General features: G+C 47.5%; 2 protein-coding genes across 2 annotated transcripts; one reads left to right on the forward strand and one right to left on the reverse strand.

Moving 5' to 3' along the window:
• The first annotated feature begins 14,736 nt into the window (after positions 1-14,736).
• On the forward strand, positions 14,737-25,546 carry LOC123138179 (structural maintenance of chromosomes protein 4). Its single transcript, XM_044558099.1, has 28 exons — positions 14,737-15,118; positions 16,281-16,370; positions 16,910-17,011; positions 17,099-17,275; positions 17,491-17,621; positions 17,718-17,796; positions 17,867-18,024; positions 18,097-18,172; positions 18,317-18,445; positions 18,506-18,650; positions 18,734-18,864; positions 19,169-19,321; positions 19,440-19,629; positions 20,487-20,620; positions 20,729-20,887; positions 21,135-21,440; positions 21,521-21,697; positions 21,870-21,953; positions 22,051-22,260; positions 22,346-22,435; positions 22,557-22,678; positions 22,772-22,927; positions 23,006-23,113; positions 23,189-23,249; positions 23,560-23,694; positions 24,739-24,826; positions 24,900-24,972; positions 25,140-25,546. The coding sequence occupies exons 1-28, from the start codon at positions 14,978-14,980 to the stop codon at positions 25,282-25,284; spliced, it is 3,750 nt and encodes a 1,249-aa protein (XP_044414034.1). The 5' UTR covers positions 14,737-14,977; the 3' UTR covers positions 25,285-25,546.
• A 1,174-nt stretch (positions 25,547-26,720) lies between these two features.
• Positions 26,721-27,903, reverse strand: LOC123094985 (ethylene-responsive transcription factor 12). The gene has a single exon (XM_044516833.1). It carries the CDS (start codon positions 27,462-27,464, stop codon positions 26,910-26,912), a length of 555 nt encoding a protein of 184 aa, XP_044372768.1. The 5' UTR covers positions 27,465-27,903; the 3' UTR covers positions 26,721-26,909.
• Positions 27,904-72,089: the final 44,186 nt, after the last annotated feature.

The raw sequence follows: 72,089 nt of genomic DNA on the forward strand, positions 1-72,089 counted from the left end.
TGCAAGATTTATTACTAAACAGGAACAAAAACAAAAACCACAAAGAAAATTGGGTTGCCTCCCAACTAGCGCTATCGTTTAACGCCCCTAGCTAGGCATTGATAATTTTAATGATGCTCACATGAAAGACAAGAATTGAAGCGCAAAAAGAGCATCATGAAACACATGACAAAACACATCTAAGTCTAACATACTTCCTATTCATAGGCATATTATAAGCAAACAAATTTGCAAGGAAGCAAAAACTAGCATATGCAAGGAAGAAGAAAAAGACGATAGCAATCTCAACATGACGAGAGGTAATTTAGTAACATGAAAATTTCTACAACCATATCTTCCTCTCTCATAATAATTACATGTAGGATCATAAGCAAATTCAACAAAATAGCTATCACATAACATATTCTCAAAACGATCCACATGCATGCAAAGTTGACACTCTTCCAAGATAGTGGGATTAACATTAACTAAAGTCATGACCTCTCCAAACCCACTTTTCTCAAAAATTTCATAAGATTGAACATTCTCCAAATATGTGGGATCTAAAGTTGACACTCTTCCAAACCCACTTTCAATATTGCAAACACTATTATCAATCTCATATTCATCATGGGGCTTAAATAAATTTTCAAGAACATAAGAATAATCACCCCAATCATGATCATTGCAACAAGTAGTAAACATAGCAAAACTAGCATCCCCGAGCTTAGGGTTTTGCATATTATTAGCACAATTGACATCAAAATAATTTATAGTAAAATCATTGCAATCAAGCTTTTCATCGAAGGAACTACCAAGTATGGGTGCAATAGCAACGATCTCATGTTTAACATAAGGAACTATAGCAAATTCATCTTCATAAATATTGGCATCATGGCCACAAGAATAGCAAGCATCATGTTCATCAAGGGATATTTCAATCAAATCATCGGAACCATCATTATCTATAGATTCATGCATATCATTATTTTCTTCCAAAGCAACGGTCATTCTCTCAATAAATTCTTTGACATAGACATTATGAGCATAGTTTTCATAGCAATATTTAAGTATGTCAAAATTTTCAGATTCGTAGAGAGTAATATCATACTTTTCAATCAAAGAAGCAACTTCATAAGCACCCTTAAAAGCAACAAATTCTTCAATTTGTTCGATATCATAGTAACTATAAACACCCTTTGCATAAGAAGATAAGATTTCATTTTCATTAAACTCACATAAGTAGGGAAGGTGTTTTTTATGGTTCTTAGAGCAACAAGTAAAATCACAAATTTCACAAAGATTCCAAGCATAACACATCAATCTATTTATTTGATCCCATAAGAGTCTCCCTTTTTCAGACAAACGGTGGACGCACAAAATGAGCATGCTCATCGAAAGATTTCCCATCAACTAGGCTAGTTGGGGTTTCAGTACGAGCGCATAAGGATCGAAGATGATCCAAGTAGAACACTTTAAGTGGATCCATAACAATAGATTTTTAGCAAGCAAAGATGCAAGCACAAAGAAGGCGCATGGAGACACAAGCAAACAAAAAGGGCAAGCAAAAGAGAGAGGAGATTGGGAAAGAGAGGGCGAATAAAACGGCAAGGGTGAAGTGGGGGAGAGGAAAACGAGAGGCAAATAGCAAATAATGTAAATGCGAGGGAGATGGGTTTGTGATGGGTACTTGGTATGTCTTGACTTGAGCGAAGACCTCGCCGGCAACAGCGCCAGAAATCATTCTTGCTACGTCTTGAGCTAGCGTTGGTTTTCCCCGAAGAGGAGAGGGTGATGCAGCAAGTGTAGCATGAGTATTTCCCTCAGTTTTGATAACCAAGGTATCAATCCAGTAGGAGGCTCCTCAAAAGTCCCACGCACCTACACAAACAAACTGAGAACTCGCAACCAACGCAATAAAGGGGTTGTCAACCCCTTCACGGCCACTTGCGAAAGTGAGATCTGATAGAGATAGTATGATAAGATAAATATATTTTTGGTATTTTATAATATAGATGCAAAAAGTAAAGATGCAAATAAAGTAGATTGAAAGCAAAATATGATAAGAGATAGACCCGGGGGCCATAGGTTTCACTAGAGGCTTCTCTCGAGATAGCATAAGTATTACGGTGGGTGAACAAATTACTATCGAGCAATTGATAGAAAAGCGCATAGTTATGAGATTATCTAGGCATGATCATGTATATAGGCATCACGTCCATAACAAGTAGACCGACTCCTGCCTGCATCTACTACTATTACTCCACACATCGACCGACTCCTGCCTGCATCTAGAGTATTAAGTTCATAAGAACAGAGTAACACATTAAGCAAGATGACATGATGTAGAGGGATAAACTAATTCAATATGATGTAAGCCACATCTTGTTATCCTCGATGGCAACAATACAATACGTGTCTTGCAACCCTTTCTGTCACTGGGTAAGAACACCGCAAGATTGAACCCAAAGCTAAGCACTTCTCCCATGGCAAGAAAGACCAATCTAGTAGGCCAAACCAAACTGATAATTCGAAGAGACTTGCAAAGATAACTCAATCATACATAAAAGAATTCAGAGAAGATTCAAATATTATTCATAGATAAACTTGATTATAAACCCACAATTTATCGGATCTCGACAAACACACCGCAAAAAGAGATTACATTGAATAGATCTCCACAAGAGAGGGGGAGAACATAGTATTGAGATCCACAAAGAGAGAAGAAGCCATCTAGCTAATAACTATGGACCCGTAGGTCTGTGGTAAACTACTCACAACTCATCGGAGGGGCAAGGATGTTGATGTAGAAGCCCTCCGTGGTCGATTCCCCCTCCGGCAGGGTGCCGGCAAAGGCTCCAAGATGGGATCTCGCGGATACAAAAGGTTACGGCGGTGGAAATTGTGTTCCGTGGTGCTCCTTGATGTTTTCGGGGTACGTAGGTATATATAGGAGGAAGAAGTACGCCGGTGGCCACCTAAGGGGCCCATGAGACAGGGGGGCGCGCCCTACCGGGGGGGGGGGGACGGCCCCCTATCTCATGGGGTCTGAAGGAAATATGCCCTAGAGGCAATAATAAAGTTATTATTTATTTCCTCATATCATGATAAATGTTTATTATTCATGCTAGAATTGTATTAACCAGAAACATGATACATGTGTGAATACATAGATAAACTTAATGTCACTAGTATGCCTCTACTTGACTAGCTCATTAATCAAAGATGAATATGTTTCCTAACCATAGACATGTGTTGTCATTTGATTAAAGAGAAATGATGTGATTGACTTGACCCATTCCGTTAGCCTAGCACTTGATCATTTAGTGTGTTGCTATTGCTTTCTTCATGACTTATACAAAGTTTCTACAACTATGAGATTATGCAACTCCCATTTACCGGAGGAACACTTTGTGTGCTACCAAATGTCACAATGTAACTGGGTGATTATAAAGGAGCTCTACAGGTGTTTCCAAAGGTAGATGTTGATTTGGCGCATTTCGAGATTAGGTTTTGTCACTCCGATTGTCGGAGAGGTATCTCTGGGCCCTCTCGGTAATGCACATCACTATAAGCCTTGCAAGCAATGTCGCCAATGAGTTGGTTATGGAATGATGCATTACGTAATGAGTAAAGAGACTTGTCGGTAATGAGGTTGAACTAGGTATTGGATACCGACGATCGAACCTCGGGCAAGTAACATACCGATGACAAAGGGAACAACGTATGTTGTTTTGCGGTTTGACCGATAAAGATCTTCGTAGAATATGTAGGAGCCAATATGAGCATCCAGGTTCCGCTATTGGTTATTGACCGGAAACAGTTCTAGGTCATGTCTACATAGTTCTCGAACCCGTAGGGTCCGCACGCTTAAAGTTACGATGACAGTTTCATTATGAGTTTATATGTTTTGATGTACCGAAGATTGTTCGGAGTCCCGGATGTGATCACGGACATGACGAGGAGTCTCGAAATGGTCGAGACATAAAGATTGATATATTGGAAGCCTATATTTGGATAAATCGTTCCGGGAGAAATCGGGATTTTTCCGGAGTACCGGGGGGTTACCGGACCCCCCCCCCGGGGGGTTAATGGGCCTACATGGGCCATGAGGGAGAAGAGGAAGGGCCGGCCAGGGCAGGCCGCGCGCCCCCTCTCCCCCTAGTCCGAATAGGACAAGGAGGGGGGGCGGCGCCCCCCTTTCCTCTTTCCCCTCCCCCCTTTCCTTCTCCACCAAGGCAAGAGGGGGAGTCCAGGCGTACCCCTAGGGGGCCGGCCGCACCTCCCCCTCCCTCCTTTATATGCGGGGGCAGGGGGGCACCTCTAGACACACAAGTTAATCTTCATGATCGTTCCTTAGCCGTGTGCGGTGCCCCCCTCCACCATATTCCACCTCGGTCATATCGTTGCGGTGCTTAGGCGAAGCCCTGCATCGGTAGAACATCATCATCGTCACCACGCCGTCGTGCTGACGGAACTCATCCCCGACACCCTGCTGGATCAGAGTCCGGGGATCGTCATCGAGCTGAACGTGTGCTGAACTCAGAGGTGCAGTACGTTCGGTGCTTGGATCGGTCGGATCGTGAAGACGTACGACTACATCAACCGCGTTGTCATAACGCTTCCGCTTTCGGTCTACGAGGGTACGTGGACACACTCTCCCCTCTCGTTGCTATGCATCACCATGATCTTGCGTGTGCGTAGGAATTTTTTTGAAATTACTATGTTCCCCAACAGTGGCATCCGAGCCTAGGTTTTATGCGTTGATGTTATATGCACGAGTAGAACACAAGTGAGTTGTGGGCGATACAAGTCATATTGCTTACCAGCATGTCATACTTTGGTTCAGCGGTATTATTGGATGAAGCGGCCCGGACCGACATTACGCGTACACTTACGCGAGACTGGCTTTACCGCCGTGCTTCGCACACAGGTGACTAGCGGGTGTCTGTTTCTCCAACTTTAGTTGAACCGAGTGTGGCTATGCCCAGTCCTTGCGAAGGTTAAAACAACACAAACTTGACAAACTATCGTTGTGGTTTTGATGCGTAGGTAAGAACGGTTCTTGCTCAGCCCGTAGCAGCCACGTAAAATTTGCAAACAACAAAGTAGAGGACGTCTAACTTGCTTTTGCAGGGCATGTTGTGATATGATATGGTCAAGACGTGATGCTATATTTTATTGTATGAGATGATCATGTTTTGTAACCGAAGTTATCGGCAACTGGCAGGAGCCATATGGTTGTTGCTTTATTGTATGAAATGCAAACGCCCTGTAATTGCTTTATTTTATCACTAAGCGGTAGCGATAGTCGTAGAAGTAATAGATGGCGTAATGACAACGATGCTACGATGAAGATCAAGGTGTCGCGCCGGTGACGATGGTGATCACGACGGTGCTTAGGAGATGGAGACCACAAGCACAAGATGATGATGGCCATATCATATCACTTATATTGATTGCATGTGATGTTTATCCTTTATGCATCTTATCTTGCTTTGATTGACGATAGCATTTTAAGATGATCTCTCACTAAATTTTCAACAAGTGTTCTCCCTGAGTATGCACCGTTGTGAAAGTTCTTCGTGCTGAGACACCACGTGATGATCGGGTGTGATAGGCTCTACGTTCAAATACAACGGGTGCAAAACAGTTGCACACGCGAAATACTCAGGTTAAACTTGACGAGCCTAGCATATACAGATATGGCCTCGGAACACAGAGACCGAAAGGTCGAACGTGAATCATATAGTAGATATGATCAACATAGTGATGTTCACCATTGAAAACTACTCCATCTCACGTGATGATCGGACATGGTTTAGTTGATTTGGATCACGTGATCACTTAGATGACTAGAGAGATGTCTGTCTAAGTGGGAGTTCTTAAGTAATATGATTAATTGAACTTAAATTTATCATGAACTTAGTACCTGATAGTATTTTACTTGTCTATGTTTGTTGTAGATAGATGGCTCGTGCTATTGTTCCGTTGAATTTTAATGCATTCCTTGAGAAAGCTAAGTTGAAAGATGATGGTAGCAATTACACGGACTGGGTCCGTAACCTGAGGATTATCCTCATTGCTGCACAGAAGAATTACGTCCTAGAAGCACCGCTGGGTGCCAAGCCTACTACAGATACAACTGACGACGTTAAGAACATCTGGCAAAGCAAAGCTGATGACTACTCGATAGTTCGGTGTGCCATGCTTTACGGTTTGGAACCGGGTCTTCAACGACGTTTTGAACGTCATGGAGCATATGAGATGTTCCAGGAGTTGGAGTTAATATTTCAAGCAAATGCCCGGATTGAGAGATATGAAGTCTCCAATAAGTTCTATAGCTGTAAGATGGAGGAGAATAGTTCCGTCAGTGAACACATACTCAAAATGTCTGGGTATAATAATCACTTGATTCAATTGGGAGTTAATCTTCCTGATGATAGTGTCATTGACAGAATTCTTCAATCACTGCCACCAAGCTACAAGAGCTTCGTGATGAACTATAATATGCAAGGGATGGACAAGACTATACTCGAGCTCTTCACAATGCTAAAGGCTGCGGAGGTAGAAAACAAGAAGGAGCATCAAGTGTTGATGGTCAATAAGACCACCAGTTTCAAGAAGAAGGGCAAAGGGAAGAAGAAGGGGAACTTCAAGAAGAACAGCAAACAAGTTGTTACTCAAGAGAAGAAACCCAAGTCTGGACCTAAGCCTGAGACTGAGTGCTTCTACTACAGGCAGACTGGACACTGGAAGCGGAACTGCCCCAAGTATTTGGCGGATAAGAAGGATGGCAAAGTGAACAAAGGTATATGTGATATACATGTTATTGATGTGTACCTTACTGATGCTCGCAGTAGCACCTGGGTATTTGATACTAGTTCTGTTGCTAATATTTGCAACTCGAAACAGGGACTACGAAATAGGCGAAGATTGGCTAAGGACGAGGTGACGATGCGCGTGGGAAATGGTTCCAAAGTCGATGGGATCGTGGTCGGCACGCTACCTCTACATCTACCATCGGGATTAGTTTTAGACCTAAATAATTTTTATTTTGTGCCAGCGTTGAGCATGAACATTATATCTAGATCTTGTTTGATGCGAGACGGTTATTCATTTAAATCAGAGAATAATGGTTGTTCTATTTATATGAGTAATATCTTTTATGGTCATGCACACTTACAGAATGGTCTATTTTTATTAAATCTCGATAGTAGTGATACACATATTCATAATGTTGAAGCCAAAAGATGCAGAGTTAATAATGATAGTGCAACTTATTTATGGCACTGCCGTTTAGGTCATATCGGTGTAAAGCGCATGAAGAAACTCCATACTGATGGCTCTTGATTATGAATCACTTGGTACTTGCGAACCGTGCCTCATGGGCAAGATGACTAAAACACCGTTCTCCGGAACTATGGAGCGAGCAACTAATTTGTTAGAAATCATACATACCGATGTATGTGGTCCAATGAATGTTGAAGCTCGCGGCGGGTATCGTTATTTTCTCACCTTCACAGATGATTTGAGCAGATATGGGTATATCTACTTGATGAAACACAAGTCTAAAACATTTGAAAAGTTCAAAGAATTTCAGAGTGAAGTAGAAAATCATCGTAACAAGAAAATAAAATTTCTACGATCTGATCGTGGAGGAGAATATTTGAGTTACGAGTTTGGTTTACATTTGAAACAATGCGGAATAGTTTCGCAACTCACGCCACCCGGAACACCACAACGAAATTGTGTGTCCGAACATCGTAATCGTACTTTACTGGATATGGTACGATCTATGATGTCTCTTACTGATTTACCGCTATCGTTTTGGGGTTATGCTTTAGAGACGGCCACATTCACGTTAAATAGGGCACCATCAAAATCCGTTGAGACGTCGCCTTATGAATTGTGGTTTGGCAAGAAACCAAAGTTGTCGTTTCTTAAAGTTTGGGGCTGCGATGCTTATGTGAAGAAACTTCAACCAGATAAGCTCGAACCCAAATCGGAGAAATGTGTCTTCATAGGATACCCAAAAGAGACAATTGGGTACACCTTCTATCACAGATCTGAGGGCAAGATTTTCGTTGCTAAATTCGGATCCTTTCTAGAGAAGGTGTTTCTCTCAAAAGAAGTGAGTGGGAGGAAAGTAGAACTTGATGAGGTAACTGTACCTGCTCCCTTATTAGAAAGTAGTTCATCACAAGAACCGGTTCCCGTGACAACTACACCAATTAGTGACAAAGCTAATGATATTGATCATGAATCTTCAGATCAAGTTTCTACTGAACCTCGTAGGTTTACCAGAGTAAGATCCGCACCAGACTGGTACGGTAATCCTGTTCTGAAAGTCATGTTACTTGACCATGGTGAACCTGCGAACTATGAGGAAGCGATGATGAGCCCAGATTCCGCAAAATGGCTTGAAGCCATGAAATCTGAGATAGGATCCATGTATGAGAACAAAGTATGGACTTTGGTTGACTTGCCCGATGATCGGTAGGCCATTGAGAATAAATGGATCTTCAAGAGGAAGACTGACGCTGATGGTAATATAACTACCTACAAAGCTCGACTTGTTGCAAAAGGTTTTCGACAAGTTCCAGAGGTTGACTACGATGAGACTTTCTCACCCGTAGCTTAAGTCTGTCCGAATCATGTTAGCAATTGCCGCATTTTATGATTATGAAATTTGGCAAATGGATGTAAAAAACTGCATTCCTGAATGGTTTTCTGGAAGAAGAGTTGTATATGATGCAACCGGAAGGTTTTGTCGATCCAAAAGGTGCTAACAAAGTGTGCAAGCTCCAGCGATCCATTTATGGACTGGTGCAAGCATCTCGGAGTTGGAATAAACGCTTTGATAGTGTGATCAAAGCATATGGTTTTATACAGACTTTTGGAGAAGCCTGTATTTACAAGAAAGTGAGTGGGAGCTCTGTAGCATTTCTGATATTATATGTAGATGACATATTGTTAATTGGAAATGATATAGAATTTCTGGATAGCATAAAGGGATACTTGAATAAAAGTTTTTCAATGAAGGACCTCGATGAAGCTGCTTACATATTGGGCATCAAGATCTATAGAGATAGATCAAGACGCTTAATTGGACTTTCACAAAGCACATACCTTGATAAAGTTTTGAAAAAGTTCAAAATGGATCAGGAAAAGAAAGGGTTCTTGCCTGTATTGCAAGGTGTGAAGTTGAGTCAGACTCAATGCCCGACCACAGCAGAAGATAGAGAGAAAATGAAAGATGTTCCCTATGCTTCAGCCATAGGCTCTATCATGTATGCAATGTTGTGTACCAGACCTGATGTATGCTTAGCAATAAGCTTAGCAGGGAGGTACCAAAGTAATCCAGGAGTGGATCATTGGAAAGCGGTCAAGAACATCCTGAAATACCTGAAAAGGACTAAGGATATGTTTCTCGTTTATGGAGGTGACAAAGAGCTAGTCGTAAATGGTTACGTCGATGCAAGCTTTGACACTGATCCGGTCGATTCTAAATCGCAAACCGGATACGTGTTTTTATTAAACGGTGGAGTTGTAAGTTGGTGCAGTTCTAAACAAAGCATCATGGCGGGATCTACATGCGAAGCGGAGTACATAGCTGCTTCAGAAGCAGCAAATGAAGGAGTCTGGATGAAGGAGTTCATTTCCGATCTAGGTGTCATACCTAGTGCACCGGGACCGATAAAGATCTTCTGTGACAATACTGGTGCAATTGCCTTGGCAAAGGAATCCAGATTTCACAAGAGGACCAAGCACATCAAGAGACGCTTCAATTCCATCCGGGACCAAGTCCAGGTGGGAGACATAGAGATTTGCAAGATACATACGGATCTGAATGTTGTAGACCCATTGACTAAGCCTCTTCCACGAGCAAAACATGATCAGCACCAAGACTCCATGGGTGTTAGAATCATTACCGTGTAATCTAGATTATTGACTCTAGTGCAAGTGGGAGACTGAAGGAAATATGCCCTAGAGGCAATAATAAAGTTATTATTTATTTCCTCATATCATGATAAATGTTTATTATTCATGCTAGAATTTTATTAACCGGAAACATGATACATGTGTGAATACATAGACAAACTTAATGTCACTAGTATGCCTCTACTTGACTAGCTCATTAATCAAAGATGGTTATGTTTCCTAACCATAGACATGTGTTGTCATTTGATTAAAGAGATCACATCATTAGGAGAATGATGTGATTGACTTGACCCATTCCGTTAGCCTAGCACTTGATCGTTTAGTGTGTTGCTATTGCTTTCTTCATGACTTATACAAAGTTCCTACAACTATGAGATTATGCAACTCCCGTTTACCGGAGGAACACTCTGTGTGCTACCAAACGTCACAACGTAACTGGGTGATTGTAAAGGAGCTCTACAGGTGTCTCCAAAGGTAGATGTTGAGTTGGCGTATTTCGAGATTAGGTTTTGTCACTCCGATTGTCGGAGAGGTATCTCTGGGCCCTCTCGGTAATGCACATCACTATAAGCCTTGCAAGCAATGTGGCCAATGAGTTGGTTACGGAATGATGCATTACGTAATGAGTAAAGAGACTTGCTGGTAACGAGGTTGAACTAGGTATTGGATACCGACGATCGAACCTCGGGCAAGTAACATACCGATGACAAAGGGAACAACGTATGTTGTTATGCGGTTTGACCGATAAAGATCTTCGTAGAATATGTAGGAGCCAATATGAGCATCCAGGTTTCGCTATTGGTTATTTACCGGAAACAGTTCTAGGTCATGTCTACATAGTTCTCGAACCCGTAGGGTCCGCACGCTTAAAGTTACGATGACAGTTTCATTATGAGTTTATATGTTTTGATGTACCGAAGGTTGTTCGGAGTCCCAGATGTGATCACGGACATGACGAGGAGTCTCGAAATGGTCGAGACATAAAGATTGATATATTGGAAGCCTATATTTGGATAAAAGAATCGTTCCGGGAGAAATCGGGTTTTTTCCGGAGTACCGGGGGGTTACCGGACCCCCCCGGGGGGTTAATGGGCCTACATGGGCCATGAGGGAGAAGAGAAAGGGCCGGCCAGGGCAGGCCGCGCGCCCCCTCTCCCCCTAGTCCGAATAGGACAAGGAGGGGGGGGCGCCCCCCTTTCCTCTTTCCCCTCCCCCCTTTCCTTCTCCACCAAGGCAAGAGGGGGGAGTCCTACTCCCAGTGGGAGTAGGACTCCTCCAGGCGCACCCCTAGGGGGCCGGCCGCACCTCCCCCTCCCTCCTTTATATACGGGGGCAGGGGGCACCTCTAGACACACAAGTTGATCTTCGTGATCGTTCCTTAGCCGTGTGCGATGCCCCCTCCACCATATTCCACCTCGGTCATATCGTTGCGGTGCTTAGGCGAAGCCCTGCGTCGGTAGAACATCATCATCGTCACCACGCCGTCGTGCTAACGGAACTCATCCCCGACACCCTGCTGGATCGGAGTCCGGGGATCGTCATCGAGCTGAACGTGTGCTGAACTCGAAGGTGCCGTACATTCGGTGCTTGGATCGGTCGGATCGTGAAGACGTATGACTACATCAACCGCGTTGTCATAACGCTTCCACTTTCGGTCTACGAGGGTACGTGGACACATTCCCCCCTCTCGTTGCTATGCATCACCATGATCTTGCGTGTGCGTAGGATTTTTTTTGAAATTACTACGTTCCCCAACAGGGTCATCGGGAGCTTCTTGACTTGCACTCCAAGCTCTCCGGACCACGTTCGTTCCAAAAATCATGCTCCCGAAGGTTTCATTCCGTTTGGACTCCATTTGATATTCCTTTTCTTCGAAATACTGAAATAGGCAAAAAACAACAATATGGGCTGGGCCTCCGGTTAGTAGGTTAGTCCCAAAAATGATATAAATGTGTAAAATAAAGCCCATAAACATCCAAAAGGGGTAATATAATAGCATGGAATAAAAAAAAATATAGATACGTTGGAGACGTATCAACAGTCCTCTGGTTCAGCCAAGCAAAGGGGACATGTGGTGTTAGATGGCCAGCCACGCCGCTGAAGATTATCCACTGTTAGACAGCGTTTATGAACCACCAGCCACATAAAGAACCTGCAGCGAGGAGGAGCTTTGGATTTCCAAATTGGTTTGTAGCATGGAAAATGGATACCTGCCATGAAGAACATCCGGTAGGCACTATGAACTGAGAATTGTTGATTTTCAGTAAGCCTCCAAAGCAAGCGATCAGCAACCTCCGTCTCAAGGATGGTAGCATGCGAGATGTCCCATATCTCAAGGTACTGAGCTAGAGCTTGAACTGATAGGCCTCCCCTTATGTCCTGTATCCAGGCATTGTTGTGCAACGCCTCTCTGACCGTGAGTCCTGAATTATGCACAAAGGAAAATAGAGTCGGTGCGACCATAGCAACCGACCGTCCATTCGGCAACCATTCATCTGTCCAGAACCGTGCAGTCTCACCGTTTCCCAACCTGACATAGCAAGCCGCATTGAAAATAGCCGAAACCTCATTCTCGGTGTTTTCCGGCAGATTGTGCCATGGCCTTTCCTCAGTCTCCCATCTTAGCCATGGCCATCTGCAGCGCAATGCAAGACCAAAATTTCGAAGGTTCGGCAAACCGAGACCACCCAACTCCTTGGGTCTGCAAACCCGGGTCCAGGGGAGTAGGCAGTGACCGCCGTTTATGTCTTTCTCCCCTTTCCAAACAAAACCTCTGCACCTTCTCTCGATAATCTTGATTGCCCAAATAGGCAAAGGGAGTACTGACATAAAATGGATGGGAAGGGCCAAGAGAACCGAACTCGTGAGGGTCAAGCGTCCCGCTGCAGCCAACATCCTAGGTTTCCATCCTTTCATCTTGCCGGAGTATTTGTCAATGAGTGGCCAAATGTCATTTTTCCTCAGCCTAAAAATTGATAAGGGAAGGCCTAGATACTTGAAAGGAAATTGTTGTTTGTGGCACTAGAAGTGAGCCGCCACCGTATCCTCCTCAGCATCCGTGCATCGAATACAGGTTGTAGTGCTCTTTAGAAGGTTGATATGAAGTCCCGAGGCCTTACCAAACAAATCCAGGATGCAGGATATCACCTGAAGGTCCATACTTGTTGGCCTAAAAAAGAGGATAGCATCATCCGTGAAGATGGATGCCCTAGGAGTTCCACTGTCAAGACCGAGAGGTGGTAATATGTTCTATTGCGTTGCCCAAAGCAATATGGCCCGCAGTGTGTCCATAGTCAGGATAAAGAGAGCATGGGACAACGAGTCTCCTTGTCTTACTCCTTGACCCAGAGCAAAAGGTGTCGTCAACTCTCCATTAATTAGAACAGAGGAAGATGCCGAGCTGAGAAGCCCACAAATCCATGAAATCCACCTCTTCCCAAAGCGTCGGTTTTGCAAAACTTCAAGAAGGAAATCCCAGGACAGAGTGTTAAAAGCCTTGGAGATATCGATTTTCATAAGCACCTTAGGCTTCTTCTTATGATGCAGCAACTTAGCAGCGTTCCGAACAAACTTGAAATTTTCGTGTATGCTTCGGTTGGTGAGAAAAGCACTTTGCGCTTGGGATATAATTTCCGGTAGCAGGGGCTTCAAACGAGCTGCCAACACTTTGGCAAAGATTTTGGCAACGCCATGAATTAAATTGATTGGCCCGAAATCCCCGAGTTGAAGAGAGACATCCTTCTTGGCCAGCAAGATGTATTGCCCCTCGGTCTGCTAAGGCATCCAATCCAATTTCCCTTACAAATTGGATCATTTTTTTCTGTATAAGATCAATTCAGGTGGGGACCCCCTTGTGACTTCAAACAAAAACTTATCCACTAATTTAATAACAATCACATTGACTCACCCGTTCACGTCCCCAAATGATGATGTATAATACCAGAAAATACAAACACCCTTAGAACTTCATAACATTTAGAGATGTTAATATAAATATGTTTAACTTAAATTTTTAGTGTTATCTTTCAATTTTAGTAGCTGCATGCCTATAAAAACATGCGGTGACCAAATTGTATTTAGAAATTTACGTTAGGTATCACAAAACAATCTTCTTATAAGACAAAGGTGGCTATTTTCTCTCTCTTAAGTAACCTATTACCCTACATAATTTCACTAGGAAAATACATCGACTTAAACACCTGATATAATAATCTAAAGCCTAGTCTGGAAGGAACTCAAAACATAGAAATTAAAAAAATACATAGAAATTGAGATATCATGAATCCTAGACCTCTAGGAGAACTAAAATTGTAGGAAAATCCCTAAATCGTGGTTTGGATATCACGTAAAAAGGCACATGATCTATAGATACCAGAGCAAAAAACATGAGGTGACATCATGTCGGTTTCCTGTAAAATTCCTATGAAATAGCCAATTCCATAGGAATATCAAATGAATGCAGGATGACAATCCGTTTGTCCCAAAGGAAAATTTCTACATTGTTCCTTTTTTCCAATGTGGCCATAGGTCTGTTTGTGTGTGTGTGTGCGCGCGGGCATGTGTGTAGAGGATTCATTATTGCTTTTTTTTTGAGAATTATTCATTATTGCAATTGAAAAAAACTAGATGTAAGCATATGGGCCTGGCCTATATGTATAGCCCAACATAACAGGACCAGCGCAACTTCAGGCCCACATGTCGTCCAACCCATATCCACAGATTTCCGATTAATTTTGGTCTGACATCGCAGGAAGGACGGAAACCCTCCCAACCTTTCAGTTTTCCCTCCCAAAACTTCCCCCCAAGTCCCCAAATCCGCATCTCCCTCCCAGCCACTTCGACTTTCCCCAAAATTTCCCCACCACCAACTCGCTCCTCTGCGCACCCCGCCTCCGGCCTCGCCCAGGGAAAGCAGCGGCGGCGGCGGCAACGGCGGAGATCTGGTGCCGGGTCAGCACCGTCGGCTGGGTAATACTGCTGCGGTGGCCCTCGCGCTCCGGTCTCCCGCGACTCCATTTTGAAATACCGAGGGATCTCAGTAACCCTCTCTTCCATGGAGACCTCGCCACCGCCGTCGCCTTCGCCGGCTAGCTCGCCGGGCCGGCCGGCGAAGCCGCGGTTATTCATACAGGAGATGGTTCTCCGCAACTTCAAGTCCTACGCCGGGGAGCAGCGCATCGGTCCGTTCCATAAGGTATCTCCCTCTCCCGGCAGATGCGAGCCCTAGCTAATTTCTACTTCGACGTGCCCGTTTTGGCAGCAAATTCGAGGTCCTAGGAACATAATTTTGCATGCTAGAGTAGCATTTTTCACTCGATCTATAATTCCGTAAAACCCTAGAAATGTCAGCTGGTCAACAGTTTCACTTGGGTTTTAGCGTTTCGAGAGGAGTTTTGCATGGTTTGTTCGGAAGATGCATCTCTGGTCTCCCCCATGCCTACGGAATTCTAAATTAGCTGCACCATCTGTTGTTCCTTCGGCTTCAATGTTCTGTTCTGTCTCGTTAGTTGTTATCCCGTAAAATATGAACTATACATTTTGTAGCCAACTACTTGTGCATGGTGATTCTGAAACCCTGGAGTGGCTCTTACATGCTTGCAGCATTTTAGTTGTTCAAAATGTCTTAGCTGCACAATTGGCACCATGAAGCACAAACACCTGGTTAGATGGTGATACATTCGGCACACACAAATTGCTTAAAATAGTGTTTACAGGGTGGTTCTGAAGCCATACGCCTTGATTTGTCTGGTTTAGTTGATTGTCTGTTGTGAATATTTCTGTGCAGAAGCTGTAATTTGCGAAGACAAGATAGATGCCAGTGCAGTTGACTCACTTGACTGAACTAATACCATGAGCATCATTTAATTGCTGAAGTACAAAAATATTTCAAGGATGCAGAACACTTGTATCATATTTTTTTAAGTATAATGAACACAGGGTAGCTTTGAAGCAATATGCCTTGATTGTATGGTTTAGTTTATTGTCTGCTGTGAATATTTTCGTGCAGAGGCTGTAATTTGCGAAGACAAGGCAGATGCGAGTGCAGTTGACTGAAATAATACCATGAACATCATTTAATCACTGAAGCACATAAATATTCTGAGGACGCGGAACACCTTTATCATAATTTATACAGCCACAACACTAGTCAAATATAATCTTATAAGCAGAGATAACCTGAAAGTAAATTAGAGTTCTAGCCTTCTATAGTTTTGTGCGACACAGAATTTCCGCGCTGCAGATATGACTCATGCACAATATAATGTTCTCGATTGCATGTTTTTTGTCTAGGTGCATGCCAAGTGACGATTCCTAGAGGCAAAACAAATTATGATAATGTTTTTTCTTGGTTGCAGAGCTTTTCGGCTGTTGTTGGGCCAAATGGAAGTGGGAAGAGCAACGTCATTGATGCAATGCTCTTCGTGTTTGGGAAGCGTGCAAAGCAGGTGGATATCAATGCTCCATGTTTTATATGCTTTCATTTCATCAGGATATTTGTTTGATTCTTGGTAGTATGTACATATCACATCTTACCAAGTCACCTTATTTATTTTGCCCTATCCAAGGGTTTAAGGCTGGCAATGCCTGTCAGCAAGGTACCGAATTATTCCAAAGGTTGAGTTTAACAACCTACTGAGATGCTTGTTTTGCATAACAAACAAAGTAAACACATCTTTGCCTAAAGGGATGTACTATATTGGTACTTTGATGGTTACTAATTTTGTGGTGGCTAAGTGGGACGTGTTCAATAGTTGGCATGGTGTGACCCTTTATTAAGTATTGTCCTCCCATTTTCCATAGGCCATTTCCTGCAAAGGTTTAAATATTTTTTTTGGATGTTTTGATTAACAATGTAAATGTCTTTTCTCAAGCTCACAAAAGATGACCTCACATTCTGTAGATGTTTTTTTGACTTAGAACAATCTATTTATTGGTTGTTTCACATTATGTATATTGTTTCTGATTAGTTCTCTCCTAACTGCAGATGCGTCTAAACAAGGTCTCAGAGCTCATACACAACTCTTCCAATCACCAGAACCTAGACAGTGCTGGTGTTTCTGTCCATTTTCAAGAAATCATTGATCTGGTAATGCTTGAGCCATGTCCTTATTGTTTCTTATCGCTTCATTAGGCCATAATTCCTTGCTTCTTTTTTCTCTGTTGCCATATGCAGGATGGTGGAAACTACAAGGTTGTTGAGGGCAGTGAATTTTCCATAACAAGAGTTGCATTCCGTGACAACACCTCTAGATATTACATAAATAACCGTGGAAGCAATTTTACTGAAGTAACTAAAGTGTTGAAGGGCAAAGGAGTGGACCTTGATAATAATCGCTTTCTGATCCTTCAGGTTTTGTGCACTTTCCTCAGTTTGCATTGCCATTATACGGATACTTCATGTTTTGTTAGATAACATCTTACTTTTGATTACCGTCATAAAATTTTCACCCTTTGCATATTTCTTGGTTTAAGTCTACATAGAATTGCTAGGCAGTCATAAGGTGCTTTTCCAACTGTATTTTGTCGTATCACAAATACCTGACTTCTGAGCTGGTTACTGTATAGGGCGAGGTTGAGCAGATCTCCCTGATGAAACCCAAAGCTCAAAGTCCACATGACGAGGGTTTTCTAGAATATCTAGAAGACATCATTGGGACAAACCAATATGTTGAGAAAATCGAAGAAGCTAACAAACAGTAAGTTATCAAAATTTTCAATGCCTGTTGTCATGATGAGTGCGTGTTGTCCATGTAGTGTGATGTAATCATTCTCATGTTCTCTAACCCCTTTAGGTTGGAAGTGCTCAATGAAAAGAGAACCGCGTCAGTGCAGATGCTGAAATTGGCTGAGAAGGAAAGGGACAGTTTAGAGGTGCTGATCAGATGTCATAAATTGATTCTTTTGGTTGATTAACACTACTGATGGTGCTTTCTTCCTGTAGAATGCAAAAAATGAAGCTGAAGCATACATGCTGAAGGAACTTTTGCTTTTGAAATGGCAAGAAAAGGCAACCACAATGGCTTCTGATGATGCTACATCACATGTTACTCAGCTCGAAGAGAATGTTGCGGACCTAGCGAAGAACCTTGCCTCCGAGAGGTGATTTATTGCCATGTTTGTACATGAACAGAAGTCATGAGTTTAGTACTAATTGTTTTGGTTATAATCCAGGGAAAAAATTAAACAGAACTCTCAGGAGCTGAAGGAAATGGAGAAAGCTTACAACAAACGTGTCAAAAGGCAAGAGGTGTGGTCTTAAATTATATTTTCTGGAACCTTGCTGTGAATTCGAAGTTGAATTGCTCTTACGTATTTAGTGATTTCTTTGCTAGTTTAACTTTTGGTCTAATTAAATGCCTGTCTTTAATGTTTGCTCTCTTTATATGATCAGGAACTTGAGAATAACATGAAAGTCTGCAAGGATCAATTTAAGGAATTTGAGAGAAAAGATGTAAAACACAGGGAAGATTTAAAACATCTCAAGCAGAAGATCAAGAAGCTGGAGGACAAAGCTGAAAAGGTATTTAAAAATGTTTTCAGTTGTAACTCAAGCAACAAAGTCTAAAGTTTCACCTTCCAGGATACCTCAAAAATTGAAGGATCAGCAAAAGAGATTGAAGAATCAGCCAATCTCATTCCACAGCTTGAAGAAGAGATACCAAAATTGCAAGAACGATTAAACCAAGAAGAGAAAGTGCTGGAGCAAATTAAAGAAAGCTATCGAGGTCATATTTTTCTCTCAGTATTGCCTCCCCCCCGCCTCCCCCGTGGACTGTTTTGTTTGATACCCATTTTTTTGTAATTGCAGAAGAAACTGAAAAGCTACGTGCTGAACTTGCCAAAGTAAGGACTGAGCTTGAACCATGGGAAAATCAAATTATTGAGCATAAAGGAAGGCTAGATGTTGCATCTGGGGAGAAAAAATTAATGAAACAGAAGGTTAGCTATCCTTGCCTTATAATGTTTTAAATAGGGAAGACAAGATAATACCACCTAGCTGCCAGTTTGGACATGTCTTTCATTGAGCGCAAGAAATCCTGTTACCAATAACACGGTTTTCAGTTTTGCCATCACAACTTGGACCTGCCTTATGGGAACACAAGTATTCACTATTCAGCATCACATTGCAGGAGTCAAGACTCCAGGATTTTTTGTGTTCCTATTTTATGATTTTTGTTGCAAAAATGGAAATATATAATATTCTGACCTTTGTTAATTCACATGAACCTTGTTACCCTTTCAGCATGATGGAGCTCGAGCAGAATTAACTGATGCCCAAAACCAGATGGAAATCATTAAGGAAAAAATAAAAACAAAGGACACATTTATTACGGAGCTCGAAGGAAAAATAGAGAAACATCAGAGTGAAGCATCTGAAGCTCGTAAAGTTGAACAGGTAAATCACTTCATATCAGTTCTGAGTCATTTCTTCTCCCTTCAACTATTAAGTTCATCAGCCTTATGCGGCTGAGGATCCTGGATATACTGGATCTCTAACTTGGAATCTTTAACAGGAATGCCTAAAACAAGAGGAGTCCCTAATTCCTCTTGAACAAGCAGCTAGGCAGAAAGTTGTGGAGATTAAATCGACGAGGGATTCTGAGAAGAATCATGGCACTGTTTTGAAAGCAATTCTACAAGCTAAAGAATCAAAGGAAATAGATGGCATTTATGGAAGGCTAGGTGATCTTGGTGCAATTGATGGTAAGATATAAACCATAGCCATAGAAGAATGACTTTTAAATGAATGCAGTTAAACTATTCCAACCTTGGACTGTTCATAGAAGAATGATTTTCTACATTTGGGTGCTGAAGAGTTCTCTTTTTAGTGCTCGGGAACACATCTCGATTTTTTTTGCTCAGGAAACAAATTCTCACTTGCTTGCACATGAGCAAGGTGATGGGGACGCCGCCCCCACACTTCCACTGCGACCAATGAATTTGATATTATAGCTTTGAGCATTTGACCGATGTTATCTGATAGAACAAATGAACTTGATGAGTTAATCTAACATGGGAATTTTTTCCGTGTCTCACTTGCACCTTTTTTAAAATGCATTGTAACTGCATGATTTAGCGAAATCTAGTTGTAATGTTTGGTACTGCTGACTATGGAAAGTGCATTTACTCTTACCAGAGGTTTTGATTAAGATAACTAATATTTATATTGGGTTAATGCTTTATAAATGACACACCATTGATAAAAAAACTTCCCCTTGCTGTTTGCTTGTATTAGCCTGTTAGGTCAAGGTTTCTCCAGCCAGTATTTATCCCTTGGTACCAGTACGCAAAGCCCACAAATGTGCCAAGTTTGGGAACCTTCTGATTTTACGTATTAGTTTTAGTTTTTGCGGTTCTCCAGCATCCTGTGTTATTGGTGCTGTACTTTACAGTCAAATCTGATATTGTAGGTACTGAGGTGGTCCTCACTGGTCATCAAAATATTTATGAAATTTCTATGGTTTTGTAATCTGAGGCGGCATTCTATTTTACATGATATCTTTGTGGAAACATTTATTAAATTATATATGTGATTTAATTTATAAACTATTGTGTTGCAGCAAAATATGATGTTGCCATATCGACAGCGTGCCATGGACTTGATTATATTGTTGTTGAAACAACAAATTCGGCCCAAGCTTGTGTTGAACTATTACGCAGAAGAAATCTTGGGATTGCTACTTTTATGATACTGGTAATGCTCTAGTTTGTTTCCTTTTTGTTTTTGTGTGTACCTGTATTCAAACCTTTACCTTGTTTGTTTTACTGCGAGAGGCATGATTTTGTTATTTTACCGTTACAGGAAAAGCAAGCACACCATCTTCGTAAGCTACAAGAAAAAGTAAAAACCCCTGAAGGAGTTCCACGCCTCTTTGATCTGGTAAAGGTTAAAGATGAGAAGCTGAAGTTAGCTTTCTTTGCTACCTTGGGCAATACTGTTGTTGCAAAGGATCTTGATCAGGTAAATCTTGAAGTTTGTCTGTTCCGCTTAGTTTATTTGTGTATGTCTTAGCTGCTTGCATTTATTATGCGCCTTATTTTTTTGTTTCTCAAACTATATCTCAATTGGCTCCCTAGCATTTTCATGGAACTGCCATACTGAAAATTACTTTATTCAGGAACATACCATATTCTGTTACCAAGCAATACCACTCCTTCTGCTGCTTGCATTTAAGCAGTAACAGCAAGCATATGTTTTTTGTTTTCAGGCCACTCGAATTGCATATACTGCTGATAATGAGTTTCGCCGGGTAGTTACCCTCGACGGTGCACTTTTTGAGAAGTCTGGGACCATGAGCGGTGGTGGTGGCAAACCGCGAGGTGGCAAGATGGGCACATCCATCCGAGAAAGTGTTTCAGAAGAGGCTGTTATGAATGCTGAAAATGATCTCAACAAACTTGTTGACCAACTCAGCAGGCTGCGTGAAAATATTAATGATGCTAAAAAACGCTACCGGTCCCTGGAAGATGCTAAATCTCGACTTGAGATGGAACTGGCAAAAGCGAAAAAGGAGGTATAAACTACAAATATTCTTCTTATCTTCAAGTTTTCTGTTATGTTGAGATCACCTTACCTTTATTCCTCCTGTAAAAGGTTGAGAGTATGAATGCCCAATACACTTACAATGAGAAGCGACTAGATTCACTGGAGGCTGCAGCAAATCCCAAAGATGACGAGATCAGCAGAATGAAAGAGCTGGATGACCTTGTTTCTACTGAACAAGTTGCACTAAAGAAGCTTGAGAAGAGTTCTAGCAAGCTCAAAGATCAGGCAAGTGCCTATACAAACCTTGAAGTCTCATTTTGCCAAAAAAATGTTAACACTCTTAAAATTTCAGCCTCTTCCAGTTGAATGCCTTTTTCCAATTTCTTGTAGCATTGTTGTTATAAATACAGTCTCTATTACATTAACCGTAACTTGAGTTTGGTTGAATTTACAACAGGCTTCAGAACTTCAGCAGAAAATTGAAAATGCAGGGGGGCAGGTGCTCAAGGATCAGAAGGCAAAAGTAGAAAAAATCCAATCTGTAAGCACATTCTCGCATGTTTATTTCTTTTCTCTGGAGTGAGTGTGTGTGTGTTTCTCTTACTCTGACGCTTATGATTTCGTGCTTCAAACATCAGGAACTTGACAAAACTAGCTCAGACATCAATCGCCACAAAGTTAAAATAACTACATGTGAAAAGTTGATGAAAAAGTTAGCCAAGGGTGTTGAGGAGGCCAAAAAAGAAATGGAAAATCTGGTTGCTCAAAAGGAGAAGTTAATGTCCGTTTTCAAAGAGATTGAGAAGAAGGCTTTTCTGGTTCAAGAAGATTATAAGAAGACCCAGGAGGTAGTTAGTTATGTTGCTCTACAGCCTGGACCTTGACTGGGTTGCATATTTGGAAGGGTAATGTTAATCCCATTTTGACTTGTAGATGATTGACACCCATAAAGAGGAGCTTGACAAGACAAAGGAAGACTACAATAAAACAAAGAAAGTGGTGGATGAACTAAGAGCCACTGAGGTCTCTCCCATTAATTTAGATCCTATTATACTTTCATGAACTTGGTCATGATGACTCTTGTAAGTTTTAACGAATTGAACTTTTATGCAAGAAAACATGAACTGTTTATGTGTAAAAACAGGTTGATGCAGAGTACAAACTGCAAGATACAAAAAAGCTTGCCAAGGAGTGGGAAATGAAGGTGAAGGCATATAAGAAAAGGCTAGCTGACATTCAGACAAATCTTGCCAAACACATGGATCAGTATGTGCAAATGCTATATTTTTCAGTTACTTTATGAATCATGCATGTTTTCTTTGCTGTTTCCAAATGAGGATATGTTTTTTTCGTCATCAGACTCCAGAAGGATGCGATTGATCCTGAGAAACTTAAAGAAACACTAAGTGATGAGCATCTCAATGAAATGTGTGACCTGAAAAAAGCCATGGAGATGGTGGCATTGCTGGAAGCGCAGATTAAAGACTTGAGTCCAAATCTGGATTCAATAGCAGAGTATGGATTAATGCTCTATACCTATGGACAGAACCTTTGCCCATCAATGTATTCATTGCTTATCTTTGGTCGAATCAGGTATCGCACAAAGGCTCGTTTATATGGCGAACGTGTGGATGAGCTAAATGCTACCACTCAGGAGCGTGATGATCTTAAGAAGCTATATGATGGGCTGAGGAAGAGAAGGTACTGGTTTTGATTTCAGTTTTAATAAGAGTATTTGCTGATTTGGCATCTTACATGCAATATATATTATTGCAGGTTAGATGAGTTCATGGCAGGGTTCAACTTGATCTCTCTGAAACTGAAAGAGATGTACCAGGTATGAATGTGTATAACAAGCATGTAATTTGACAAACTCTATCACCATTTGACAAACTTGACACATAATCCAAGAGTTGAGTTGATTAGACTGTAATTGCCCCTATGAACTGAAATTTAACAATTATAATCAGTGCTTTCCTCGTACACATTTCTTGTGAATCAACAATTCTGAAAGGCGGAGTAGAAGAAATCAAGCCTGGTGACTAAAGTATATGACTTCATTGGTGGAACAATGATATGTTCACTACATTGATGCTTTTTTTTTGAAGATACTGAAATGATTCCAACATATTATCTTGTGGTTTTAGATGATTACACTTGGAGGTGATGCGGAGCTGGAACTTGTTGATTCGTTGGATCCATTTTCAGAAGGTGTTGTTTTCAGCGTAAGGCCTCCCAAGAAAAGCTGGAAGAACATTGCCAACCTATCTGGTGGTGAGAAGGTATTTCTTTTTCCACACTTATAGAATGTTAGAAAGTTAAGCTCTTTTATAGTTATGTTTATGAATAAAGATGTCAATCAGAAAGTCATTATTAGAACTTCATATTTTTAGTGAATAATAGGTGCATATTGCTCATTGTTTTCCTAATACCTAATGATGGGCTTTACCATTGACGAAAAATTGAGGCCACCATAAAGATATCAGAAATGTTGTACTGCGTTACTGCTCATTTGGTAATTAAGATACTTTCTAGCTCTCGCACTTCAGATTGGGATATAATGATGTTTTAGAGAAGTTGTGTGCCCTCATTTTGCAGACCAGGCACTTGAGTTAGCCTCCATCAAATCCACAACCTTTTCCGAAGATGCACAATGAGATTTTCAATTCAAATTTAAAATATAACACTATCTACTTATGTTTGAATTGGTTTCCTGGTTAAAATGGCTGTACATTCATATTTAAGATATCGCAGTGCATAATATATATAGAGTACAAAATTACCTGTGATGTGTTTTGGCTTTTGCCACCAACTCACAAACCTTCATGGCAAATATACTGCCTGGTGTGTTTCCAAAATTTCATTGGCTTTAGAGTTTCGACCCTTTGCTGTTTCCTTCACAAACTGTGCCAAAATTGGCCAAAAAAATTCTTGAGCCAATTCTTTGGCAGGGAAGGTGGGCAGGAACCAACATACCCCTAGCCCTTTTATCCCATTTGTTAATCAAGTGCTAAGATGCTAGTATGCACATCTATCTTATATCCCATTTAAAGTGCTAAGGTGTGCTAGTATGCACATCTAACTTATTTTTTTACTTGTTTATGATTTGCCTCTCACAGCAATACCACTATTGCATATTTTGCAGACTGCATGAAATTTGCAACTTGATTAGTTGTTTGATATATTGTATAAAATGTATAAATCCCTAACATGTACAGATGTACTCTTTTGTTGTGCAATCTACATGTTACATGGATTGCAAACATTTCTCATCATAATAGTACTCTGTTGGGCATATGCCTATTGAAACATTTGTTGTCGTACAGACGCTTAGCTCGCTGGCTCTAGTGTTTGCTCTTCACCATTATAAACCAACTCCATTGTATGTTATGGACGAGATAGATGCAGCATTGGGTAAGTCTTGTGACCTTCTTTTTGAACTAGTAATCTTACATTTCAAATCGGCTAATGAAACTCCTGTTTGTAGATTTTAAGAATGTATCCATTGTCGGACATTATGTGAAAGATCGTACCAAGGATGCCCAGTTCATTATTATTAGGTATGCTTATTTCAGCTCACTTCTCTCAAATTTACCTTCTCTCTTTGGTTTTATATCTTGTACTCAAGCTTGTAAATCCTCTAGGGGTTGTAAACGCTTTGTTATTAGGCTCTGTTCCTTTCACGTTTGATAGATTATATTACTTATGTCTGTCATCCTCTCTGCAGTCTCAGAAACAACATGTTTGAACTAGCTGATAGGCTGGTTGGCATCTACAAGACTGATAATTGCACCAAGAGTATAACTATCAACCCTGGAAGCTTTGCCGAGAGCACGAAACCAACAACCCTCGAAGCTTCGCTGAGAGCATGAAGGTAGTCTTGTAGTCTGCACGGTGGAGTTTCATCTCAATGTAATCTTGTGTTGTGCCATCATGGAACCGAGGTTCCTTCAACATCAAGCTTTATTGTACTGCTAAGATGGTTTTATGCCATGTAAGAATAAGAATGACAGGATGAGGTTAGAACATTTGGTCACTTAAGGTATTTGATGTATGTAGGCCTAACTGAATGTGAATTACTAATATTTTCTTGGTTCCCAATGGAACCTATTGTTCAACCAAGAAACTTTGCAATCCTGGTATGCCACTTTGGTTCCGTCAGAATGATATGAGGTATGGTTAGACGTGCGTTTATGCAAAAATCCAATCGTTACACTTAGAAATGTAAACTTATGCTTTTGTTGCTTGCGTGACTTTCAAGTTACTATTCTTTTTTGTTACTCCCTCCATTCAGAATTATTTGTCACAAAAATGGATGTATCTACAACTAAGGGGCTGTTTGGTTGATGCCCATGTGTGCCCAGCCAAAACATAGGCGCTGTGGGCATGCCAAAAAAATTGGCGAGCGATTCAGCCGCCCTCGCCCAGCCAACCAAACAGCCCTTAAAATACATCTAGATACATTTATTTCTTAGACGAGTAATTTCGAACGGAGGGAGTAGCTTTGAAGGTAACAATTGTTTTTAAACTGAAGGTGACAATTCTTTGTATATATCCTTCTGCACTAGGAAGCTTTATTCTTTGGAGTAAGTTCTGACACATAACGCATTGAAACTGAAGAGTAATTGGAATTGTACCGGTCATAGTTTCTACAACTGCTAGACAACTGAATAACAATGACAGTAATCTCAAAACATAAAATAACAATAATCTCAACATCACTTCTCACATATAACTACAGAAAATTCAGCACAAGGATCATTAACTTGAAATAGTTGGACGTTTCGCTTATAAATTTATACGTCGCGTGTTCCATTGGGGCTTACTGCGACAGGAACAATTTATAAACACAATGACGCTGTGGTTAACAACCTCTGTACAGCCAAAACTGACGCATTCGTGCGCCCACCGCACGTACGCTTGGGCTCACGGACGAGCACCTGGGGCACATGCGACTCAGGGAACCATGTCCATTCCATCGCACGAACACAAGCTCAGCTTAGAAGCGGCAAACAAAACCAGTCGCTTTTTACAGCATTTCGCAAAGTCTCGGGGTTAAAGCAATAATGCTAAACATATAAAGAGTTACACACAATTACACGATGACTAGAATTTCTTTCATCTATTAACCAATCATAAACTTGCCCCCCATGATTTTCAGAGGATGGGCCGCCTTCCCATATATTGACCAATCAAATTAAATCTCTTTATAAAACCTTGTAACTCGTTTGTACGTGTAGCATTACTCGAATTAAAGTGTCTTGCAAAGAGACACCACCAAGGAGGCCAGAACTGCAAGAGATCAGCAAAAACGAACGCCAAACAAGGCGGACACAAGGTGAAATTTTGCTAAAATGGGCAGCAGTATATGTACACAGCACACGGACGAGTCTTCTCCACCACCCCGCTAAATTACCTCTACTCACTACGTACGTAGTACCTACCATGATCCTACACTTGGAAGCTGGCGCTCTACACCGTTGCGCGGCGGAAGAGATCACGACCCAAACATGAGCGGCGGCGGCTCGTTGAGGTCGAACTGGGGGCAGCTGCTGGGCCCCGTCCGGAGCTCCAGCACCGTGGACGGCGGCGACGGGGCGGCGTCCCTCGCACCATGCGCCGGCAGCGGCTGCGCGAGGAGCTCCTGCAGCCTGGACGGGAAGTAGACGAAGTGCCAGGGGGACGGGTGGGCGACGTCGAGGCGGCCGCCGAAGGGCCGCGCCGGCGGCCGGGGAGGCAGGCACGCCTGCTGCTGGTGCTGGTGCGGGGCGAGGTGGCCGCTGGAGAAGTTGGTCCTGGCCTTGGGCCCGCGCAGCGCGACGGCGGCGCGGTCGTAGGCGAGCGCCGCGTCGACGGCGGTGTCGTAGGTGCCGAGCCACACCCGCGTCTTCTTCCACGGGTCGCGGATCTCCGCCGCGTACCGGCCCCACGGCCGCTTCCGCACCCCGCGGTAGTGCCCCTGCGCATGCGCGTCCGCCCTCCCTCCCGCCCCGGCACCTCCGCCTCCGACGCTGCTGCTCCGGTGCCCCCTCGCCTCCGGCAGCATTTGCATGGCGCCTCTCCCTCTCTCTTGCTCACTTCACAGTATGGTTGGCGAGTGCGGTGGAGTTTCTCTGAAGAACCCTGGCTGGCGAGTGGTAGCTCTTATACGGAGCGGCAGGGCAGGAGGCCGGGATGGGCACGCACGCTCGCAGCTTGAGCGTGGTCACTCTCACTGGCTCTCCTCTCCCACAGGGACGGACCCTCGCTGCCTACTACTCTATGCTATGGCATGGCTATGGCGCGCCTCGTGAAGTGGGGAGGCACAGTGGCGCTAGCGGTGTAGGCCTCTGGGCACCGCGGGTAGGGTAGGCCTCGGGGGGTTTGAGGGAGGGAGGCTGTCGCTGACCGGGCCTCGTGCGGCGCCTCCGCCTCAGCCGCCGCGCGATTTGACGCTGCGCGGGGCCCTGCCGCCCTGCACTGCACTGCCAGCCTCCTGCCGCCGTGACGCAAGCCCTACACCATCGTCCATCATGAATCCAGCTCCGTCTCGTCCCGTCCTCCCCATCCCGCCGTACCGCGCGCGCGGCCGTAGCCGGCCTACGCTGCCCACTGACCCTGCGCTGCCGTGCGCGGCCGGGCAAGGCGGCCTGCACGTTACGTTGTGTCACGTACGCCGACCTGTACGGCCGGTGCAGCCCTTCGCCGGCCAGGTGTGGTGGTGATGGTACGTGCCGCGAGGCCTTTTGACCCGTGTGGCCCCGGGATGCGCGCGTGGCCGGCCAGACCCAGACCAGGTGGCCGGGCGAGCGAGCGAGAGCGACGCACCACGCACGGCGACGTGCCGGGGCACGGTTCGGTGGTTCACGTGGTGTCGTGGGTCGGGGGGCAGCACGGCGCCGCACAGACGGCGGCGGGGCCCGGCCCGCCGCACCGGGCCGTAAAAGGTTTTGGGCTGGAGCCGCGCGGGGCGCTGGCGTGGGCGGGCGTCGCTTCCTGATTCGTTTCTCGTGCAGGCCCGGGTGGGGCATTCATTTTGGCGAGTCGTTTTCGGGAACTGGCATGGCGACCTGCAGCGGCGCTGCTGCTGCTGCTGCCGCGGCAGCAGGAGCGGGGGAGGCACCGCATCGGGAACGCGCGAGCCGAGCCGAGGGCCATGCTTCCTGCCTGCCTGCCTGCCTTCCCATCTGAGGCTGCCGCTGCTGCAGTAGCGTGGCGACGCGTTGGGAAGAGGCGCACATTCAACACGTTACGCGTTCAGTGCACTGTTGACGCACGTACGCGCGCACCGGCCGGATGGGGTGTATTTTTCCTTTCCCCTGCCGACGCGAATCTCTCCGGAGCGCGCCATGGGCCGAGAGGGTTAAATTTCCACTGCTGACAGACAGACACTGACCCTTGACGTAGCGCTGGCTCGCCGGAGCAGCTCCTGCGTCTGTGTAGGCGCACTGGTGGTGGTACGCTCCATAATTGCTCCTCTTTGTGTTGGTGAATAATCAAATCTGATTTCGCGTCACCTCGGATGCTACTACTGTATGCAACTACGAGGCGCACTATTTGATGCTCTACAGTCCTGTCAGCGGCTTGTCCCGTTCGCTCGTTCAATCGTGGACGGACGCGTCCAGCGAAAGTCCATGGATTAGACCGTGTACGTGGTGTCGTCGTTAACCAACGTACTGCTGCCAAACTACCAGTACGACGGCGAAACCATGAACTGCGTTGCCGAATGGTTCAGTGGGCACGCACGCGCGCTAGCTCGATCACGAGACTCAAATAAGCCGCCAGGGCCTGGCATCATCATCGCGGACACGCAACCGCGCTACGGCAGGATGGCCTTAACTCTGAAGACCCTGCGCTGCCAAAGACGGACGGACGGACGCCGTGACCGGTCTTGTCCGGTGACGCCCACCACACGTAGTAAGAGAGTGAGAGAGAGCGCGCGTACGTACGTGCGTAGTACGCTCCGCCTGCCGCTGGCTGGCCGTGGCCGTGCACGTACGCCTGCGCCGCGCGGCGCGATCCCGTCCGGTACCCCCCACAATAATTCGGCCATGCCGTATGGGGCTCCGCTGCCGGCCGGCCGTCTGACGCTGACACCCTCCCTCGCCGCTGGCGAGAGAGGAAAAACGCAGGGCAGGGCAGGGTCCGTGGCTGGCCCCGGCTCGATCGGCCGTCCGGCGCTGCCTCGCCCGTTCACGTGAGCCTGCCTGCCTGCCGGATGTCATTTACCGCATTGCCTGCCGGATGACTTGTTCCTTCCGCTGGGCCGCTCTGCCCTGTTCGGCGCCGATCGGCCCCTAGCCTGCCGCAGGCGCCGTGCAAAACTTCCATGCCAGCCATCGACGGGCGGCATCGAACCGCAGCGCAGCGCACGGGAGAAAGGAACAGGGCAGGGGAAAGACTTGAGCTACCATCCCCACGCAGAAAGGCAGAGGGATCAGAAAAGGCCTCCTCGGTCACTCTCGTATCAGCGACCACGCATATGCACCATCAATGGTGGCCCGGGGCCTAGCGGCGTAGACAGGCGAGGCGACGGCCGGCACGTGTGACGTGTCGCCCAGGCAGAGGCGGAGGCCGTGGGAGACGATCATCCACCGGGGAGAGGCAAGGGGAGGCCCGCACGTGGGACGGCTGGTCGAGTCTAGGCGTGGTGTCGCCGTGACGGGGGCCGCTGCGCACGTGGACCTGAAGTTTTGGCGCGGGAACGAGGCATGCAGTTCGGTTGGTCCCGTCGCCGTCGGCGCCTGTCCTTCTGACCGCTCGGCTTGGTTTTCCGCTCGGTTCGCCGTTGGACGTTGGACGTGCGTGCTAGTACACCGGACCGGTCTCCGTCACTGCACCCCGGGAGCAGCACGCCCTCTCTGGACCAAAAATACGACCATCATTTCGTATCAAATCATATTATGGTGGAATCCTGAGTAGTAGTACCACTAGCACCGGGCTACTGGCAACTTGCGCGCCTAGCGGCGTCGATGGGGTGGAGATCCGCCGCAGGATGCTACGTACCACTCCTAGGCTGAAATCACATATTTGACCTGAGGACGAAATCAAATCACAAACTAACCTGGTTACGAAAAAATTTCACTCTGCTAACCCTTTGATGTGGCGCCCGACAGCTGAGCGCCGCACCCTACTGTGCAGCGCCCATCACTTAGGTGTCACACTTCCTGCCAGCGTAGCAGCCCTGGTCCAGTTGCGGCCCCACACGCACCTGTGCAGCGCCTAAGGGATAGGCGCCACACTGTGACGTGCAGCGCCTATACCTTAGGCGCTGCACAGTGACTTAAGCGTGGCCGCCCCAGCCCGACCAGACAGTTTCTTCATCTCTCCGCTCTCTGGACAGAGAGCAGCGGCGGCGCCCCCATCTAATCCCCCCTTACCCCTCTCCGATCTGAAGATTTGATCCGTGGATTCGATCCCCAACCCATCCTACTAGATAAACTCTTCCGTTTTCTTTTTTTTGCTCCGTAAATTTGTTGCCATTTTAGAGATTTGTCCAAGATTTGATGGAACCCTTGATTTGTTTGATTTGCTCGATTTAGGATGTGTATTCATATTGGTAGTACCGTAGTGTTATTTATTTGTTAGTGAAATCCTAGATTGTTTAGTTTTTTTAGATATATATGAGATGCCTATTTTTATAGATAACTATGAGATGTTGATTTTTGTAGACATATATGAGATGTTTGTTTAGATATATATTAGATGTTGAGTTCATTTGAAATATTAGATGTTTAGTTTATTTGAAATATTAGATGTTTAGTTTATTTGAACACATATGACATATTCATTGTGTGAGAAGGAGATGTTGAGATTCTTTTAGTTGAACACATGTTATATGTTTAGTGTATATTTGAGATGAAGATGAACTCATGTATGTTTATTGTTTGAAATTGTAAGGATGGTTTGGCTTCTGGACGATGTCTACGACGTGCAACACCGGTCCTACATGATGCGCGAGAAGGATAAGATAATAATGAGTAATCTAAATCTTTTGCAAATTTGCATTTAGTTGAAATTTACATGCCCTAAGATTTGTCATTACTTGTTTTTTGCAGAAGCTTGAACCTCTAAAGATTCGGTATCACGGGGTCTCTGGTCCTGCCATGCCTTACGACGAGCGATACACACCGTACATCAAGCAGGCAGGACTACTCCCGTGGATTCTGTTGGTCAGCCGGTCCACGCCGAATCTGAACGCTCCACTGGTGTCCGCTCTTGTTGATCGATGGAGGCCGGAGACGCACAGTTTCCATCTTCGGACTGGGGAGATGACCGTGACGCTCGAGGATGTCTCGTTGATCACTGGTCTTGCTATCGACGGGAGGCCTCTCTGTATGAGCACCGATTCTGATGGGTGGCGCGAGCAGATAATTGCTCTTATCGGTATGGCTCCTACCGAGGCTGAGGCTGATGTAGAGGAGGGAGAAGAGAAGAAGAAGAGGGAAAGGAAAGCAGCCGGAGCTGCTTTCACGTGGATTCAAAATAACTTTGCGACGTGCCCTCCGGATGCCACTGATGATGTGATCCAGACACATGCTCGTGTGTATATGTGGTACGTTGTGTCTAGGACTTTGTTTCCTGACTCCACTGGCAAGAACGCTCCATGGATGTGGCTGAAGGCGTTGACCGTCTTCGATAGCAAATGGAGCTGGGGTTCAACGACTCTTGCCTACTTGTACCGGCAGGTAGTTGGTCTGTTTTGTGATCAACTCATTTCTTCATTAGCAATGCAAGCTTGCTGTCAAGTTAACATTGTTTTTCTTTCATATGTAGCTGGACGATGCGTGTTGCAGGATCACAGATAGTGCAGGCATTGGTGGTAATCTGCTTCTACTTTCTATATGGAGTTGGGAGCGTTTGCCTGTTGGACGCCCGAAGAGCGTCAGGTTTGATCCTTGGTATGCAGATGAACATGACGAATTACGGTGCCCCACGTGGGCTTACAAGTGGGATATCGTTTCCGAGATGACGAACGATGTCAATCTCATGTACCAAAAGTACATTGCCGAGTTGGACACGATTACGCCTGAGCAGGTAAGGAGGTCATTACTTCAGTCCTTTCTCATGCTTGCTTGAAAAATAGTCATCAAATTTGCATTGTTGCCCTGTTTCATAGGTGGAATGGCAGCCATATGGCGCGGGTGAGAGCTTGGGGTACACCCAGGAGTTCCGCCTCAACCCAATGTGCTTGCGGGATAAGGATCTCTGGCTTATGCGGTGCCCATTGATATGCAACTGGGCGGTTGAGTTTCATTTGCCGCATCGCGTGTATCGTCAGTTTGGTCTGTTCCAGCCTCACCTGCCGGACTGGGTGGACACGGACAAAGCACTTCATAGGTAAGAGAGCATGTCTGCGTATCGTCTAAGCATCGGGACTCCTTTTGATTCTGCTAATGCTTGGTTTTATACCACGTAGGTTGGACAGGAGAAGGCAGCGGAAGATAAAGGACTGGGGCAAGCATCATGCTCCGTATGTTACCCGCTTCCAGCTTTCTATGGAGCAAGCTCATAGCACTGCACGCGCCCCGCTTCGTGAGCACAGCCAACAAGCTTTTGATAACTACGTACGATGGTTTATTGGAACTACTCGAGTTGAGATATGCCCACCGGCATATAATGAGGATATTCTTGAAGAACCCGTAAACTTTGAGGATCTAGCAAAGGGGAAGTACAACAGAGATGTCAAGAAAGGGCACGGAGTCCCTGCTGTTCCGGTGATTAACTATGTGGTAAAGTGTTCCCTTCTTTACTTTCCCGTTGACCGTATTACACATGTTTGAATGGCTAACGCATTCATTCTTTCTCATCCGTAGCGCATCGAGATCAAGAAAGCAGCCGATGAGAGCCAGTCTATTCTGGAGAAGACACCGGTTGGAACTGGCAATGATGATGGTTCACTACGGGCATTCCTCAAGGTACATATCGCATTCACTATGAGAGCCAGTCTATGTTGCGAAGTTTGATATCTTACACACTTGTTCATGTTACAGCGTCAGGCCAAGAAGTTAAGGCGGTTATCGAACCTTCTCGGTTGCCGTGATCCTGAATATGATGAACCATCTGCCTCTAGGTCTGGTACACCATCAGACCCCGCATCTCACCATGAGGGGGACGATGTGAGTTCCTCATATGCTTATATGGATGATGAGGGTGGGATCACCCAAGAGGTATGACTAATCCTTTAGATGTGATTCTCACTTGATTACGACACCGGCCTTCACCATATTGTTTCGTTGTGTGATAGGGCCATGAGCTTGATGATGACATGACTTTGGCGGATGCTCAAGCTCGGTCCGCATATGTGTTCAAGCCTAGGTAGCCCAGACGCCGGTACACGCCCAACGACTATGACAACAGAGGCAACCCAAAGGTGGTCGTAGGGACCTCGCGGATGGCTAGCTTGGATGATGAGGCGGAGGAGGAGGCAGAGGCGGAGCCGCAGGCGGAGGAGGAAGTGCATGAAGAGGAGCCTCGTGCTCCTAAGAAGAAGAAGATTGCCTGCAGGCGTGGCACCAGGAACACGCGCGGAAGGCATTAGTGCTTTTGTGTTAGGTTGATGAACTTGTGAGGTTATGTTATATGATGAACTTGTGAACTTGTGAGGTTGATGAACTTGTGAGGTTATGTTATGGTATTTGTGTTTGCAAACTTGAAGTAATGTTGAATTGTCTTAAATGATATGATGTTCAAGTTATTAGTTCTCTTTGCTTAGCATGTCCAGTTTATAGTACTTTTATTGATGTTCTAGTTATGTGAGTGCTGCTGCAGGAGGCCAAAATGGCATCTGTTTCTGCAGTTTTGCTTATAGCAGCACTGTAGCGCCCAACAGTTAGGCGCTGCACTGTACTGTGTGGCGCCCAACCGTTAGGCGCTGCACTGTACAGTGCAGCGCCCTACCCTTAGGCGCTGCACTACTCCCATGGCTTGCATCACATCCATAATACTTACAATGACTGCAGCATCACATCAATTTGAACAAACACAAATTTTATGCCGACGAGTTTATAACTTAAGATAATTCAAACATTAGTACGACATGGTTCATGACACATTCATTACAAATGACAAATGGCAGCTTGCCCTAGAAGATAGTTGACAACGAGTGCACCGAAGCGAAGTCCCTACTGAGTAGAGCGAGGCCATTTCCCCTTCTTGTCACGTGCCGAGTCCTCCTCTTGCGCCTCGCGAGCCTTTGCAAGCTTTCTTGCCCTCTCCTCCTCACGAGCAAGTTTCGCTTGGCGTGCCCTCTCCTCCTTTCGTTTCTTCCGCTCCATCCTCTCCTTCTGACGACGCTCTTCCTCCAAGCCTCTTCGAAACGATTCTTCGAACCGCCGTTGCCGCCTAAGACAATCTGCGTTTTGGTCCTTTTTCACATCTTCTGGCACTTCAAGATCTATCCATGTGAAGTACTTGCATAAAGGAGGCGGTGACTGCATAAAAATTTGTTATTAGTGTTGACACACATTTGAGAGTAACATTTTCTCGAGCTTAGTGTTGCATAGAGCAGGCAGTGAAGTACTTCTCGAGCTTATCGGTGGTTGGTCATAGGCGTTAGTTGGAAGTGCACGATCATAAGCATAGTTCGGGCATACAAAATATCTCCGCCCTTCCGTCCATGCTTTCTTTCGGTCGGTGGACACCTTCACCTTGCAAACATCTCCACACCAACATGGCGGGATGTTGACATCTTTCTCCTTCACCTTGCAAACATCTCCACACCAACATGGCGGGATGTTGACATCTTTTTCCTTCACCTTGTCCTTCACGGTGGCCTCGTCATGGAACCGGATGAAGCCATGCCTACAAAACCGAGAATTATTGGTCAACCCTAACCCCCACTTAACAATGAACACAACCCTAAGACCAACATAACCCTAACACCAACATCAAACACACATAACCCTAACCCTAGCATACTATGAAAGCCTAACCATACCAAATTAGCAAAGAAACACAAATTTGCAAATCCAAGTCAAAACTAGGGTTTCCCCCAAACTAACAAGATTTGAGAAAATGTGACAATTCCTATGGATGAAAACGAGGGGATCGGAGGAGATTACCTTAAGGGAGGGGTTGGCTTCGAAATCCACGGTCAAATACTCCGGATTTGCAAGATTTGAGAAGGATTTGAGAGGGGGGAGAGGGGAAGAGAGGAGGGCCGCAAGCCTAAGGGTTTGGGTGGGGTGGGGGTGTGTGGGGTGGGGGTGGGAGGGGAGAGAGGGTGGGGCCAGCCCAAGTGGAACACAGACTGTGCAGCGCCCAAGAGCTAGGCGCTGCACATTACATGTGTGGCGCCTATCCCTTAGGCGCTGCAGTGCTGTCTGTGGGGCCGAAACTGGACCAGGGCTGCCACGCTGGCAGGAAGTGTGACGCCTAAGTGATGGGCGCTGCACAGTAGGGTGCGGCGCCCAGCTGTCGGGCGCCACACCAAAGGGTCAGCAGAGTGAAATTTTTTCGTGACCATGTCAGTTTGTGATTTGATTTCGTCCTCAGGTCAAATATGTGATTTCTGCCCCACTCCTACCCCCGTGCAACGTGCCATGCCAGGCGCCACCGGCCAGCGCTGGCTTATCAGCTTTGCGTGACACGACCGCACGGAGCGATCCATGGCTTTGGCCTTTGGGTGACATCGGCTTACGACTCTCCACCCGTCCTTCACGCATCTCCTGGCGAAGAGGGTAATCAGTGGTTGGTAAATTTGATAAATTTGACTTGTGGACGAAATTAAATCACAAAATGAACTGCCAGTGAAACTATTTCACGCGGCTGATCTTTTTGTGTGACGCCCGACACGAAAACGCCATACTACACTTTGCAACGCCTCACAGATAGGCGCTACACGTCTGGCCAGCGTTGCACCCCAGACTGCCTAAAAATTACTACGTCAGTGTGCAGAGCCTAAGAGCTAGGCGCTGCACTGTATAGTGTGGCGCCTAGCTCTCAGGCGCTGCACTAGTGGTTGCACTACAAAATGAAGCAATCACTAGTGCAACGCCTAGAAGCTAGGCGCAGCACACTGACTTAGTAATTTTCGGATCACACGGGTGCGACGCTGGCCAGGCGTGTAGCGCCTATCTGTGAGGCGTTACACAATGTAATGTGACGCCTTCGTGTCGGGCGTCACACAAAAAAGTCAGTCGCGTGAAATAGTTTTACGGGCAGTTCATTCTATGTTTTGATTTCGTTCATAGGTTGAATTTGTCAATTTTGCCTCAGTGGTTGCCGTGTAACTATACCTGCCGTAAATACCACACGCTCTGAGCCTCACCAGAAGCTAGCGGCGCCGTCCGCACGGGCACGGCGGCCACCCTGCAACTTTTACTGCTGCCAGCCCCGCCAACGACCGCGTGACGGAAGCGAGGGCCAAAGGTGCGGACGTGCAGGAGAATCAACGCAGAAAATAGCGGTCTACTCCCTGTAGTGGCTGCAGCAGTGGTAGAGTAGAGTTGGAGGGAGAGCTGAGCAAGCGGCGGTAGAGCACTAGTACTACTACTGTGCGGGAAGGTGTGGCCGTAGTAGGGCACGGTCTCGCACGAGGGCGGACGCCTAGTGTGCAGGTGACCACGGTCCACGGATGATGGGGGAAGACGAACAGTAGTAGCTGCGGCTAGCTAGCTCCTCTCGGGCTAGGCGTTGCGTGGAGTGGAGAGAGAGAGAGTGTTCGCACGGGTGCCCCGGGCCGCCGATCGTGAGGATGCGGGTGCAACTCCGGCTTTAGGCCAACTCCACCGCGTGACCTTATCCTGTCCGGCTCCGTCCGTTTAGAGTAAAAGGGCCAAAAGAGGCGGCCCAGCGCACGGCCTCAAACGGATAAATGTCCGGATTCCATCTGTTTTCGACCTATCCTAGGCCCAAACTTGCGCTCGGTTTGGGGTGAAACGGATGCGCGCGGACGACCGCGACGCACGCCCTTGCCCCCCATGGCCGCCTGTCGGGGACACTAGCAGTCCCTTCGCTCCCCAACGCTTCACCCTCTCTCCCCGCCCCGCCCCGCCCCGCCGCCGGCGCCGCCGTATTCTCCGGCCGCCTCCTCACCTCGCAGCCCCCCCGCCGTCCATAACAAACCACGTCTGGACATGGCCGCCACCATGCCCGCGCTTTCGCCGTAGTTTTGGCCGTCGCCGTCCTTGCCGGTGCCGGAGGGGACACGACTGCCGGCGACGGACCACGGCGGCCGAGGCAGATTCCGACGAGAGCTCCAGAGCGCCCAGTAGCCGGCCGACAACCACCCCTGCTACGTCGAGGTGATCATCGCGGCCGCTTCGCCACCGCGACCGCAAGGTGTTCGACCTTTTGCCAACAAAGGTATGGACAGTGGAGACGAGTTTTTCTTTCATCACTTCCTTTGTTCATCGGATGATTCGTCGTCGGATGATGAAGAACTTGTGGTGGCTGCACTGGTCGTGAACGACCATATTCAACGGCAGCTTCCTCGGTACAGGGGGTCACTCCCTGGCAAGGCTCCCAACCTGAACCGCAACAGGGAGAGAGGCCACGCCCTGCTCTATGCCGATTACTTTGCCAACACCCCTGTCAGGACCCCGATCCTAAGTCACACCGATCTAGCATGTAACACATCATATCACTTTGCGGCCTCACGCACGGTATTCCCACGGGTGCCACCTTACCTGGCCCGAGACCGTTTGCGCCTTTTGGCTCACGTATATGATAGTGCCGCTAGCATCCATATGACAAAGAACCCGGGCTGACATGGCTAGTCGTGAACCCAAAGTGGCACTAACTTACAGGGACAAGCATACATGACCCAACATCGAACGTGTCGGTCATCAGCGAGTGAATCCGGGTTGTAGCAACTGGGCTAGCAGGACTCCGGTAAACCGGCTGTAGCGGGCTAACAGGACTCTGGTATTCATCGCGTGATATTTCCCCGAAGGGACAGACACATGAACGAAGAAGGACACATGCCGGCCAGCCTAAGTGTTCCGGAGCAGTAGCAAGATACCATGGCTTAGTGGAAGCACTAGGAGACATTTCCCGGTAAGAGAGGCTACTAAGGATAAACAACTAGATAGTCAGATCCCACACATACCAAGCATTTCAATAACATACACACAATATGCTTGATATGTGCGAATACAACATGGCATCACAACATGACTCTACAACTCAAGTATTTTATTCAATAGGCTCCAAGGAGCGAGATATTACAAACATGGGTCTCACGACCCAACATTCAGAGCATACAAGTTAAAGCACAAGCGGAAGCTTAACATGTCTGAGTACAGACATCTACAAATGAAAAAGGCTGAGAAGCCTGACTATCTACCAGATCCTGCCGAGGGCACAAGATCGTAGCTGAGGTAACAAGCTAAACATCGAAGTCCACGTGGAACTACTAGCGAGACTGAAGTCTCTCTGCAAAAGCATAAATTAAGCAACGTGAGTACAAATGTACCCAACAAGACTTACATCAGATCTAACTACATATGCATCATTATCAACAAAGGGGATGGTGGGGTTTAACTGCAGCAAGCCAGCTTTGACTCAGTGGCTAACCTGAACTACGATTGCAAGTAACTCTTTTGAGGTGGCGCACACGAGTCCACATATTCACCATATCAATACACCACTATGGATCCGCTCCCGTCTCCCTACGAGAACGCCATCCATAGCACTCACGCTTATCTTGCGTATTGTAGAGTATCCACTTTCACTTGTCTATGAACTGTACAGGCAACCCAGAAGTACTTTACCCCGGACACGGCTATTCGAATAGATAATGTTAACCCTGCAGGGGTGTACTTCTTCACACACGCTCTCACCACTTACCGCCGTTTACATGACATGTACTCGGCAACCTTCAAGCGGAAGCCCAGCGAGGGTGTCAGCCACGACCTGACTAACCACACAAGTCTCTGGTCCAGGTTTATCGCCTATTCAGGTTCCATCCGCAAGGAGATCCGGCCGGGGTGTCGCTCACGGCCCCAAACGATGTGTGCAGGGTTCCCAAGCCCACCATCCGGGTGCTACTTGGTACACCGGGCCACTGTGCCTAGTCTGTCCCAAGCCCACCTGTACCGGGTGCCACTTGGTAGACTACTAACACTACCTACAAACACCAGAAACTAGTTGCAACTCCTGGATAGAGATCGAGTTGATTAATAAGTCGAGAGGGGTACTTAAGCATTCCAATGCGTGGTAGTAGCTGTTCATGGATCACAAACACAGAACTCAGTTCCTGAGGACGGCTGCAATGAGACAACCGACCATGTACTCCTACATGGCCTCTCACCGCTACCTTTACCAAATCGTGTTCACACACTTAGCTCTCAACAGTAGGACATGTTCACCACATTCCAATTCATCCCCGATGAATCAGACCTGACACAACTCTAAGCAATAGCAGGCATGACAAACAAACATGAATGAGTAGGCACATCAGGGCTCAAACAACTCCTACTCATGCTAGTGGGTTTCATCTATTTACTGTGGCAATGACAGGTCATGCAGAGGATAAAGGGGTTCAACTACCGCAGCAAATAACAGTTATATCATTGTTGTCCTAATGCAGTAAAATAGAGCAGGAGCGAGAGAGTGGGATTGTATCAGAATGAACAAGGGGGTTTTGCTTGGCTGGCACTTCTGAAGATAGAAATAGTTCTTCATCGGTGTCATCGATCTCATCGTCGGTATCACGTCTATCGAGAGGGGACAAATACCGACAAACAAGGAAGAACACAATAAATGCAATGCACAATATGATGCATGATCATGACATGGCAATATGTTGTGATTTGAGCTAATGCAACTAGCAGCAAGTTAAATGGAGTTGGTTTGAACCCTAGGTTCAAATTCAAACTCCACATGTGATTATTTAAATGCCATTCATATGATTTGTCCTAAACAGCAGCTATAAGTTGTTCTAATATGCATGAAAATGGTAGAGATGGATAGATTGGATTTTTCTGATCATTTTTCATATATAATTTATCTCATTTGAAGTTACGGTTGAATTTCTATGATTTTTACAAGTTTTAAACATTTTCTAGAATTTCCTGAATTAACAAAAACACCAGAAAAGCTTTATGACGTCAGCACTACGTCATGCTGACCTCAGCAGGTCAACACAGTCAGCCACGGTCAACCTGACGCGTGGGTCCCGCATGTCAGTGTAACATGGCAGGAGCAGAGGCTGACCAGTGGGGCCAGGTCAAAGCTGACTGGGCCGGTCAAACCTGACAGCCTGGGCCCACTGGAGTTAATCTAATCCTAGTCAAAAACTAATCCAGGTTAATTAAGGGCTGTGGGGCCCGTCTGTAAGTGAGCTAGGGGTTAGTTAGTGGCGGTATTAGCGGATGGTTAGCCGCTAATGACGTGCCACATCAGCTTCGCCGGAGTATGGCCGGCGGCGACCTCAAGCCGCGGCGGCGTCCGTCGGAGTTGCGCCAGAGGCGACGGATCGATGCGCCCAGGGCACCAGGAGGTAGCCCATGCCCGCGCTCGTCTAGGGGAACCAGTGGGAGGGCGTGGGGTGGCCGGAGTTCGCCGGGAGCGACCCCATGGCGGCGGCCGGAGTTCAAACGTCGACGGATTCGATGCCACAACGCGCGGAAGGACCAGCGGTTTGCACCTACGAACTCTATGCGTGCTCACGAATCCAACGGGAACACCCACGGGACCAATAGGTCACTGGAGCTTCATCGGCGACGAGGTCGTGCGGCGGCGCACTCTCGGCCTCGACGGAAACAACGACTACGGCGAGAACTAGGCCACGCAATTAGAGGGAAACGATGCAGGGGCTCACTTTGATCACGATGGGATGCTCAGCGGGCTCGGGGGAGGTCTGGAGGCGACGGAGCGACGACGGTGATCGCCGGTGCTGGAGCTTGAAGATGATGTCGATGGCGGCGTTACGGCGCGTCCCCGGTTGCTTGGCTCATCAAGGAGGCGTAGACGATAGAGGTGGAGCTCCTGGGCACGTTAGAGGGGCGAGGTGGTGGCTCTAGGCGCGGCAATGGTGAGCGGCGACAGCGGCAGCTCTCGGTGGGGAGAACAGAGGAAGGGGAGAGGTCCAGAGAGAGAGGGGAGAGGTGCAGGGGGTCGAGGAGGAGTGCGTGGCGACGTCCAGAGCGTCCGGGCGTCGAGGGGGAGAGGCAGGCAGGCAGGGTGGTGGCATGGCGAGCTCGGCGGCGTCGCGGTGTCCCTCCTCTGCCTACTGGCAGAGGTAGGCGATGACTGGCAGCGGCGCTGGGCTGGGCTGGCCTGGGCTGGCCAGCTGGGCTGCGACAGGTGAGTCCAGGTGAGGTTTCTCTCCTCTCTGCCCTTCTGTTTTGTTTTTTCTATTTTTCTGTAACTTCTGGGCTTTATTTAAAATACCAAAACGTTTTCAAAAATCCTGAAAATAATTGTGGGCTCGGTTTGGAATATTCCCAACAGCCCTCACTTAAGTTTAGAATTAATTGGGCATTTAAAATATTATATAGCATATAAATGCCCAATTGCAAATAGTATATGATTTAATCCAGAGCCCAAATATGACATGGAAAAAAGTGCAACACCTCTGGTTAATGTTTCCAGCATTTTCCAGAAATGATGGACATTTTTGAAAGCCATTTGGATTCACTGAAAATTATTTTAGTTGAACCTAGTGAATTCCTTTGATGCTAGGGTTTAGGCAATCCCCATTTCAGGTTTAGTTTAATTGAAATTTAAACATGATGCAACACCAGATGCTAGCACTAGGCATTAATAGAACTAGAGATGTGACAACCCCGCTCTTCAAGCCGAATAAATTTCGTCGCCGTTTTCGTATGGCAAGGCATTTGTTCAATCGTATCCGAGAGGGAGTGGTTGCTCATGACCCATACTTCGAGTGCAAGACGGATGCCCTTGGCAAGCTTGGATTCTCCTCTTATCAGAAATACAACGCGGCCATCCGCATGCTTGCATATGGTATTCCAGGCGATCTGGTGGACGAGTATGTGCGTATGAGTGAGACAACATGTCTGATGTCAATGTACAAGTTTTGCCAGTCTGTGATCGAGGTGTTTGGCCCAGAGTACTTGAGGCAGCCAACTGCCGCTGATACAGAGAGATTGTTGGCGACCAATGCAGCTAGAGGCTTTCCAGGCATGCTTGGCAGCATTGATTGTATGCATTGGGAGTGGAAGAACTGTCCATTCGCTTGGCAGGGCCAGTACAAGGGGCATGTTAACGGGTGCACTGTCATATTAGAAGCGGTGGCATCGCAAGATCTTTGGATATGGCATTCTTTCTTCGGTATGGCAGGTTCTCACAATGATATCAACGTGCTGCAACGTTCTCCAGTCTTTGCGAGGCTTGCAGAAGGAAACTCCCCACCTGTCAACTTTGAGATCAACGGCCACTAGTACAACAAAGGATACTATCTAGCAGATGGTATATATCCTCAGTGGTCAACTTTTGTGAAGACAATCTCGAAACCCCAAGGTGAGAAGAGAAAAAGATTTGCCCAAATGCAAGAGAGTGTTAGAAAGGATGTGGAACATGCTTTTGGTGTGCTTCAATCCCGGTGGGGTATCGTTTGAAACCCTGCACTGTCATGGGATGAAAGAAAGCTTTGGGAGGTGATGACTGCTTGTGTGATCATGCACAACATGATCGTCGAGGATGAGCGTGATGAGAGTATCTTCGACCAAGGATTTGATTATCAAGGTGAAAATATTGAGCCCCTGCACCAAGACCCGGCCACATTTGAACAGTTTGTCCAATTCCACCGTGAGATGCGTGATTGGCACACTCATTTGAATCTTCAAAATGACTTGGTTGAGCACGTCTGGGATCACATTGGCAACCAATAGATGTATTGGTCCAATTTATGTTCAGTCAAGACAATTTCGATTTGGTTGTAAAACTATTTTATTTAAGACAATTTCAATTGGGTTGTAAAACTATTTTAATTTTCAGACAAACATTTGGGTTGGAAGTAGTTTGATGCAAATTTAGGCATTTTTGGCCCTCACGGACAGGATGGGGCAAATGGATGCGGCCGCGCGCTGGGCGCACGGCCACCGCATCCCAGGACATGCCCGGACACGACCCCAAACCCCTACCCAAACGGACCGAAACCGGACAAAACGGACGTCCGTTTGGGGTCGCGCGGTGGAGTTGGCCGTGTGGTGTTGGTAAGTTGGTTCACTTCCTTGTAGCAGAAGAGTAGATCAAATAAAACTGTTTCGTAGCAAAGCTGGTAGCAAGTGTTAAGTTAGCTACTGCCGATGTTTTTTTTCGATAAAGGGGGCTTTTATTAATTTAAAATGTAGCATCAAGCAGATACAAAACATCATGAGTACCAGCCGGCCTCTGCGTAACTAGAATGCACACAGCCAAACAATAAAAGTATGTCAAAAGGAAAAGTAACAAAAAAGACAAGTCGATAACAGTAGAGTCCTACAGTCCTACAGACTGACACTATGCCTATGTCAAAAATGGAGGTAGATCGATTCGGAGGTTATGATGCCACCCATGTTGGGAAAAAACCTCCATAGCCGTCTGCTCCAACAGTGTACACACCGCCTTGAACAACGGTTGGTGCTTCGGTCGTTGTAGCGTAGATCACATATGAAGCAAGTGCGTACAACGGAAAATAACCTATAGAGGAGAAGCATTTTTGTCCTTAAAAATGAAATCATTTCTACATAGCCAAAGCAACCAAAATAAGGCATACGCTCCCACCCTTATTAGCGTTTTGAACTTATTTGAAATACCGTCCAACCAATGACCAAATATATTGGCAACACTTGTGGGCGGATACAAATTTGATGCTATTTGAATGACTGACCATGTAGAACGTGCAAACTTGCATTGGAAAAAGAGGTGCTTGATTGTCTCTTCATGAGCATAAAAGCAACACTGCTTACTTCCTGGCCAGTTGCATCGTGCATGGTTGTCTTTGGTTAGCACAACTCCCCTACGAAGGTACCACATGAAGATTTTAACTTTTAGTGGAATCTTCGACTTCCAAATTTTCTTGTTATTACTCACTGGTACCTCAGAATGCATTAGCTCACGATATATAGAGTTTACTGTGAAAGACCCCGATGTAGTAAGGTTCCAGCGAAAAACATCCCTGCCTTGTGTCAGGTCAATCGAATCCAGTCGGGATAAAAGATTATGCCATGACATAAGTCGGGGGCCAATCAAGTCCCGCCTGAACGAAATATTCGGTGGAGACGAACTGAGCACGTGCGCAATAGTATTATTTTTATCGCGAGCAATGGTGTATAAGGCTGGGTATTGTTCTCGGAGACTGGAATTGCCTAGCCATATGTCTTCTCAGAAACGAATTTCCGGCCCGTCCTTTATCGCGAAAGACCTAAAGCAAAAAAGATGTTTCTTTGCCGCCATTAGGCCAGCCCAAAAGTGGGAGTCGCCAGGTTTCCAATAGGCCCGAGCTACTGCCGATGTGGGTGCTGATTTAGTTGGAGCTGGGTGGTGAATTTTCACTTTTCCAGTTCTCTGCCGATTATAATTTTTTGAATTGAGGGACACGCCCCAAATTTCATTTCATTAAAATGAAAAGAAACCGAAGACAATAATATTTTGATGAGAAAACTAACACTAGCCTCCGCTCCGCTCCCTAACCTCACCGGCGGCTACTTCGGCCCCGGCGCCCACCCTCCCGGCGCCGGCCGCTCCGGCCTCGCCGTCCACCGCCGCTCCATGGACTCCCCGTCATCTGCTGCTGCGGCGGCCAGCCGCTCCCGCGCCGACCGCTGGCTCGCGAGCCCTTCCTCCGATGGCGAGTCCCCTGCTTCGTACCGGCAGGTCCTGTGTTACCCGCCCCCCTCTGATGCCCGCCTCCCCCATCGCCCCCGCCGCCTTGCCGTCGCGCTCGCCGGCCCGTCCTCCCCCGCGTTTCGAGATCCACCGGGTGGAGGTCGTCGCGGAGGCGCCGCCTGGTGGCTGGATGGTCGCCTCTGGCCGGAAGCGTCCCTGCTCCCCGCGCGCGGGCCGCCCGCGCCGTCCATGCCGGGGGCCCGGCGTGGAGCCCCGCCGCCCTCCGTCTTGGCTCCGTGATGGCGACTGCCTGTTGTGCCTCTCGCCCGGCCACCCGTGCTCGGAATGCCGACGTGACATCCAGTGCGGCCGGTGCCGCTTCTTCGGCCACAAGGCGAAGGACTGCACCCTGCCGCGCCCCGTCTCCCCCTCCTCCTCCAACGATCCCCCTGCCACGCAGCGTCGCCGGGTTTCCTCCTCCGACCCCGACCAAGTCTCCCCTGCTCTGTCCGTGTCCGGGAGCCTCGTGTCCTCTGGGCCCTCCCTTGCCGCCGACACCAGCGGCCCGTCTGCGCATGTGCTCTCCAGGCCGGGGCTGGGCTCCCCCTCCGCCAGCTCCAGCGTGCCCTCTTGGCCCGCGTCCATGCCATGCGCCGCCTCCTCGGCCGCCAACGTCCCCCTCTCCGGCCACCCTAAACGCCGCCCGCCGAGCGCCGTGTGCTACCTGCCCCGATCTGCTGAGGTGATCGCGGCTGAGCATGCTCTGGAGCGGGCCCTAGTGGCTGTGGTGGCCGGCAGCCGCTCCGGCGTTTCCTGTGATGAGGTGGCCGCCGCGCTCAGGCGCAAGTTCGGCCTCACCGACCAGGATTTCTTGGTGCATCGGCAGGCCCAGGAGTGCTTCCTCCTCCGTTTTGCGTCCATGTTGCTCCGCGCCCGCGTCGCCCTCGGCCGTGTCCGCACGCCTCGCTTCCGCCTCGTCTTCCACCCCTGGAGCCGGACTGCTGGCTCTGATCCGGTCACCGCCCTCTTCCTCGTCTCCCTCGAGCTTTATGGCATCCCCGACCATGCCTGGCATCGCTCTTCGGTGGAGTTCCTGCTCTCTCCATTCTGTGAGATGGAGAACCTCGCTTCGGAGACTCGTGACATGTCCGACATGTCGGTCTTCAAAGTCTCGGCATGGACTATCAACCCCGAGGTCGTTCCCCACTCCTCCGAGCTCCTCCTCCCCGCGCCTGACGTGATGGACGTCGACGCCGACCCTGACCGTGCTTTCCTGTTCGCCCTCGGCCTCGACCGCCTCCCTGTGCGCATTCATGTCGCTGCCTGGGATGACTACCGCTAGCCCTTGCCGCCGCCTCCTCCCCCACCCTCTGGCGATGGAGACGCGGGTTCTGACTCTCCCCGCTGCCACCCCGGTGGCCCCAGCACCACCAGTTCCCTCCGGCCAACCCCCAGACCAGAGCGCGGCGCTCTTTCGGGTGGGGCAGCCACCGTCGGCACCATGCCGCTGCGCCTCCGCCGTCCCGCGGCTGGCTCGACATCCTGGGGCCTCACCCCATGCCCCACCCGATCGTCAGCCGGGCCCCCATGCGTCAGCGTCTGGGCGCTTCCTCGGCTTTCGAGAAAGCCGCTTCTGCCCCGCCTGCCGCGCCTGGCCCATCTGCTGTGGTTGATTCCCTACTGACCGTCAACGATCCTGTCGTTGCGTGGGCGCCAAGCATGAATGGTCGCGACGTGGCCTCTCGTCGTCCACGCATTTCGAATGAGGCGCCTTCCGCCCCGACAAGCCCCGACCAGGATCCTGCCTCCCCTCTGTCTTTCGGGGATCCCGACAGAGGCCGCATCCTCCTCGGGGCCAGCCCCCCTTTGGCGCGTGCGTCCCTGGGCTGTGCTGCGCCCCAGGATAAAGTTGCCCCTCGCTCCGCGGATCTGGTCCCCAACTACCTGATCCTGCGCCTCGGCTAGCACTCATTGTCTGCTGCGGGCCCAGATCCCGCATCCCCGCATGACTCCTGTTCCTCGTCCGGGTTGGTGGATGATGGGTCCTAGCCCGATCTGCATGCCTCCCCCTCCCCCGCTCCTGGCCCATTCATTGGAGCCGGATGCATCGAGCCGTGCGCCCCCATGCACGCCTCTTCAGCGGACGTCTAGGTGCAGGAGGACCGTTCATCCCTTGCTGGTTTCATCCAGGCCATCCAGTTGCGCCCTGCGCCGATCCTGCCGACCCGTGCCCGCCGCCGCAAGGAGATGCCGCCAAACTTCACCCCTTTCTGAAGCTTCTGGATCACCTTGGCCGATCGCGGCCTCAACTCTAAGCTCAAGGCCAAGCAGATGTTGCTGCGACGACTCGGACTACTTGCGGAGGGCGCCACCATGATCGAGGAGTTACTGTCCAAGTACGCCATGATCTTTGAGCGGCCCCTCGCAGGGGATGTGATGCACGCTTTCGCCAACTTCTTTGGCTGGATAGTTCTAGCGAGTTTCGATGCTCCAGACAGCGCGCGTTGCGCCTCGCCGCGCTTGGTGGAGGTCTATCGCTCGCTGCATCATTTTGTCCCCCGCGCCCCCTAACCTTTTATGGATCAAGGAAAGCTCATCTTCTGGAATGTGCGTGGCCTTAATTGCGGTGCCAAATGCTCTGCGGTCCGCTCGGTCATCTTGAGTTCCCTCCTGAGCGTGGTATGTTTGCAAGAAACGAAGCTTGAACTCTTCACTCCCGCCTTGATTTGCGAAACCCTATGCCCCAACTTTCGTGACTTCTTCTTCCTGCCGGCTCACGGCACGCGCGACGGTATCCTGCTTGCTTGGCGCGCCTCGGAGGTCGCCATCTCCAACCCGATTTGAGGCCACCACCACATCACCATGCTCGTTTCCTCCCCCTCAGGTGAGCGGCCTTGGTGGATCACAGGGGTTTATGGCCCCCAAGAGGACGAGGCCAAGATTGCCTTTTTGGGAGAGTTGCACGAGGAGCGCGCTGCCCACTCTGGCCCTTGGCTCCTAGGTGGAGATTTCAACATGATCCTCTCTGGCACCGACAAGAACAACCATTTGCTCAACCGGCGCGTCATGCATCGATTCTGGCGTTTCATCACCGATGAGGAGATTCACGATCTTTATATGAATGGCCGCCGCTATACCTGGTCCAACGAGCGCGACATCCGCATTCTTGTGCGGAACGATCGCATCCTATGCACTGCCTCCTGGGAGAACATGGCTAACCATGATTAGTTTATACACTCTGCAGAGGTTGCGCACTTTTCCCCACAAGACTCGACCGCATCCATGATCGGATGATCGAGATATAGTCTTTCTGAAGCATTGACTCTCTACTCCGGGCGGACCGGTACACCTACTTTCCCCTACATCTGCTAGTCCACCTCTTCAAGAGCTCACGCAACTTACTCAATTATGCCAGAGCCCATAATGGCTTGTGGCTACACACAGAAGTTTCTAGCATGAATAATCTTATGATCCCTTTGAGCCTGGGTGGCGAACCGTAGGAAAAATCACACGGGTACTCCAGGATTTCCCAAAATAGGCAACACTGGGTTCCCCAGGTGCCTCAACCAATCCACCCAGATGTAAATTAAAGTTGCCACCTTAATGTTATCCATGATTAAATAACTCTCAAACTTCCATGTGTAAATCATGATCCAATCCCCGTCTACGAGCATGGCTAAGCAATAATAAGCATAACATATATTCCCCGGGTGATCAAAAGATATTAGGTTCCTACCTCATGCACTACAACCAGCACATGTTCCCAAATCCTACTCATGTAAATATTTGAGGAGTAATACTAATGCATAGTAAAAACTGGGTATGAAAGAGTATGATCAAAGTGTAACTTGCCTTGCTGACGATCTACAAACTCTAGAGATTCGTAGTATCAAGCTTCGCACTCCGGGTAATCTAGCGTAGACAAACAGTAGCATACATAAGTAATCACTCAAACGAAACAATGAGAAAACCGAGAAAAGATCCAAATCAAACACGAAATAAGCAAATGGCTTAGACAAACAAAAAGTAAAACCTAACAACATTATTATCATGTGGATTAGATCTTAGCAGTAGGTATAAGTGATTAGCTACGATTTGCAAAAAGAATCAACTCAAACGGAGAAACGAAACTCAAAATACGAACGAAAACAAGATTGTTTACTAATCTGGACTAAACTCAAATTTTATAGTACCAAAATCATGTTCAAGTTGGTTAACTGAAAAGAACATAATGATACGAAGATTTAGGCGCTCGTTTCATCTAATTTGGATAAACGAGTAAAAAGTTATGCTAGTTTAAAGATCAAGGGCTAAATCGCGAGAAAACTATTCGCGGATAGGTCCTTGGCAGAAAATAAACTAAAAAAGAAAAAAAACTACGGCGCAAACGTTCGCTATCAGAACTAATCCGACGAAAGCCATTCGTTAAAACTAACGAACGAACGTTCGTTATCTAAACAAAACGAAACTAAACCGATCTAAACCGTAAAATAAAACAAAAACTGGAAATATAAATAAACCGAAGAATGGACGGTTCTTACCGGTTTTTAAAGAAAAAACCGGTGGTGGCGAGGTAGATCGGATCGGCGGTGCGGCGGCTCCGGCGACGACGTGCAGCGGCGGCGGCACTCGGCGGCGGGAGGCGAGCTGCGGGCGGCGTGGTTTGGCGAGGGGATCGGGAGGGGCGGCGGCGGCTTATAAAGGCCTCGGGGGGTGGGCGGTGGGGGGTGTTGGGGGGTGCCTTGGGCGAGGGGGCAGCCACGGGAGTCCGAGCTGGACTCCCCGTCGGCGGCGGCGACGAGCGGGACTCCTCCCGCTCGGAGGAGGCGGCGGCGCGACAGTTGGGCTGCTGGGCTGGCTGGGCTTCGGCCTAATCGGTCCGAAACTATTTTTTAAAACAATTTCGCCGCGAAGTAAAAAAATCCTAAATAAATATATAAAATTTCTAAAAGTTCCAGAGACAATTTTCACCGTCCAAACCTAATATTTAGGACAAGATAAACATTTTTTTGGACTAAGATGCAATTTTCAAATATGCAATATTTTTCCAATTCAAATAAAATAGCAAATAAATACCAGTAAAATCATAATTTGATTTTAAAGTTCTTTCTCCAGTATTTCTCTTAGGTTGAAGAAGTCATATTCTCTTCTCTCGTATATTTTTAATATTGGAAATAATTGGAGAGAAAATATTAAAATCAAATTGATCCTTTCTTCAAATTTGAAAATAAATTCAAATATGAATTTTGTGAAATCTCCAACTCTCTCCTTGGGTCCTTGAGTTGCTTAAGATTTCTAGGATCACAACAAAATGCAAGAATAAATATGATATGCATATGATGATCTATGTATAACATCCAAATTGAAAATTGGGATGTTACAAAGAGTCCTCCCACGGCTATTTAACTATTTGACTACTCATTGATCTTCACTCATATCTTTTTGGAGTAGTGTTGTCATTTACTCTCGTGCTTCACTTATATCCTATGAGTAAATGGTTGAATGAGTTGAATATCACAAATCTGAATTTATATATGTTTCATATGCTTATACCATGGGGAGTAATCACTGCACACATAATAAGTATAGGTGGTAAATTTATTGAAAGTTAGCTGACACAGTTTTGGTCACTTGAACAATTCATTAAAAAATATTGAAGGAAGAGAGATTTCACATATAAATATACAATCTTGGACATCTTTTGTAATTGTGAGCACTCATTAAAATATGACATACTAAAAAGTTGATGTTGGACAAGGAAGACAACATAACGGGTTATGTTTTCTTATATCCGAACATAAGTTATATTGTCCTGGATCCTCCAACATGTTAAGCTTGCCTTTCCCTCTCAAGCTAGCCAAATTCTTTGCACCATGTAGAGATACTACTTGTGCTTCCAAACATCCCTTAAACCAGTTTTGCCACGAGAGTTCACCGTACCTACCTATGGATTGAGTAAGATCCTTCAAGTAAGTTATCATCGGTGCAAGAAATAAAAATTGCTCTCTAAATATGTATGATCTATTAGTGTGAAGAAAATAAGCTTTATACAAACTTGTGATATGGAAGAAATAAAAGCGACAGACTGCATAATAAAGGTCTTTATCACAAGCGGCAATATAAAGTGACGTTCTTTTGCATTAAGATTTTCTGCATCCAACCATAAAAGCGCATGACAACCTCTGTTTCCCTTTGGCGAATGGCCTATCTTTTACTTTTATCTTCTACCCTTATACAAGAGTCATGGTGATCATCACATTTCCCTTTTACACTTTTTTCCTTTGGCAAGCACTATGTGTTAGAGAGATCTGGATATATATATATATATATATATATATATATATATATATATATATATCCACTCGGATGTAGGTTTTCATAAAGTATTATTGTTGACATTACCCTTGAGGTAAAAGGTTGGGAGGCGAAACCATAAGCCCCTATCTTTCTCTGTGACTGAGTGAAACTTTGAACCCGTAAGTATCGCGTGAGTGTTAGCAATTGTGAAAGACTATATGATAGTTGCGTATGTGAGATTTGCTAAAGAAAAGCTCTTACATAGAACCTTCCTGAAAATAAGATGAATTGCAATTGTTCGATGACTAATAACATAGTTTGTTATCTTTCAAGAAAGTTTATGATCTATACTTTAACATGTGAATAGCTTGTTACTTGATCATGAGAAGTTTTATGAGTTGAGCTACTGTTATGATGTATAATGATGCTAGAATAGGTGAGTGAAATTATCATTGATCAAACTTGTGCACTTGCTAGAATCGCACTTCATAAATTATTTCTTTTATCATTTACCTACTCGAGGACGAGCATGAATTAAGCTTGGGGATGCTGATACGTCTCCAATGTATCTATAATTTATGAAGTATTCATGCCATGTTTATAATATTTTACATGATTTTGGTATGATTTGACTGGAACTGACCTGGACTGACGCTATTTTCAGCAGAACTACCGTGGTGTTGTTTTTGTGCAGAAATAAAAGTTCTCGGAACACGCTGAAAATCAACGGAGAATATTTTTTGAAAATATAAAAAAACTGGAACGAAAACCTACTGGAGGGGAGTCCCGAGGCCACCACAAGGGTGGGGGGGTGAGCCCTCCTATCTTATGGACTCCCCATGGGCCCCCTTGACTTGTCCCCGACGCCAAACACTCCTATAAATTGAGGAAACTCCAGAACGAAACCTAGATCGGGAGTTCCGCTGTCGCAAGCCTCTGTAGCCATGAGAAATCAATCTAGGCCCTCTCTGGCACCTTGCCGGAGGGGCCCATCATCACCGGAGGCCATGGGGGATGTTCTCGGAAGGAACAGAGGCAGAACCTCTCCTTGAAAGTGCTAGTTATCGACTAGAGGGGGGGGGTGTGAATAGGCGATTTTTATGGAAGTCTTCAAAACACGAGGGCTTTGAAGACAAATATGTAATCTGAACCTGTATGATATGCAGCGAAATGTAAACTACACTAGACAAGCAATAGTTAAGCAAGCAGTTCAGTGAAAGCACGAAGACTAACATCAGCTAGGTAGACAAGATCAAAATGGAAGACAGTACGAAGCCAAACAGTTATATGTCTTTTCACAGTGAAGTCAAATGGATTAGGCAGGCAAGCAATGACTTCACAAAGACAAACTGAAAAGTAAGAAGTGTAGGGGATAGAACCAGTTGCTTGGTGAAGACAAGGATTTGGTAGACCAGTTCCAGTTGATGTGACAACTGTACGTCTGGTTAGGGAGGCTGAGATTGAACTGAAAAGACTGTGTCTTCACCTTATTCCCCTAGAGCTAAGAACACTTAGTCCTCGCCCTATCACTCAGGTAAGTCTTCAAGGTAGACTTCCAAACCTTCACATACCTCGTTCACGAGCAATCCACAACGACTCTTGGATCCTCAGAATGTGACGCCTAACCGGCTGGAGGACGCACAGTCCTCAAGTGTACCGAGTCTTCAGATCATGCGGACAGAAAGACTTCAGTGATGCCTAACACTCTTTGTCTCTGGGTGTTTTGGGCTTTGTCCATGCAATGATCTCTCTCTCTCAAAGGTTTCAGAGGTGGGTTGCTCTTAAACGACAAAAGCCGTGCACTAACTCTGAGCAGACACCAATTTATGGTGTAGGGGGTGGCTATTTATACCCAAGTGGCAACCCGACCTGATATGTCCAAAATGACCCTGGGTCACTAAGGAACCAACACGTGTCCAATGGCCGGATTTCAAACACAACGTCAGCTTGGCTTGGGCTACAAGCAAAGCTGACTCATCCAGCTCTGGATAAGATTTGCTCTCATTGTCTTCGCTCGAAGACATAGGATTTGGTTGAGCATCACTTCAGTCAACTGACTTTGTTCACTTGGACCCCACTTTGTAGTACGGTGGTTCCTATGACTCAAGAAAGAAGAAAAGGAAACTACAAAAGAAACTATGTCTTTGCACTCCATAGTCTTCAAGTGAATGTCTTCATCATCATTATCTTCAATGTGAATGTCTACACGAACCACCATTGTCATCAATGTCTTCATACATTTTTAGGGGTCATCTCTGGTAGGTAAACCGAATCAATGATGGACTACTACCCGTGTTATCCTACAATTCTCACAAACACATTAGTCCTCAACCACGTTTGTCGTCAATACTCCAAAACCAACTAGGGGTGGTAGTAGATGCACTTACAATATCCCCCTTTTTGGTAATTGATGACAAACTGGTTGAAGTTTTCAACGGGGATAAAAGTATGTGAAAGTTCATGTACATCGGCATTGTCTTCATAGGTTTAAAGAGGCCCCCCTGAAGATGTGCATATAAGTAGTTTGCTTTTGAATGCAAATGCAAATGGCATGTTTTGCTTTATGGAGATCTTCTTCAACCATGAAGACAATTCATCATGCATATATGAAAGTAATGAAGATAATGATATGCATAATGAGAAATGGACGTCTGCAGAATGACTTCATGCAGAATTTATCATCGCATCACAAGGTAGCAGCAGAAAGTAACAGGCGACCATCAAGTTTTAAGCGTTACAACTCAAAAGCCAAAAGTTTCAAGAACGAGAGTTGTAAAACTTAGCAAAAAATAAGCAACCGACCCATATAGACCCGCTTGAAGACTATCAACTCATCTGTTTCTCTCCCTTTTGTTAGTAAGGACCTAAAAGGTTTGAAGACATAGAGTGTCGGTGTCAAAACCGGCGGATCTCGGGTAGGGGGTCCCGAACTGTGCGTCTAGGCGGATGGTAACAGGAGACAAGGGACACGATGTTTTACCCAGGTTCGGGCCCTCTTGATGGAGGTAAAACCCTACGTCCTGCTTGATTGATATTGATGATGTGGGTATTACAAGAGTAGATCTACCACGAGATCAAGGAGGCTAAACCCTAGAAGCTAGCCTATGGTATGATTGTTGTTCGTCCTACGGACTAAAGCCATCCAGTTTATATAGACACCGGAGAGGGCTAGGGTTACATAGAGTCGGTTACAATGGTAGGAGATCTACATATCCGTATCGCCAAGCTTGCCTTCCACGCCAAGGAAAGTCCCATCCGGACACGGGACAAAGTCTTCAATCTTGTATCTTCATAGTCTTGGAGTCCGGTCGATGATGATAGTTCGGCTATCCGGACACCCCCTAGTCTAGGACTCCCTCAGTAGCCCCTGAACCAGGCTTCAATGACGATGAGTCCGGCGCGCATGTTGTCTTAGGCATTGCATGGCGGGTTCCTTCTCCGAATAATTTATAGAAGATTGTGAACACTAGGATAGTGTCCGGCTCTGCAAAATAAATTCCACATACCACCATAGAGAGAATAATATTTACACAAGTTCAATCTGCTGACGTATTCCGTGGCATGACGTCACACCACTACCAAGCCTTTACTTGAATCATTTTTATTGTACCACCTCAGCGTGTTTAGCGAAGCGGTTTCCTTGGCACGTATTGTCGAAGCAGAGATTGTGTTCCCCTTATTCCGGGATTCCCATCAATACGGACGTGGGTAACCCAACCGCGCCATTGATTGCGGCGCTTGGGAGATAAGCGAGTTTTATCAGGCCAGTGGGGACGCATGTTTCCGTCCGCCCATATAAGGGGATAAAGATCCAACCCTTTTACCTGCACCTTCTTCCTCCTTGGCTTATCCATCTCCGCGAACTCGAGCTCCAGCGCCCAAGTCCGCACATATCACCTCAACCTTCTCCAACTATGTCCGGAGCGAGAGGCAAGTGGATGGCCTCCTCCGTTACGGAGGGGCACATCCAGAAGCTGCGCAGCGCCGGATATCTGTCCAGCGACATCGCGCACCGACTCCCCAATGAGGGAGAGCTCATCCCCACCCCCAGACCCCACGAGAGGGTAGTATTTCTTCCCCATTTCCTCCGCGGACTGGGCTTCCCACTCCATCCCTTTGTCTGGGGGCTCATGTTCTACTACGGCCTGGATTTCCATGATCTGGCCCCGAATTTTATCCTCAATATCTCGGCGTTTGTCGTCGTGTGTGAGGCTTTCCTCTGCATCCAGCCCCATTTTGGCTTGTGGCTCAAGACCTTCAGTATCAAGCCGAAGGTGGTAAAGGGCAGCCAAGCGGAGTGCGGAGGCGCCATGGTGGACAAGATGCCCAACGTTACTTGGCTTGAGGGCACTTTCGTGGAAACCATTAAGGGGTGGCAATCGGGGTGGTTCTATATCACCGAGCCGCGTGACCCTGAATGGGCAGAGGCCCCCGAATTCAGATCTGGAATCCCCATACGGCTCACCTCCTGGAAAGAGAGCGGCCGGACATGGGGTGATTCGGAGGAGCTGACCGGACTCCAAGCCTGCATCAAAAAGCCAGTGAACAAGAAGCTCAAGCTTGTCAACGTAGTCCAGGTCATGCTTATCCGCCGGATTCTCCGTGCCAACGACGGGGCTTCAGTATGTGGGAGTTCGATTCGGCGCAGCACCAGACTTTGAGCGGGCTCTTCGACACTACATACGAAGATGTCTAGAGGGTGCTGTTTAAAGGTGCCGAGGCCCCCGCATCCGCTATCGAAGATCGCGGATTCAGCTCGCAGCGTCTGGCTAGCGAGGTAAGCGATTTTGCCCTTTACGGGACACTTGTTTTCCATAGTTTGACTCTATGCGGGATCTAAACTCCCTCTCCTTTGACAGGACTGGCTGAGGAAGGATGAACAGACTATCTGTCCGGCCCCATTGCTAGAGGATCCAGCGGACGCCCGCTTAACGGGGCTGCTGGCTCCGGCACCCCACGTGGTGCCGGAGAAGAAGGCCAAGAAGAAGGCCACGGGCACTCGGAAGAGTTCCCGTTTTCAGGTGTCATCGGACGATGACTCCGAGGCAGACTCCTCCCACAAAGGCGAGGAGGAGAAGAAGAAGGCCTCTCCCCCAGCGGGGGGAGGGAAGAAAAGGAAGGCTTCCCGAACGAGGGGGGCCGAAGGGCCCAAGAAGGGAAAGACCCTTCCCCCGGACTGCTCCGCCAACGCCAGTGATGACGACGAGGATTGGCCTCCAAGGGCCAAGCCCCTGGCGAGATCGTAAGTATCCGGACTCCCGAATAACTTCATGGTTTTTCTTTTCGCCACGTAGTGTCTTTCTAATGCCGCATACAACCCTGCAGTCCGCCCAAGGATGATTTTCCCGCTTCGTCGAGCGGGTCCTTGGGTGCGTCGGATATGGATTCCCTTCCGACCGCCTCTACCCCCCGTGATGCGGACGATGCCGAGGTGGGATCCCGGGAAGGGACCCGCCAAGAGGGGGAGGCCCCAGAGGTGCCGCAGGGCAACCTCCCGGACTTTGCGCCGGACTCCGCACCGGAACCCGAAGTGGCTCCGGAGTCCGACGGGTGGCCCCTTCGTAAGAAGGGCAAGACCGTGACGCCAGTGGCCTCCGTCCAACCGGAGGCGCCGGATAGCTTGCTGGAGGCGCTCAACGGCACCTCCATCGAAGAGGAACACCGCACCTTCATGAGTGCGGTGATTCAGAAGGTTCAGCTCGCCAAGAGCGGGCTGACCGAAGCCTGCAGCAGCCTTCTAACAGGCTTTGAGGTAAGAATTTTGATATATTTAGAATAGTACCGCATAGACAGTAGCCCCTGATGCTCGGTTCGGCATTCGGAAAGAAAAGCCAGACTGAGGATCTAAAAAGATATACGCAGGAGTTATGAAATATGTCAATATGGGGTTGCAGGCTGTGCTGCTGACCTCTGCCGCACTGACTGCGGAGGTCAATACTTTCAAGCAAAGCCTCGAGCGGTCCGAGAATGAGCTCGACCGTGCCAAGAAGCAGCTCGAGGACAAGGAAGGTGAATAATACCGTATTTAAGATTGTACCTTACAGAAAAAGATTTGGTTGCAAGAAAATTGACAAGGATAACATGGGTATTGCAGGTGCCACGACCGAGGTGGCGACCCTAAAGGAGGCGGTGTCCGCGGCCGAACGTAATGCGGCTGCGGAGTGCACCGAGCGAGAGAAGCAGGAGGCGCGGGTGGCGGAGGTACAGCAAGAGCTCCAGGATCTCGTGGAAAAACATGAGAGCCTGGAGCGTGACTCGAAGACTCGAGAGTCTGAGCTTGCATCGGCTCTTGAGAGTGCCAAAGCCGCTAAGGCCGAAGCCTACAAGGCCCTCCAAGAAATCGAGGCGTTGAAGAAAATAGGAGTGGGTAAGGCATTTTTCATGCAAAGTAAGCATGTGAGTGTGAATTACCTATCACTTACCCGAATTCGGAGCTCTCCAGGAGTGTTCGCAGATCTTCCTTGCAGCGTGTCCGATGCTGCCGCTTTCTACCGGGCCGAGGAGGGGAGCTCGACGGAGAAGGTTTTCTGGTCTCAGTATGCTAAGGCCGGACATCCGGTGCCCCTTAGCGACCAGCTGAAGCAGCTGGTCGAGCTCCACAAGGTGGCCGAACAGGCCATGAGGGGCCTCATAGTTTGGCTGTCGCCTAAGGAGGCCGTGCCTGGGAGCTACTTCGGCCTGGTGCGGCGGCTGGTGGATGCGTGTCCATGGGTTGAAGTCATCAAGCACTCCGCCTGTATTGAAGGTGCCCGTCGGGCCCTTGCCCGCGCAAAGGTGCACTGGGGCAAGATGGATGCTGAGAAGCTTGTGACGGACGCGCCACCGCTGGGCAAGGAGTATTGTACTCCCGAGATGTATTATAAGACTGTTCTGAAGGGTGCCCGCACTATTGCGGGTGAGTGCTCCAAAGATGTAATATTTGAGTAGACTCGCATTTTGTTATCCTGTGCGCTGAAAAGTTTGTTCATATTCGCTAAGAAATGCTTGTTAATTTAAAATGTTACCTTCTGTGCGGCCGTTTATCAAATCTGAGAGATGGCAAGTCGTCGGCTTCGGCCCCCATGCCACGAGTGCTGGGGTGTTCCGGATAAATTTGAGCACCCTTGTTCCCATTTTTGGGTCCATCTAGGGAGGCGCTCAATACAACGAACAAGGCAACCGGACTTATAATGCTTGAACACTCTCACTTAGCCATAGAATTCTATAATTTTAAATTTCGACGAAGCCCCTAGTGTTTGGAAGGCCGAATTTGGGGCGCTATCCACGCCTGGGCCGGACAAAGCCGGTTCCTCGCTCTAAGCGGCATAAGTCTTTAGGGACTCAAAAAAACCTCTCGAACAGCGACCGACTCTCACCTCATCATGACAATCAGTTTTAGCTTTCTCCACTGAGGCGCTCGCCCAGCTCAACTGGGGCGCAATCGCAGTGGTTCTCCCAGTGCTACCTTAGCCGATACAACGGAACATAAGGTACCAAAACATGGGAGCCGGGCAAACCCAACTATTGACCCAAGACATGATTCAGAGCCGATGCATATAATGCTATAAGTTCGGGGTGCCGCAATTGTGAAAGTGTTCGGACTTATCGCACCATGATGCGAGAAACATAAGCTCCTGGTGTATTTACCCGTACCAAAGTGTACGGGTGCACCATGTCATAAATGAACATATGTATAAGAAAGGAATGAAATTGTAAGCAAAAAGGTGCATTGTTTATTCAAGAAATACTGCTGTGAATGCAGAACGATACAAATGGTGCGATAAGCAAGGGATGGGACTATTAAACATGTCCACCTCCAGGGGTAGGCTGCGGAATGGTGTATAAAACAGATTTAATGCTCATAATGGAGACCACCTGGATATTCGTAGTAGCCTTTCTCCTTCCCTGGCTGTTGCATCGTGAGTTCGGCAGGTCTGCTGCCGGACATGGCCTCTGATGAACGGGGTCCTGTGGGTAAAAAAAAGAAAAGAAAAAAGAACGACACACTTGAGAGCCCCTGGTGTGGTTAAGCCGCATTCCGGGCGTATCGTGGTCGTGCCCCTCCCCTTATGCCCATGGTATCTTCAGAGCGTAATGATGTACGCGAAGGAGCCGTCTTGAAATTTTGTAGGGGTTGGGGTTGGGGCCGCATTGCTACGCGTGCTCGGAACGTGCCAGGTGGTCTTGTTGTAGGTTACTCCGAGCGCGTTTAGCCGTGTCCGGTCACTTAACGGCCGGACTCGAGAATTGCCTTAAGAGGCTGCACTGTACTTCTGCCGCGAGAGCCGCTATATGTTCCTCCGTTCGGAGAGAGCGTTCAATGTTTCCGTTGACCGTGATGACTCCTCGAGGGCCTGACGTCTTGAGCTTAAGGTATGCGTAGTGCGGTACCGCGTTGAACTTTGCAAACGCGGTGCGTCCGAGAAGAGCATGATAGCCGCTGCGGAACGAAACTATGTCGAAGATTAACTCTTCGCTTTGGAAGTTATCCGGGGATCCGAATACCACTTCCAGTGTAACTGAGCCTGTACAATTGGCCTCTACACCTGGTATGACGCCTTTAAAGGTCGTCTTTGTAGGTTTAATCCTTGAGGGGTCTATGCCCATTTTGCGCACTGTATCCTGATAAAGCTGGTTCAGGCTACTGCCACCGTCCATCAGGACTTTGGTGAGGTGAAATCCATTAACGATTGGGTCTAAAACCAATGCGGCGAATCCTCCATGGCGGATGCTGGTGGGGTGGTCCCTTCGGTCAAAAGTGATTGGGCAGGAGGACCATGGATTGAACTTCGAGGCAACTGGCTCCATCGCGTATACATCCCTGAGTGCACGCTTCCGCTCCCTTTTGGGTATGTGGGTTGCGTATATCATGTTCACCGTCCGCACTTGTGGGGTGAAACCCTTCTGTCCTCTATTGTTCGGCGGTCGGGTCTCTTCCTCGTCGTCGTTATGCAGCCCCTTGTCGTTGTTTTCGGCAATTAACTTGCCTGCCTGCTTGAATACCCAACAGTCCCTGTTGGTGCGGTTAGCTGGCTTTTCGGGGGTGCCGTGTATCTGGCACGAGCGGTCGAGTATGCGGTCCAAATTGGATGGACCCGGAGTAGTTCTTTTGAATGCCTTTTTCCGTTGACCGGGCTTAGAGCCTCTGAATCTGACATTGACTGCCGTATCCTCACTATTGTCGCCGTTAATGCGGCGTTTGTTTTTGTTGCGACGCGGCCTGCCATTGCGGTCCTTGATATCTGGACTGCCAGAATTTTTACTGAGGTTGTTGCTGCGTGCTACCCAGCTGTCCTCACCCGCGCAGAAGCGGGTCATGAGTGATGTGAGGGCTGCCATGGATTTCGGCTTTTCCTGTCCCAGGTGCCGGGCAAGCCACTCATCGCGGATGTTATGTTTGAAAGCCGCGAGGGCCTCCGCATCCGGACAATCGACGATTTGATTTTTCTTGGTTAAGAACCGTGTCCAGAATTGTCTGGCCGATTCGTCTGGCTGCTGAATTATATGGCTTAGGTTGTCAGCGTATGGTGGTCGCACGTACGTGCCTTGGAAGTTATCGAGGAATGCGGCTTCCAGGTCTTCCCAGCTCCCAATTGACTCTGCTCGCAAGCTGTTAAGCCAATGCCGGGCTGGTCCTTTAAGCTTGAGTGGGAGATATTTGATGGCGTGGAGATCATCACCGCGGGCGATGTGGATATGAAGGAGATAGTCCTCGATCCAAACCGCGGGGTCTGTTGTGCCATCATAAGATTCAATGTTCACGGGTTTAAACCCTTCGGGGATTTGATGATCCATTACTTCATCTGTGAAGCATAGTGGGTGTGCGGCGCCTCTGTATTGGGCGATATCGCGACGGAGTTCAAAAGAGCTTTGTATATTTTGTTCGGCCCGGCCGGACTTACTGTGTCCGGCGCGACGATTGTCGTCGCGTATCATGGGGCGCCCACGTGATCCATAGATCGATCTTGATTGTCTTGCCTTATCCTCCAATATATCTCGCAAGTCCGGAGCATTCCCCTGTGGCCTTGTGCTTTTCGAGCGATGCCGGGGTACGGTTCTGGTGGAGGGCCTAGAGGCCTCTCTGTCGCGGCCACGGGGTGGTCGGTCAGCCGTATTGTCTGCTGGTGATGCAGGTTCATATGCCTCCTCCTCTAATCGGGGGAGCAGCTTGCGTTTAGGGTAGCTTTTGGAGGGGCGGTCGAGCTCATGCTCTTCGGCCGCGAGGACTTCAGTCCATCTGTCGGCTAGCAGATCTTGATCAGCTCTAAGCTGCTGCTGCTTTTTCTTGAGGCTGTTTGCCGTGGCCATAAGCCTGCGTTTAAAACGCTCTTGTTCGACGGGATCCTCAGGCACGACGAATTCGTCGTCGTCGAGGCTTGCCTCGTCTCTGGAGGGAGGCATGTAATCCTCTACTTCTTCGTCTGCTGCTTTCTCATGAGGTTGGCGTCTCTGTCCTCCTGCGCTGAATCTTGCTGGAGATTGTTGTATTCGGCACTTTCTGGGGTGTTATTATCTCCGGTGCCGGAATCTCCATTCTTGCTGTGGCGGGATTTAGAGCGGCGCCGCTGATGCCAGCGCTTGGGCTGTTTCTTGGAGGGGTCATCCTCCGCTGTTCCTTCGCCATTCCCATCCTTTGGGATATCCACCATGTATATGTCATATGATGAGGTGGCTTTCCAGTGCCCAGTAGGTGCTGGTTCTTGGTCATCTCCGGCATCGTCGTCCATATCGTTGATGTCTTCGGAGTCAAAGTCTAGCATGTCGGTTAGATCGTCAACAGTGGCTACTAAGTGGGTGGTGGGTGGGCTTTGAATTTCTTCGTCGTCCGCATCCCGACCGTCCTGACCGCAGTCCGGCCAGGGCTCTCCTGATAACGAGAGATACTTTAGCGAACTCAAGATGTCGCCGAAAGGTGAGTGTTGAAAGATGTTCGCAACGGTGAACTCCATGACCGGCGCCCAATCGGATTCGATTGGAGGGGGCGCGGGAGGTTCGGAGTTCGGCGAGGAGTCCGGCACCTCGGAGTCACGAGCTTCATGAGGGACAAGGTCAGTGTTCAGCTCTATCACCGTAGAGGTTGCAGCCCCCGAGGCGGTGTCTAGCCACCCGTCCTCGATCTGCGTAGCCGACTCCGAATTGAAGATCGGAGCGGACTCGTGTGCGACCTCCAGGTTACTGTTCGGCTGCAGAGCTAAGTCATGCCCGTCGTGACAATGCGGCGCGCTCGGCTGTGGCTCGAATCCATCGAAGATCAAGTTCCCATGGATGTCAGCCGTGAAGTTCAAACTTCCAAATCTGACCTGACGGCCAGGGGCGTAGCTTTCGATTTGCTCCAGATGGCCAAGCGAATTGGCCCGCAGTGCAAAGCCGCCGAATAGGAAGATCTGTCCGGGAAGGAAGGTCTCACCCTGGACTGCGTCGTTGTTGATGATCGAAGAAGCCATCGAGCCTATCGGTGACGTCACAGAGGAACTCTCAATGAAAGCACCAATGTCGGTGTCAAAACCGGCGGATCTCGGGTAGGGGGTCCCGAACTATGCGTCTAGGCGGATGGTAACAGGAGACAAGGGACACGATGTTTTACCCAGGTTCGGGCCCTCTTGATGGAGGTAAAACCCTACGTCCTGCTTGATTGATATTGATGATGTGGGTATTACAAGAGTAGATCTACCACGAGATCAAGGAGGCTAAACCCTAGAAGCTAGCCTATGGTATGATTGTTGTTCGTCCTACGGACTAAAGCCATCCGGTTTATATAGACACCGGAGAGGGCTAGGGTTACATAGACTCGGTTACAATGGTAGGAGATCTACATATCCGTATCGCCAAGCTTGCCTTCCACGTCAAGGAAAGTCCCATCCGGACACGAGATGAAGTCTTCAATCTTGTATCTTCATAGTCTTGGAGTCTGGCCGATGATGATAGTTCGGCTATCCGGACACCCCCTAGTCCAGGACTCCCTCATAGAGCATCTACTCGTTCCCATGTGGAGAAGATGTTGGTGCAGGGTCTGGTGCAGAAGGGCCTGGTGTAGAATCCTGATGCAGTGAAGCCAATGCTGGTGAAGTGGCGTTGTCCTCTTCATCTATGACTCTGGCAACAACAGTTGCAGCCGAAGATGAATACTCTGAATCTTCAATGGAAGGAGTTAGACGCCAACTTGCTAATTGTGGTGGCTTGGAATCAAACTTGAAGTGCTCTGTGAAGCCAGCTTCGTGAATATCATCTTCAGAGCAGAGCAGCGTGAGGCTCTTCTAGGACCGTGGACAGGCTTCATGAGCAATGAAGGAATTCTTGGTAGCCAAGTTGCGGATGTGATTGATATCAACAATGAGACTCTACATCTGTCGCTTAAGCCAATCGTGATGCCTATCTTGTTTCTGATGAAGTGATACAAGAAGCTCTCGGTCATTGAGAACACGAGATCGCTTCTTGGGCCTTTGAGAAATGGTGCTGGCAGTTGCATTAGTATCTGCATGGTGTGGTAGGCAAAGCTGACCAGCAAGATGACCATCCGGAGCAGGAGGGTTTGGCACATGAATACCTTCAATTGGCTATGAGAATTTTTGAAGCTCAACATTGTGAAGATGCAGTGGCTTCTTGGCAGGCTCTGGGTAGATGGCTTCATAAGACATGTCCACATCAGGCAGCAACACCACATAATTGGTGCTGAAGCCTGATAGTTGATGGAGGAGTGAAGCTTAATGAGCCTCATGACCCACGGAGCATAGAATTTGAGGCCAAAAAGATCAATGCCAGAAGCAACCAACTGACGAATGAAGAAATCTTGCGAGTTGAATCTGATGCCATTCAGAATGTAGAAGACCAATGTCTTCATTGTGCCTTCAAGCTTTGCACTGGATGAATTTCCCTTGATAGGTGACATAGTACGCCTGATGATGTGATAGATGGTGCGGGGCAGGTACTCAAGGTCTTGGACAAATAATTCCTTGGGATATTCAGCTTTAACAGGCAAAGGCTTCATCATGCTGAGCATTTCACTTATGTTTGGCTCAGGCCTCTCGGATATACTGTGCAGCTCACGCTCATATGGAGGACAACCTGGCTCATAGAGATCACCAGGAGTGGGCAGGCAGGTAAGCTCAATGATGTCTTGAGCTTTGGCTTCGTGATGCACGTCACGTGTCATCCACTCAAGGGCCCAAGTCTTCGGATCCATGTTGTAGCCTCTGATGTGCAATGTTGCATAGAACTGCAGCAAAAGCTCTTCATTCCAGTGTTCTTTGTCAGTGAAAAATGGAAGAAGTCCCACTCCACGGAAACAGTCAAGAGCCTCTTCAAGGCATGGCAACCCAGCAATAGCTTCGTAGTCAAGACACTGATGAGAAAAAGTTTGGTCTTGCTTGTACATAATGCAAGAGTAGTAGCTGCATTGCTGATGGCTCCAGAACATATCTGAGGTGATCTTTGGCTTCTTGTAGGGGTTCTTGGCACCGTCGAAGAATGTGTTGTGCTCTCTGAAGCTGAGCACACTAAATGAGACATGAGTTGTTACTGTGCTAGGAAGCCTTGGCAGCCTTGGCTTCGGCTTCTGCGTGTGAGGCCTCTGCTCCACATGATAGTCATATTGTGGTCACGGAGCAGTGGTTGGAATTATAATTGGGCACCTCACAGTAACAAGCTCACCAGGATTGCAGGCCTGTTCCATAGTATGAGGCACTGGTGGAGGAACAACTACATCAGAAGTGGTTGGCTGCACAATGTCTTCTGTGGCAGCATTAGCTTCAGGCTCCACATTGTCTTCAGGCATGACCTCATCATTGGCTTCAATATTGAAAGTGGTGGTAGCCGTCTGAGCTTCAACTTCAGAGGCTTCATGAGCTGGGGGGTCGGGCACGATCACATCCTCTTGAACAACAAGATCACTTGTAGGGGGTATAGCTTCATGGTTTTCTTCTTGAACTTCATGGGCTGATGTAGCTAGAATATCTTCAGCCTCTTTGGCTGCAGATTCTTTGGCAGACACAGAAGGGACGACATCAGGAAACACTTGACGTGCTACTGAGCTTTGTTGTTGCACGTCCTCCTCTGGAATGTTGGACATGGAGGCCTCGGGCCTAGGACCTTTGCGAAGCCTTTGGAGGGGCGACGCCTGAGGTGAAGGGATTGTGAAATCCATGTCTTCGGGACTTTCTTGAGTAGGCTCAAGCAACGGATTGGTGACTTGAGCCGTTGGAGTGTGCGGGATAGCTTCATGTGGAGGCGAGTTGGGTTGGAGCTCTTGAGTGATTGGCGTCACGGGACGTGGTGTCAATGGACAGCCAATACTCATCAACTCACTGCTCGTTGGAGTAGGCGATGATACCACTGGATTGGGATCAATCCGAGGAAGGACTTCATCATCTTTAACATGGTCCTCATGACCAATGTCTTCAGCTGCGTTGGAGTCGCCAGTTGGAATTTCTTCAAACTCATGAGCCTCTGTGGGAGAAGGCTCATGCACAACAAGACGACTCTCGCGATTGGTATAGGCAGGGTGTGCAACAGAAAGGGGTTCGACATTCAGCGGTTCTTGGGTAGAAACTCGCTCTTTGCGGACTTTGAAGCTTTTGTCTTCAACTTCTTCTTGGAGGGAGAAGCCTCAGAGGTGTCTCGATGCTTCCTCTTTTTGGCTTCAACCTCAGCAAGCTTTGTCATCTTTTGTTCATAAGCAGCTGAGCGGACCTTTGGCTTCGAGCCAGTCATACTGGTAGGGAAGACAATGCTTGGCCTTTCCTGCCTTGGAGCTTCGGATTCAGCTTCAGTCTACTTCTTCTTCTTGGCAACAAGTTTTGGGTCAATGCAAGGACGCCCAAGAGCCTTCCGCTTCACTGCCTCATTGTGATCCTGAACGCACTTTTCTGCATAGTACTCCATGTGCTCACGAGAGCCTTTGGCTTCCTCGCAATTCTTTGTGGATTGAGCTTTGAGGTCAATCATCATTTGCTTGAACTTTTGCACATCAGCAACACTGAGAATTGCCATGTGCTTCTTGAACTGCGCCTTCTCATAGTCAATCTTGTTCTTCAACTCAACAATTTTCTGAGCTATAGCAAGCTCCATTGCAATGCTACCTTGGAATGTGACGCTTATGTGAATGGGTAGCTGCAGATCATCAATGGTAATAGTAGGATTTTCGAACCATTCATCAATGAAGTTATTCAAGATATCTGCATCAAAGATAGGCAGATCCTTGAAGATCTCAGCTTCTTGCTTGCTCTTGATCAACATCTCTAGAGCATCATCAGCAAGGTCTTCATCACTGGATATATCAATAATATTTTCTTCATTCCTCAGAATGCTGGCTGGTGTCAGATCATGCCCAAAGATCTTCATGGGCTTCGGCTTCTTGGTTCTCTTAGAGATACGTGACTGATCTTCAGACTGCACACTGGATTCAGGAGGTGCAATATTCACAGGCTTCACTCTTGAAGCTTTTGGTGCAACAGGAGGTTTTGAAGCCTTAGACTTCTTCTTAGGCTTTGGGGACTCAGGAGCATCTTTAGAATCAGCTTCTTCAACAGAGTGTTCTGCTTTGGCCCTTTGTGCAGCAATATGGGATAGTAGCCCATCGAAGCCATTGAAGGGGCCGATCCTATTCCCCTTGGCTTCACAAGTGCCATCAGACCTTGGAGAAGATGGCCCTGGGTTAAAGTTGAGTCCAAAGGCCTTTTTTTCGTGGCTGTAGACTCCTTTGCAAATGCAAAATTCCTCTTGAATAGATCATCTTCACGACACCATCTAAGACTGGATGGGTCGGCATCTTCAGGTTGGGGGCCTCAGACCATGCAAGGATAGAATTCCTCTGCAATGGCTTCAACCTTAGTTGCAGGCTGCAACTTCTTATAGGGAATCTCACCCCATGGCCATTTGATGGCATTCTTCTTAGCATATTCATGAGTCACGAAGTGATAATTTAACCATTGCTCTGCCCAATATCTTCGAATCCATTGGATCCTAGATTTGCGCTGACCATAAGATTCTTATGGATCAGACTTGTATATCTCATAGAGATCTAGGGGCAAATCTAGAGCAGTATTGCCACGGCGCTGCCTGCCACCCTTCTTGGAAGATTTGTTAGAAGCCATTGATGGCAACCTGAAAGGCTTCACAACAGAGTTTGGCTTCAATCTACTTGTCAGGCAAGAACTGGCTTCAGGTGAGTCAATATGCCATTGTAATAACTCTGCAAATGAATGCAGACTATGAGAACCAAAGGATTCCCCCATGGACATGTACCCGTGACAGCATTAAAGATGCGAGGGAAGGGGAAGAGGGAATATGCATTCTCAGAAGGTTTTGAAGATAAATCAATTTGAAGACATTGACCTCATAGCACGAAGACATTCACTTATTTGAAGTGAGTTGGTTCCAGATTTGTACAAATCCATGAATAAGTACATCTGAGGAATCTAACTAGTTTGACGCATAAGTGAATATACTTGCTAGTTATGAGATGCAGAAAGAGAAAGAGTAGATCTGGAAGTGTAGAAACTACTTTTGGAAGAAGTTGACAGATTCAACGGATCAAACAGGTGGTAAAAAGTGAGATTCAATTACCGCACGAAGAACTGCTCGAGGTGATGTGGATGCCGAGCAGTCCAATCTCCCGTGCCCTAACTTGGTGGTAGAAGACACCTACGGCGACGATGGAGAAGACAAGGTCCGCGGCTGGCGTGAAGACGATGTTGGAGCAGTTGCGGCAGCTAAGCATTTCGACTCCGGTGGCGACGGAAGCTAGCGAAGCGCTAGGGTTCAAGCAAGACGGCGAGGTGGGAGAAGGGATAATGACCGCACAGGTGGAAGTATTTATAAGGAGGAGGGCGGTGCATTGCAATTACGCAGGCGCCCCTGGCGGTTCATATCTGAATGACACGTGGAAAGCATGCAACTTATTGAGAGTGGAGCCATGTTCCCACGAGCGCCTGTGTTGGGTGGTCGTTCCGGCTTCTCCAGTTGTCAGGAAAAGGAGATAGAGCATTAAAATCTATTTTAAATGTGTGTCTCTATATCTTCAGCTGACAAGGACATAGTAAAGACATTCGACACGAGTCAACAGAATGCATATGACTAGACAGAGAGAATTTGAGGGAGTAGCACAGATGGAGTTAGGGTCCGATCACATTCACTCAGGTAAGAAAAATAGCAAATTTGAAGACATAACTATAAGTGAATGCTGTAGAGGACAGAACACACACACACACACAAATATATATATATATATATATATATATATATATATATATATATAGACAGTTTATTCTGCTAATATTAGCAGAATAACTATTCTGCACATCACTTCGGCACTGCACACTCAACAGAAGCGCACTGCATCTTCTTGACCACGAGCACTGCAATATAGACTAGTGAACTTCTCATCGGAAAAAACTGCACGCGCTATTTTTTTGGTATTGTTTTCGCTCTAATTTTTTAACTGTTTATCGGAATAAGGCGTGTGATATACCATTGAAAAGCTATGGATTAGGCGCAACTTCGACATGTTGAACACTTTTCGAGATTCCATACGGTTTAAGAGCAGTTTTGAAATTGGCGCGTCCCATGACGAGTGGCATCGAGCGTTTTTTCGCGATTTCTTCTGAACCGCTCGTTGGAATGAAGCAAATGATACGCCGTTTGATAGATATCGTCGAGGCGCATCTTTTTCATATATAAATGTTTCTATAATTCGTTATGGTTTAAGAGCAGTTTCAAATTTACTAAATCGCGGAATTCTGTTTTTCAAGTTTTTTAAAATTTTCGGTACTGTTTTCGCTCCAGTTTTTGAACCGTTTGTCGAAACGAGGCGTGTGATACGCCGTTGGAAAGCTACGAACGAGGCGCAACTTTCATACATTGAAGTATTTTTGAGATTCCTCACGATTTTAAGTTAATTTGGAAAATGGTGCGGCGGACGACGAGTGGCAGCGGTCGTTTTTCGAGAAATTTCAACAAAACCGCTTGTCAAAATGATTCAAATGATACGCCGTTAGAAAGATATCAACGAGATGCAACTTATTTATGTAGAACACTCTCTCTAATTCCTTACGGTTTAAGAGCAGTTTTAAAATTACTGAAATGCGGACACTGTTTTTTGCGACAGCCAAATCGGCGAGTGAACTTCATCAGACAGAAAACCGCACTGCATCAGACAGAAAGCCGTACTGCATCAGACAAAAACCGCACTACAATGTCCGACAAAGTATTGCATGAGTTTTTCTATTACTGTTTTTGTGATACGAGGCGAGTGCAATGCACATCGAAGAAAAAGTGAACCTCGACATAAGTTTAAGTGAGCTGCATTAATTTTTTCATTTCTTTTTAACTTTTTTTTGCACTTCATATAGAGCACAAGCGAACGTCAACACACTTCAAAGTGAACCTCATTACTCTGTTTTTGCTTCCATCAAAATTTTGCACTTCACATAGAGCACAAGCGAACGTCAACACACTTCAAAGTGACCGTCATTACTTTGTTTCTGCTTCCATAAATTTTTTTAACTTCACATAGAGCACAAGCGAACATCAACACACTTCAAAGTGAACCTAATTACTCTGTTTTTTCTTCCATAAAATTTTTGCACTTCACATAGAGCACAAGCGGACGTCAACACACTTCAAAGTGAACCTCATTACTCATAGGATCAGAGTTGCATGATATTGAATTCGGTTACAATTTCTCGTCCTTGTAAAATTTGCAAAAAATAATGCACTGCAAATGGTGTCTTCTCTTTCTTACTGAGTGCACTCCAAATGGCCAATAGTGAACTAAAGTCTACTTGATATTTTCTCCAAATAAACAAACATACACAAAGCTATGCACACGAACGCAAGAAGCTGGCATGGCCGTTTGGGGCGAAGTGGACTGCTTAGGCAAACCATTCAAAGTGCATCAGGAGCCAATTGATGTTTCTTCCCTCTCCTGCAAAAATCTGTAAACTGACCGCAAGAACAAGAATAGACATTCTGCAGTGCATCATACAGGGAACTGCAACAAAACACAAGAAGAAAGAACACCGACGTGACGTGCGGGGGAACGAACCACTGTGCGGGGTATGTACTGCATCAGGTGCGGCAAAATCCGTGGATAGGGAGCAGCGGGAGCTCTAACAAACTGCACAGAGGTGTGGAGGGGAGGCAAGGTAGAGGATAACTGGAGCTCCCCTAATCCATCGATTCGGTACTGCATGCCATCAAGGGGCGGACTGCCCGTGCGCCAGTGTGCACTGCCGGCATGGGAGGGGCTGGCGGTGGAGGCAGATGCATAGGGGAGGAAGGCGTTGGCGAGTGGATCCTCTGGCCCTCTCCTGCCCCGCATGCGCTACCCAGGACGCGGGGACCGGCGCATCTCGATCCCGCGTGGGGCTGCTGCTCCATGGCTCAAAGTAGGGAGAGGCCGGACTGGATTAGGACCACGGCGTGGTTTCCTTTGCCGATGGTTGCAGGCGTCCACCACCAACCAGAGAGGGTGCGTCACCGTGCCGTGGACCGCGAGAAGTGAAAAACTCCACTGGGAGGAGCATCGACCCCCATAGCAGCCGGATGCGAGCCAGGAGATGCCGAATCCGAGGCTGGAGCAATGAGGGGGGGCTATGCCGGCGAGGGTGCACTGCACGCATGTGCCCATCGGGCTGCATGTGCTCACCATCCGCACGGCACAGGGGGCGAGAGGGGGTGCAAAACCCGGCGATGTCAAATCTTCACCCGCCGGATCCGCGGCAGAGGAGTGGTTGGGGTCATGCCCACCGGATCCGCGTCGGGGGAAGGAGGCCGGTGGCAGAGGAGTGGTTGGGGTCGTGCCCGCCGGATCCGCGTTGGGGGAAGGAGGCCGGTGGCAGAGGATCCATTGGTCACCGCCGGCACGCACTGGATCCACTAGTCACGAGGCGCGTGCGTGGAGAGGGAGGGGCGCCCGCCGGCGGTTAGCGGGAGGGAGGTGTGGGGGCAGCCAGATCTCGCCGGATCCGGTAGGGCTGCGGCGGTTGGAGAGCCTGGTCACCTCGGGACGATGAACAGGGCGGCAGCGGCCCCTATCTGTCGGCGCTGTGATGCGGGTGGTCGGAAGGTGTGGCGCGGCGGCACCGGTAGGAGGTGGACGGGGGCCGGGCGGCAGGGTAGCGGCCTTGGGAGGTGCTTCGGCAACAGCACCGGTAGAAGGTGGACAGGGGCGGGGTGGGGTGGCGGCGGCCTGGGTGGCACTCCGGTAGAAGGTGGCGGTAAGTGGGGTTTGGAATTGGGGGAGTGGGCGAGGTGGTTGTCGTGAGGGAGGTGGGGTGAAGATGAGCCTGGGAATTTTTGCTGTGGTTCAGTTCGCGGGTAGTGAGGTGTTAGCAGAATAAGACGTTTCAGTGTGCAGAATAAGAGTCTTAAGGGGTGTTATCATAATAGACTACCCTACATATATATATATATATCATTGAAGATAAATCAACATTGCGAAGATATAAAACTTGAAAACAAATCAATGTTGAAGACAATCCAAATATGAAGATAATGCAATCATGACGCCAAATGAAAATCTTCAAGAAAGTGTGGTGGTGGCATTACCCACCGTATAGGAAATATTAGACCCAGACATGACGCACAATTATCATGGCGCTCCGAAGTCAAATTCCACATTAATGTATTCACACTTAGAGGGTAAGTCTTCATTGATTGAAGAAATACGTTACATTGTGTGTTGCACATCTAAGTCATCAACATG

This window comes from Triticum aestivum, chromosome 1B (genome assembly GCF_018294505.1).
Source record: "Triticum aestivum cultivar Chinese Spring chromosome 1B, IWGSC CS RefSeq v2.1, whole genome shotgun sequence".
Classification (NCBI taxonomy): Eukaryota; Viridiplantae; Streptophyta; class Magnoliopsida; order Poales; family Poaceae; genus Triticum; species Triticum aestivum.

Bases quoted from the DNA above. Each gene is read 5' to 3' on its own strand.
- LOC123138179 (XM_044558099.1), top strand. From the start codon at position 14,978: ATGGAGACCTCGCCACCGCCGTCGCCTTCGCCGGCTAGCTCGCCGGGC. The intron at 20,888-21,134 runs GTAAATCTTGAA...TTTTGTTTTCAG, and splicing joins TTGCAAAGGATCTTGATCAG to GCCACTCGAATTGCATATAC. The intron at 24,827-24,899 runs GTAAGTCTTGTG...TCCTGTTTGTAG, and splicing joins CGAGATAGATGCAGCATTGG to ATTTTAAGAATGTATCCATT.
- LOC123094985 (XM_044516833.1), bottom strand. From the start codon at position 27,464: ATGCAAATGCTGCCGGAGGCGAGGGGGCACCGGAGCAGCAGCGTCGGA.